We start from the raw sequence: 72,089 nt of genomic DNA, 5'->3' as shown, positions 1-72,089 counted from the left end.
GTAGAAATGATCCCCAGATGGCAGTGTGTAAAGGATTAATTTAAATTCCAGATTCTGGTTGCCTGGCATTAGCAAAAATAAAGCTTTTGTGTTATTTCTCTTAACAGTTAAAAATTAGATGCAGGAAAAATAAAGAGAAACACTAAGTACTGAATTCCTCCCCCCCCCCCCCCCCCCCCCATTTACATTTTGGTAAGAGGGAACTAATTTGCTCTCCTGTCTGCTGTGCATCCTGGTGCTGAGCTAATCTTTTCTATGCCCTAGATTGTTATTAGCCTTGCTTGCTTATTACTGAAAGATTTACTTTCTAGGACTCCTTTTAATTCCGTTTGCTGCTACACTGCCTTTTGTCTTAAATGTTATTTTTTTGTAGTGTCCTTTGAAAGATTCTTGGCCTTTTCTAACCCGGGACAAATTTATAGTAGCCTGATCGAGTTTTCCTAATCATGAATGATCTTCCCAGCAGGATATGTTCTTTGTCTTCTTCCTAACGTGATTCAGGACACATTCTGTTTTAAAGTGCCTTACCCTTGAACCATTGTGCTGGGATTTAGTGTATTGACCCAAACTCTAGTAGATTTTTCTTGAGGCTCTTCTGTGTCACTTTGCACAGCACTCATAAGATACCTGCTGTCAAAGTGCTTGCACTTTAGTAATAACACCTTGGCATTGTTAAAGTAAGTATGTTTAAATTTTCCTTTGGCCGACTCATCTGTTTTAATTCCTTAAGTATTCAGATTTGTTCTGAGACTGACGCGCGGAAAGCAGACTCCACAATCTGTAAGATTGTAAAGTAGGTATGTTTATTCAGCGCTGGGCAGCACGGGGGGTGGGGTGGGGGTGGGTGGGTTGGTCCTGCCAAAACCGTGTGCGCCTGACACGAAAACTTGCTCTGTTTTTATAAGGCATCTCATTACATATTCATAATGTGTTGTAATGCACCTATACATATGCATTACCTATCCCCGCTTCGTATTAAAATTAGTTCTGCGAGCTATTTCCATATTTTTTTCTCGACTGAGTTTGCGCAGTGTCCCCTGGTGGTGGTCGTCAGGGGTCCTGAGGATGAAGGCAGGCAAGTCTTGCTAGTTACCCCCACATCTGGCGCAGGCTCAGTAGCGTCCTGGTTTTTGTCCAAACCGCAGAACTGGCTTTGGCTTGTTCTTGCGAGGTTGTAATTGTTCTTTTGACTTATATGGTCATAAAGCTGGACTTATAAGGTCATAAGGCTCTTTACTCCCGTATACCTTATCACAACACCCAAACAAACCATGTAAGATCTGGCAAACAGCTAAGCAGACTATTATAATCGTTAAAACTTTACCCTAAACGGCCAAGCAGACTATCATTACCCTAAACAGCTAAGCAGACTATCATAATAATCGTTAAACTTTACTCTGTCTCTTAACCCCTTCTCTCTCAGTCCCCCCTTTTCAAAGAAATTAGTAAATTCTTTTACTCAGACTCGAAGTATTGATTAGATTCTAATTTTTGTCGCAGTTGATTTCTCTTCCATTCACTATAGGAATTTCCAGTTCCCTTAAGCCACCAAAATCCACAACGGATAGCTATACCAATAATTAAAAGTAGAAAGACAATCACAATGATCATTACAAATAATTGTTTTAACCATGTTAGATTGGGCAACCAGGATGTCAATTTCTCCCATAATTCAGAAAAGCCCCAAGAAGTGTTATCTTGTGTCACTTTATGTAGAATATTTACTTGTTTCCTAATTTCTTGGAGGTCCTCTGTAATTCGCCCGCTTTGATCTGCATACATGCAACAATCTACATTGATCACAGTGCATACCCCCCCTTGGAAGGCTAATAGCAAATCTAAAGCCATACGATTCTGTGACACTATTTTTGATAAGTCAGTAACTTCCTTCTGAAGTGCCAGGAGAGCATCAACTGTCCTATTTTCCACTGTTTCTATTATAGCTGAGATGTTTATTATTGCCTTTTCCAACTCACTAACCCCTAAAAACGGAATGAACCATCGCGCAAAACTGTGGAAACTCGTTGGTCTGTTTATGAGGGGGTTATTTACGATGTTCTGTTTTTTCCTTATGGGGGGTCGTGTTGACCCGTCAATGATAGTAATATTGGGGACCAGACCTCCCAGAGTGCATGCTCCTCGCCATCCTATGGGCAAGACTTTACGAGCCATTGTGCCGCACAACCAATACCACCCTGTCCCTCGTGGGGTCGGGAGACCGGTATAGTTCAATTTCAAAAATCCCAAATCTCTACCTGTCATATTTAATGTATGACTTCGGTTACAATTTGGGTGTTCTCCCACGAACAGTCCTTTTCCCGAACTTACCAGGCAGTTATCCCCCAGTGTGCTGGTCTCTTCGACAGTGATTTTTAATTCTCGTCCCCACTTAACCTGAGGGTCTGTGCTCCAGATTGTATTTCCCCAAAAGGAGCCGTCTTGGCGGTTCGTCAGGGGAACTGGCAGTGGGATGCCTATTAACGGTATCTCATAACCAGAATGTCTTGGCATTTGGGTACAGATCCAACAATCTGTCTTATTTAAAATTTTGGTGATGTTTTGAATCGCCTGAACATACCAGTTCTCTCGCCAGGCCGCTGTGTCTATCACCTGTGAAATTATCAGAATCATATTAAATTTAACCCACATCCTATCTTTTTAGCTTGAGCTTTAATGGCCCTTGAATTTCTGATGTCCAAAGCTTTTGTGGCGACTTCTTTACACGGGTATGATGAATCCAGGCATTCTGTTCTTTAATTTTGACTGCTGTGAAGGAGGTGAGGAGTACTTGGTATGGTCCTTCCCACTGTGGTTTCAAGGTTTTTTCTGCAAGAGACTTTACATATACATAATCTCCAGGTTGGATATCATGTACAGGCCCATCCAGACCCCTTCCTCGGGTCCCAGTTACATGTTTTCCAGTTTTATTGAGCTGCTTGCTCAATGCCACCATATAGGAAGTCATAATTTCATCCCCAATTTGCATTGATGTCCCCTTTTGTATTCCATAGGGGCGTCCATACAGAATTTCAAAAGGGCTCAGTCCTTCCCTCGCCCTCGGTCTTGTCCGTATACACAAAAGGGCTAAAGGGAGAGACTGAGGCCATGGCGAGTTTGCTTCTTGTCCCAACTTTACAATTTGCTGTTTGATTAAGTGGTTCATTTTCTCCACTTGGCCACTCGACTGAGGGCGATATGGGGTGTGAAGTTGCCAATCTATACCTAAATGGTGGCTGGTTTGTTGCACTATTTTTGAAACAAAGTGTGGTCCTCTGTCAGAGGATATGGTTGCTGGAACCCCAAAACGCGGTATTATTTCTTGTATTAGTATTTTAGTTACCTCCCGAGCCTTGGCAGTTCTGGTTGGGAACGCTTCTGGCCAACCTGAAAAGGTATCAGTTAATACCAGCAAATATCGGTACCCCCCTTTTCTTGGAAGTTCTGTGAAATCAACCTGCCATTGTTGTCCAGGCCCATTACCCTTTCCAATCTGGCCCATTTCTAATTTGGGAGTATTCTTTGGATTAGTCTGGAGGCAAAGGTCACACTGTTGAGTCACCTGTCTCACTGTGGTATATAAGTTTCTAGCTACAATATCTTTTATCAGATGTTTATACAGAGCCTCCATTCCCCAATGTCTCTTCCTATGTTCTTCCCGTATTAAGTGCCACAGTAAATATGAGGGGACAATTAACTTTCCCTGTGGGGTATAAGCCCATCCCTCTTTATTATATGATCCTTCTAAGTCTGAAATAAGTTTCTGATCTTCCCTAGTGTATTTTGGTTTATCTTGTAGGGAAATATGCCTATCGGGGATTAAAGCCCCTGCTACTTTTATTTTTGTTTTGGCTACTTGTTTTGCCTCTCTGTCCGCCAGTTCATTCCCTTTTTCCAAATCTGAGCTCACTTTCTGGTGTGCCTTAATATGCATAATTGCCACTTTCTCAGGGAGTTGGACAGCTTCTAGTAACTTCAGAATTTCTTCTGCATGTTTGATATTCTTTCCTTGGGAGTTCAATAAACGTCTTTCTTTTCAAATTGCTCCATGTGCGTGTACAACTCCAAAGGCATATTTTGTGTCTGTGTAAATGTTTACAGTTTTGCTCTGAGCCAACTCCAGGGCTCGAGTTAGGGCAATTATTTCTGCCTTTTGTGCGGAGGTGTTCATGGGCAAAGGTCCTGACTCTATTACCTCTTGACTGGTGGTGATGGCGTATCCTGCATGTCGATTGCCATTCAGGACATAGCTGCTCCCGTCTGTGAACCAGTTTTCTCCGTTTTCTATGGGGCTATCCTTTAAGTCTGGGCGACTTGCGTATGTCGCTTCAATAGTTTCCAAGCAGTCATGATGCACTGGTTCTCCTGTGTTTCCGCTGAGAAAAGAAGCTGGGTTGACAATGTTAGTAACCACGATTTCCACATCATCTTGTTCCACTATTACAGCTTGATATCGCAGGAATCTTTGTGGAGATAGCCAGTGTCCACCCTTTGCTTCCAATACTGCCGACACTGCATGGGACACAAAACCAGTCATTTTCTGGCCCAGGGTGAATTTTCGGGCTTCCTGTATATTTAGTATCACAGCCGCAACTGCCCTTAGGCATCCAGGCCAGCCCTTTGCAGTCGCGTCTAACTGTTTAGAGAGGTAGCCAGCTGCCCGACGATACGGACCTAGCTCCTGTGCCAATATTCCTAGGGCAATGCCCTGTTTCTCGTGAGAAAAAAGGAGGAACGGCTTACCCACATCCGGGAGTCCTAAAGCCGGGGCTGACATCAGAGCCTTCTTTAGTTGTTCAAAAGCTTGTTCAGCCTCTTTATTCCATTCGAGGTGTTTCTGCTCAGTCGCTGTCAGCGCATATAATGGTTTAACAAGCAGTCCATAATTGTAGATCCACAATCGACACCACCCTGTCATTCCCAGAAAGGTTCACAATTCCTTTACCGTCTGGGGTTTTTTAGTTTGGCATATCACCTCTTTGCGGGCCTGCCCCAAAGTTCTCTGTCCCGCACTGATCTCATAGCCCAAATAATTCACTTTACGCTGCATTACCTGGGCCTTCTTCTTGGACACCCTGTATCCTTGAAGCCCTAAGAAATTCAACAGACTCACCGTCCACGCCATACAATCTTCCTCTGTGTTGGTAGCGATCAGGGTGTCATCCACATACTGTAACGATTTTCCTTTCTCGGACAGGGCTTCCCAGGATTCCAGGTCTCTCGCAAGCTGATTGCCGAAGATGGTAGGACTATTCTTAAATCCTTGCGGCAACACCGTCCAAGTGAGCTGGGTCTTTCGACCACTTTTAGGATTTTCCCACTCGAATGCAAACAACTTTTGACTGGCTTCGTGGAGAGGGAGGCAAAAGAAAGCATCCCTTAAATCTAGAACAGTAAACCAGATTAATTCAGGTGCCAATGCAGTCAGTAGGGTATACGGGTTTGCCACGACTGGGTAGAGATCCTCAGTAATCCTGTTCACTGCACGCAAGTCTTGAACCACCCTATATGACCCATCGTACTTCTGAATAGGTAATATAGGGGTATTGAATTCAGACTCACATTCCTTTAATAGTCCTAGCTGCAAAAATTTTTCTATCACTGGCCGGATTCCCTCCCTGTCCTCTTTCTTTAGAGGATATTGTTTAATCCTTACCGGTCGTTGACCTTCCTTTATCTTAACTTCAACAGGTGGAGCATTTTTCGCTCTTCCAGGCACATCAGTAGCCCAGACTCCTGGATACACTTGGTTCAGAATTTCCTCATCAATTTTCCCTTCCGAGGGGAGACTAGTTAGGACTAGACTTAATGCCTGTGTATATTGTCGATCCTTTACCTCCAGAGTAATTTCCCCTTTTTCAAACGTGATCTTTGCTCCTAATTGTTCCAACAAATCTCTCCCCAAAAGTGCCTTTGGGGAGTTGGGCATGTATAAGAACTTGTGGATACCCCATTGTTTTCCCAATTTATACTTTAAAGGTTCGCAAAAATACACCTTTTCACTTTGACCAGTTGCTCCCTGTGCTACAACGTAATCATCTCCTAAAGGCATTAAGGCTTGATTCAAAACCGAATATGTTGCTCCTGTATCTATCAAAAACTCCACTTGTTGCTGCTTTTCCCCTAGCTTAATTATAACCAGTGGATCCGCTAGGGTAGATTCCCCAGGTTCCCGTCAGTCTTCTATTACATTGGCTATCTTCACGTTCGCCGAGGTTTTCCGACCCCCTTCCCTGTTCCTGGACATTCCCTTTTCCAATGACCAAAGCCCCTGCATATAGCGCACTGATCCTTTTCTAATCGAGACGAATCTCGCCTACCACCTCTCCGTTCCCCTTTTTCTTGAATGGCAGCTATCAATTTCCTTTGTCCCCGCCGATATTCTTCTTCTCTATTACTAAACACCCTCCATGCTTCATCCAACAGTGTAAGAAACTATGGACTAGGATATTGTTTATTAAGATTTATGTTAAGCATAATGTAAAGACTAGGCGCCAGATATCCAGGATGCCTCTTGTGAAAAATAAGATAACCGCCAGATGTCCAGGATGCTGCTTGTAAAAGAGAAGATAACCGCCAGACAGAAACAAGACAGACGACCCCATATAAAGATATATGAGTAAGGGGTTAACACCTCCACTACTTCATAAACACGAAAGTAAAAAGTATAAAAAAGGACTGTTTAAACTGCTCAGGGCGGCAGTTAGCGGAGCGCAGACTCCCCTGCCGTCCAGCGCTGTCTTTGCTCATATTCTACTTGCTATAATTAATAAAATTTTAATTGGATTATGATCCATTGTGGTCTCAATTTATAACAATTTCTGGTGCCGTGACTCGGATAAGGAACAGTGGGCTTTGGTCCTCCGGGGAGGCGCCCCGCGACATTTCGCGGCCCCGCGACCAACAGCTTACTCCAACCTTACCGACGAACCTAAATTCTAGAATAATGAGCAAAGGAGAAACCGGTAAAATCCCATAAAAATTCTGTGCACGGGAGTCTGGACGAAGACGCAGGACGCGTAAGTATATTGCGAATTTGTTCGCAAGGTTTGCCGTTCGGGCGGGATTGGGTTTCCTGGAATATAACGAATGAGAGGTTCGATATACTGAACCAAGCGAGTGTGGACTCTTAAGTACTGCGTCTCCCATCTCCCGCGAGGGACTGGGCCAGGAAAAAGGGGAGCGAGTGAGTGTATGTTTGTGGATATTCCAGAAGATGGGGGCGAAGGGCAGCAAGCCTTCGACTCCCATGGGAAGGGTACCCACTGTACCTAAGAATACCCCTCTGGCATATATCTTGGACAATTGGAGATATTTCCCTGGAACCCTAGGGAAAGATAAGCAGAAAGTGATAGAATATTGTACTAAGATATGGGGAGGGAAGAAGATTTCTAAAAATGTCTTTGGGCCAGTCTATGGGTCAGAAGAAGATTGGGTAAGACAGCAATTAAACCTCTGGGTTAATAATAAAAAAACCCCTTAACCCGGAGGAGAGTCAATATGCGGAGGTGTGGCTAAAAAACCGGGAGCTAGACTTTACCCGCTGAATGAAATAAAAAAACTAAACAAAAGAAAAAGAAGGGAGAGTTAGACGAAACCCTTCTAACCCCCCCTCCTTACATTCCTCCTCCTGCTCCTGCAGAGGTCCCCAGAGCACCCACTCCCCCACCAGAGTCGGAACAAGGGTCTCTCCCTCTCTTCCTAGACGCGTAACTGGAAGTCAAAAAGGGGCAGCTCAAATATACCCCCTAAGAGAAAAGCCCATGGGGGGGGACCTCAACCTGTGATCGGATATATTTCTGTGCCTCTAAATTCGGCTGACCTACGAGATTTTAAAAGGACCGAGATGGGAAACTTAATTGAGGACCCACTCGGAGTGGCAGAAAGATTAGATCAATTTCTGGGACCAAACCTTTATACTTGGGATAAGATGCAATCTATCCTTTGTCAATTATTTACTACCGAGGAAACCCAGGGACCCCAAGCAGATATTAAATGGCCACTCCAAAGACCTAATTGGGATAATCAGGATCCGGCGCATAGAACTCATATGCAGGACCTGAGAACTATAGTAATTCAGGGGATTAGAGAAGCAGTACCCTAATTGTTACTGTGATTTTGGCTATATTTTTTATAATAATAGTGAGCTCTTGGTGTTGCTGTAGAAAGATACCTGTGTGTTGCATTTTGTAAGTAGTAATTCTGTAAGTGATAAGTGTGTTCTGTGAGTGTAAGCTGGAATGTGGAGAAAAGTGGCCTTTTAATTAATAATTACAAGGTTATTAATAATTGTTATATTCTAAAGACCCCGGCCCACAATTTTTGGAAGAATCTGCACAAGCGTGAAAGACTGATAAGCTAATTAGCATACGAAGCGAGGGTAGGCGGGTTCAGGTAATGAATATGTATAGGCGTTAATGGAATATTCATTGTTTCAAGCTTATTTGCTGCAGTGTTGCTTATTTTGGTTACCGGATTTATGGAATGTGGAATTTGACTTTGATAATTGTTACTGTGATTTTGGCTATATTTTTGATAATAATAGTGAGCTCTTGGTGTTGCTGTAGAAAGATACCTGTGTGTTGCATTTTGTAAGTAGTAATTCTGTAAGTGATAAGTGTGTTCTGTGAGTGTAAGCTGGAATGTGGAGAAAAGTGGCCTTTTAATTAATAATTACAAGGTTATTAATAATTGTTATATTCTAAAGACCCCGGCCCACAATTTTTGGAAGAATCTGCACAAGCGTGAAAGACTGATAAGCTAATTAGCATACGAAGCGAGGGTAGGCGGGTTCAGGTAATGAATATGTATAGGCGTTAATGGAATATTCATTGTTTCAAGCTTATTTGCTGCAGTGTTGCTTATTTTGGTTACCGGATTTATGGAATGTGGAATTTGACTTTGATAATTGTTACTGTGATTTTGGCTATATTTTTGATAATAATAGTGAGCTCTTGGTGTTGCTGTAGAAAGATACCTGTGTGTTGCATTTTGTAAGTAGTAATTCTGTAAGTGATAAGTGTGTTCTGTGAGTGTAAGCTGGAAAAATGGGAAGAAAACAGAGTGGTGGGATTTTAAAGAAAAGCCCGTTAGGATGTGTTTTGAGTCACTGGAGGGATATTGGAGGATCCGCTGGTGGAAATGTGAATAGGAAAACATTGATAAAATATTGTAAAATGGTGGCCGCTTTATAAGTTGGAATGTGGAGAAAAGTGGCCTTTTAATTATTAATTACAAGGTTATTAATAATTGTTATACTCATTTATGCTGGAAATGTGAGAACATTTCTGTATTCAGTATATTACAAATGTTGGTATGTGGTTATTGTCTTGAACATCCGAGGGGTGAATGTGAACCTCTGTATGTTTTAAAGTGTATATGGTGTAAAGAATTATTATATGTATGGTGGCGACAAGAAATTGAATGCCCTGACTGTAAGGTTTGGACGCCTTGGGATAAGAGAGAGAGCTGTAAGTGAAATTAGAGTCTCTGTGGCTGGGATAGCGATTGAGATAATAGTAAGAAAGGTCACTGGAAGGAAATGGGGGGGGCAGCTGGGGGAAGCGTGAATAAGAGAACTTTGGCTAAGTACTGCAATCAGTGGTGGCCCCTGTATAAGTTAGGGGACAGAGAAAATGGCCCTTAAACGGCACACTGAATTATAATGTTTTGCTAAAATTAATGTTATTTTTAAGGCGAGAGGAAAAATGGGATGAAGTAATGTATGCTGGTATGTTTTTCACTCTGAGGAATCACCCAGAGTGGCAAAAGAGTGTGGTATTAACCTAGCTCCACAAGATCCCTTAATATTAGCAATGGAAAAGGATCAGAGGGGAGGTCGTGGTTCCTTCTATGGAGCAACCAGAATGAAACACGTTGTAAGATAAAAAAACTTGTGCTAATGTATGTAAGATCTGAAGCCGGGGGGGGGGGGGGGGGGTGGAGAGTAAAAAAACCCTGTGAAAGTGTTAAAGTATTGGGGTGAGTTTGTACAAAGCCCCGTATCCCCTCGAAGGTGCGGCTGAGTCACGCTGGATGCACGGCAGGGTGTTTGCTGTTTGCCTGCGAAGGCTGATATGTAATAACACAGACTTAAAGCAACAAGTAGCAGATGTGCATTCAGGGTAAGAAAGAGTTAAAACAGAAGTGCTGCTGCAGAGGCAGGCTTGTGTAACCTGCAGAGCAGGAAGAGCATCTCCTGCCCCGAATCCTCCTGATGGTGGGGAGGAGGGGGTTGCTGTTGCTGACGATTGAGCAGAAGGACCTGACAATGTCACCCCGATTGCTGCAGCATTTGCAGCACAACAGGACCGGTAACGGCCCCTCTAGGGCAGGCAGCGGGTCTGAGGAGAGTAAAGGTGAATCTCTGATGGGGAAATTTAGATGTTTGAAAGTCAGTTGTGAATAGGACTGGATAAAGGTTCGAGTTGATTTTTACTAAGGTAATCGTGATGTAGAAAAGTTGGTGAATACAAAACCAACTTATTTGGTGTTAAACTTCAGTGAAAAGAATTTGTTACAGTTGTGGGAGCTGCTGGCCACCAGGAAAATATCCTGAAACCTTTAAAGTACAAACTAAGAAAACAAATAAGAATGCCAAATTCACCAAAATCTTTGTTGGGAAGAGATTTATTAGAACATCTAGACGTTTAAAGAAGTGGAAATGAATCCAAAAGTTAAAAATGATCAATTAACTAAAATGTTGAGCTTATCTTTAATTCAACAGAAAAGTGGAAGAGAAGACCTCCCTGAAGTAAAAGAAATCTTTAACCAGGTATATCTGAAAGTAAATTCCAAGTAAAGGGAAAAATGCTTTCCCTGTTACAGTAAAAATGATAAACAGGAGGCCTGCCTAGTTCAGGTAAAACAATATCCCTTGGTCAGCAAGGCTGTGGGGAATATTGCGTAAAAAACTAAAATAAAATACACTCTGTAGTAGTTCAACTAATGTAAATCTGTGTTTTACCATGACTGTGATTTGTTATGGGATGTGCAAATGAAGCTTTGCATTGACAACAAAGTACAAAGAATAAGGCTGGTCAAGTGCCTCCTACCACAATCAAGGGCAAGACTGGGTTGGTCTCTGTGTTTGCCACCAAGAAGGATCTTGAGCTCTGCTGCTGGCTGCAACCCAGTAGGCGTTGAGCGGTGGGGACATATGCCATGCCAGACCTTGATGTGAGGAATGGCCCCCTCTGTTATAAGAGGGTTGTCCAGGAAAGAAGAACATAAGATGGCCCATTAAGGCACTGATTTGGAAATTGGAAACCGCCTGGCCGACCATGAAGCCATACAAGTAGCAGAGGAGGTAGGAAAAGAGGAATTATCCTTAATACCAGGCGGTAAAATCCAAACTGTAAGTACAGATCAGGAGCCAAATTATTCTAACTTATTTGAGGGATGGTCGTATAGTGGTACCATCCAATTTAATATGGACCACAGCCGTAATAGAACATAATAAGATGCATTGGGGAGCTGATAATTTATATAAAAGTCTAAATCAGAAATTGATAGGGCAGAAATTGTTTACTGTAATAAAATAGGTGACTCAGCAATGTGAAATGTGTTTGAAAATTAGCCAGGGCAACAGTGGCAAGTTGATTTTTCCAGACTCCCAAGAATTGAGGGGGTACCAATATTTATTAAATGAATGGACACCCCAACGTATCATACAGTATTATAAACCTGCAACTTGGAATCCTAATGAACTTATTAACGGCGCTCGAGAACCTATCTACAATCTGAATCATATCATTCGTCTACAGGCTGTCTTGGAAATTATTATTAATCAAACAGCTAAAGCTTTTGATGTTAAATGCAATTTATCAACACAGGATGGTTCTGGACTACCTGCTAGCCAAAGAAAGAGGTGTTTGTGGTAAAGTAAATGTCTCCAATTGTTGTTTGAAAAGTGATGACAATGGTGAGGTAGTTAAACAAACCACATCAGAGACAGGGAATTTAGCCCATGTTCCCGTCTGAACTTGGAAAGACGAATATTGACTTGTTTTCCTGGCTTCTCGGGAGCCCCTGGGTAAAACGAATCCTATTTTATTTGTTATGTGGATTAGCCACCTTATTGTTTTTGCCATGTGTTGTTCCATGTTTATAAGATTAATTCAACACGTTATAACTAACATGCAATTTGCTATTATGGTTTCACCCGATGGCGTTAAACAAATGCGAGTAGTATGACAAAATGTACACACAAAATAACATTTTAATAGCCAACAAGAATTTGGAAACAATTAACTCTTAACAATTCAGATAATAATGTAAGCTGAGTAAAAAAAAAAATAGAATAGCAATAAAAACAAGCGCCAGGAACGCAAAGACGACGATATGGAAACGCCTTTTATACTTTTTCACCTCCGCCATAAGTTCTTGACGTGAGACAACAGAAAAACGCACCCTCTGCCTAAACAGCAACAGGAAAAAAAAAAAAAAAAAAAGATATATATATAAAATTTTGATCTTCTTTCTAATGAACCATATAGGTTAAACGTTTTGAGAACACTCACCTTACAGAATGTTCAGAGGGCGAAATGTCCACTCCAGACCTTTCTTCTCTGGCAGGTGACGTGGTGGTCTGGTGGTGAAAAAACCTTACATTGAAAACTGGGACCTGTCATTTGGCCATAGTGCCATGAATGTTACCATTAACAGACTTACCGGAGTGGTAAGCTCGGGAAAGGGGTTTGGGACTTCATCTGGGCACGCAGTAGCCATTGTTGATCACGCGAATGGTCCGTGTATACCTTTGAACATGCGCATGCGCGATTTTAAAGCCCCACAGAATGTGCTGGAAAAATCTGGAAAGACCGCGCATGCGAAATCCCTATAGTCTAGCCATGATAGTGACGCATTAAAAAAAAAAAAAAAAAAAAAAAGAATGTGTTAAGAAAAAGTGTTATTTTTAAGTTTTGGTTTTGTATGTTATTATTATATGTATTACCCAACTACGCCTATTGTAATTGTGACGTATTACCTTGTGAGTGTTATGATAAATGTTGGGATTGTGGAAAAAGGTTTATTTGCAGTGCCGAGAATGAAAGTAGCGTCTAATAAACAATAATAGGATAAAAAGAAAAAGGGGGGATTGTAAGAAACTATGGACTAGGATATTGTTTATTAAGATTTATGTTAAGCATAATGTAAAGACTAGGCGCCAGATATCCAGGATGCCTCTTGTGAAAAATAAGATAACCGCCAGATGTCCAGGATGCTGCTTGTAAAAGAGAAGATAACCGCCAGACAGAAACAAGACAGACGACCCCATATAAAGATATAGGAGTAAGGGGTTAACACCTCCACTACATCCAGGATGCTGCTTGTAAAAGAGAAGATAACCGCCAGACAGAAACAAGACAGACAACCCCATATAAAGATATATGAGTAAGGGGTTAACACCTCCACTACTTCATAAACACGAAAGTAAAAAGTATAAAAAAGGACTGTTTAAACTGCTCAGGACGGCAGTTGGCGGAGCGCAGACTCCCCTGTCGTCCAGCGCTGTTTTGCTCATATTCTACTTGCTATAATTAATAAAATTTTAATTGGATTATGATCCATTGTGGTCTCAATTTATAACATGGTTCATTAGAAAGAAGATCAAAATTTTATATATATATATATATTTTTTTTTTTCCTGTTGCTGTTTAGGCAGAGGGTGCGTTTTTCTGTTGTCTCACGTCAAGAACTTATGGCGGAGGTGAAAAAGTATAAAAGGCATTTCCATATCCTCGTCTTTGCGTTCCTGGCGCTTGTTTTTGTTGCTATTCTATTTTTTTTTTTTACTCAGCTTACATTGTTATCTGAATTGTTAAGAGTCAATTGTTTCCAAATTCTTGTTGGCTATTAAAATGTTATTTTGTGTGTACATTTTGTCATACTACTCGCATTTGTTTAACGCCATCGGGTGAAACCATAATAGCAAATTGCATGTTAGTTATAACGTGTTGAATTAATCTTATAAAACATGGAACAGCACATGGCAAAAACAATAAGGTGGCTAATCCACATAACAAATAAAATAGGATTCGTTTTACCCAGGGGCTCCCGAGAAGCCAGGAAAACAAGTCAATATTCGTCTTTCCAAGTTCCGATGGGAACATGGGCTAACTTCCCTGTCTCTGATGTGATTTGTTTAACTACCTCACCATTGTCATCACTTTTCAAACAACAATTGGAAACATTTACTTTATCACAAACACCTCTTTCTTCGGCTAGCAGGTAATCGAGAACCATCCTGTGTTGATAAGTTGCATTTCACGTCAAAAGCTTTAGCTGTTTGATTAGTAATAATTTCCAAGACAGCCTGTAGACGAATGATATGATTCAGATTGTAGATAGGTTCTCGAGCGCCGTTAATAAGTTCATTAGGATTCCAAGTTGCAGGTCCATAATACTGTATGATACGTTGGGGTGTCCATTCATTTAATAAATATCGGTACCCCCTCAATTCTTGGGAGTCTGGAAAAATCAACTTGCCACTGTTGCCCTGGCTAATTTTCAAACACATTTCACGTTGGCTGAGTCACCTGTTTTATTACAGTATACAAGTTCTGCCCTATCAATTTCTGATTTAGACTTTTATATAAATTATCAGCTCCCCAATACATCTTATTATGTTCTATTACGGCTGTGGTCCATATTAAATTGGATGGTACCACTATACGACCATCCCTCAAATAAGTCCACTTATTTATTTTATCATTCATATCCTGAATTACCTTTAAGTTTTCTTTAGAATAATTTGGCTCTTGATCTGTACTTACAGTTTGGATTTTACCATCTGGTATTAAGGTTAATTCCTTCTTTCCTACCTCTTCTGCTACTTGTATGGCTTCATGGTCGGCCAGGCGGTTTCCAATTTCCAAATCAGTGCCTTAATGGGCCATCTTATGTTCTTCCTTCCTGGACGACCCTCTTATAACAGAGGGGGCCATTCCTCACATCAAAGTCTGGCATGGCATATGTCCCCACCGCTCAACGCCTACTGGGTTGCAGCCAGCAGCAGAGCTCAAGATCCTTCTTGGTGGCAAACACAGAGGCCAACCCAGTCTTGCCCTTGATTGTGGTAGGAGGCACTTGACCAACCTTATTCCTTGTACTTTGTTGTCAATGCAGAGTTTCATCTGCGCATCCCATAACAAGTCACAGTCATGGTAAAACACAGATTTACATTAGTAGAACTACTACAGAGTGTATTTTATTTTAGTTTTTTTTATGCAGTATTCCTCACAGCCTTGCTGACCAAGGGATATTGTTTTACCTGAACTAGGCAGGCCTCCTGTTTATCATTTTTACTGTAACAGGGAAAGCATTTTTCCCTTTACTTGGAATTTACTTTCAGATATACCTGGTTAAAGATTTCTTTTACTTCAGGGAGGTCTTCTCTTCCACTTTTCTGTTGAATTAAAGATAAGCTCAACATTTTAGTTAATTGATCATTTTTAACTTTTGGATTCATTTCCGCTTCTTTAAACGTCTAGATGTTCTAATAAATCTCTTCCCAACAAAGATTTTGGTGAATTTGGCATTCTTATTTGTTTTCTTAGTTTGTACTTTAAAGGTTTCAGGATATTTTCCTGGTGGCCAGCAGCTCCCACAACTGTAACAAATTCTTTTCACTGAAGTTTAACACCAAATAAGTTGGTTTTGTATTCACCAACTTTTCTACATCACGATTACCTTAGTAAAAATCAACTCGAACCTTTATCCAGTCCTATTCACAACTGACTTTCAAACATCTAAATTTCCCCATCAGAGATTCACCTTTACTCTCCTCAGACCCGCTGCCTGCCCTAGAGGGGCCGTTACCGGTCCTGTTGTGCTGCAAATGCTGCAGCAATCGGGGTGACATTGTCAGGTCCTTCTGCTCAATCGTCAGCAACAGCAACCCCCTCCTCCTCACCAGCGAAGGGTTCGGGGCAGGAGATGCTGTTCCTGCTCTGCTCTGCAGGTTACACAAGCCTGCCTCTGCAGCAGCACTCCTGTTTTAACTCTTTCTTACCCTGAATGCACATCTGCTACTTGTTGCTTTAAGTCTGTGTTATTACATATCAGCCTTCGCAGGCAAACAGCAAACACCCTGCCGTGCATCCAGCGTGACTCAGCCGCACCTTCGAGGGGATACGGGGCTTTGTACAAACTCACCCCAATACTTTAACACTTTCACAGGGTCTAGATAGTAGCGGGAGGGGAGTGAGGGAGGTGGTAAGAGCTGGGGGGGAGGAGGGCGGTGGAGGTGTATACGGAGGGGGAGAGGTAGGGATCTCATCCTCACTTCTATTCTTCTTCTTTTTCCCCCCTTGTTTTCTTTTAACGGGAACACGAGGGCCCAAGTTTCAGACCCTACCCATAAGGAAGCATACTCACTTTCCTCCAGGCAAAAGGGGTCTTTTGAATTCACATATATATTCAAAGCCTGGCATATCCAGTCTTCAGATGCCCCGAAGACCGGTCAGTAGAGGTGGTCACCCCTAATTTGTTTCCCACCCCAAACTTCCATACAGTAGTGTATCAATCTTACTTTACTCTTACCCTGCCTAGAAGGGTACGCATCCCAAAATTTTATTGTTAGTCCTAGCGGACTCTCCGGTGGTATCTGTGGGAGCCTAATCTGGACCCCAGAACCACCCACGGGATCACAGGGCTTTGCTTTTCCTCTGTCCCGTCTTCCGAGGCGCCTTCTTTCACTCACGCACTCGCTTCCCCTGGTTCGTGGCGCAGCCCCCCACGGGGTCTGGAAACCGCACTACTGAGGGTCCGCACTCACTTCGCCCTCCCTGGGCGTCTCACACAAGCCCGCTTCAGGATACCCAACCCCAACCGAACGGTTCACCGGCCTATACTCACGCATCCTGCGTCTTCATTCGGGCTTCGTGCACAAAGATTACGGGGTAACCGGTTTTATTTGCTCACTGTCACATTTGAGGTTCGTCGGTAAAGGATTTGGCGTAGAAGCACCCCGACAAGGGCTGCTTATCCAGCGGGGCGCCTCCCCTGCCACGGACCTCAGGCCAGATTGCCCTTATCCGAGTCACGGCACCAAAATTGTTATAGTTTACCTGTCCAGTGAAATGCCAGAGACTGGCCAATTAGAAAATGTGATTTATTAAAGCAAGCGACAAGTAAGCAAAACAGCGCTGGGCGGCCGGGGAGTCTCCTGCTCCACCAACGGCGCGCAAATTCAAGCAAGCTGAGCAGCTCTTTTTCTCTTCCCCGAGGTCGCTTCTGACACCCTCAGTAGCCCCTCTGCTGCTTCTGTTGTGGTGGTTTCTTGCCAGACAGGACGTTCCCATGTTTGGTGTAGCAAGATCACATTGTGGACATGTCTCTTCTTGTTAAACAGGAAGTTCTTAAGACCACCACGACGGGTTCGTTCCTCTTGCTTGCCTTGGTCGATCAGCAAATTACCTTTAGTTACTTATTACAGTACCAGCCCAGGAGAGAGGGGAGGCTGCTGCAGCCCCCGCCCCGGCTGCGGCCAAGGAAGTGTGTTCCAGTGGGCACACGCGTGCCGAGCGGGCATGCCCACCGCACACACGTGTGCATGCAGTTCGGGTCAGCGCTAGGTTATGCGGTGTGCATACCCGCACAGGCAGGCAGAGGCAGCCCCCAGCCCCCGGTGCCTGTAAGCACGCTGCAGGGGGCTGCGCTTTTCCAGGCCCGGGTGGGCAGCGGGGCCCGGGGGGCAGCGATCTCCCTCGGGCTCTCGGCAGAGGAGCTCGGCAGCAGCCCGGGCTGCGAGAGGGGGGCGGCTCGGGGGGCGGGGGGCCACCCGGGGCGGGGGGACACCCCTCCCGGCCGGCGGGCGGTCCGGCAGGCGGTGCCGCGGGCTGGAGCGACCCCGCCCGCCCCTCCCTCGGGGACAGCCGGCGGCTGGAACCCGGTGGCCGCCCCCCGCCCCCCCGCGCCGCGGTGCGCTCGCTGCGGGGTGCGCCGGCGGGGCCGCTGTGCCCGGGCCGCAGACCCCGCACGGCAGCCGGGGAGGGCTCTGCCGTCCCCCCCCGCCCTGCCCGGGGGCGGCTGCGGGAGCGGCGCGGGCGAGCCGGGGGAGCTGCGGGTGACGGGCGCCCCCCGAGCGGTTGCGGAGGACGGGAACGGCCGCGGCAGAGGCCGCGAGTGCGGCGTGAAGGTGCCGGTCAGCCGGAGCCGCCTCCCGCGGGGGGCCCGGGCTCGCTGCCGGGTCTCCGCGCGGTCGGGGCTGTCGCTGCCGAGGTTCGAGACGTTTCGCCGCCGCCCCTCGCCCCGGCACGCTCCTGCGACGGCGGCGCTGGCCGTGCCCGGCTCGGGGCAGGCGTTTGCCAGCCGGAGACCGGACCCCTTTTCCGGGAGAGGCCGGAGCGAGGCGGCGAGCGCCGGGGAGCGCGCAGGGAAGGGAGCGGGCAGCCCTCCGCAGGGGGCGAGCCCGGGGGCTGCGCTGCGGCTCCGCACTCGCGGCTCCGCCTCAGCCGCAGGCAGCCCCCGCAGAGCCGCCCCCGGCCCCGCGCCGCGCCGCGCCGCAGGCAGCCCCCGGCGCCCCGGGAGGCGCTGCGGACCGACGGCTTGCACATCGGTGGTCAGCAGAAGGCAGCTCTGCGCCTTAAGTGGCGACGTAGAGAAAAGATGTGTCTGCAGCGAAGCACAGGAGAGGGTCCGGAGGACAGAGCGTGTTGCAGGCGCTTGGCAGCACACGGCCTCGGGAGGGGGAACAGACGCCATGGGTCAAGCTGGGGCATAAGGTAAGGTCAAGGAGAACCAGTTGGTTAATGGGACCAAACAGAAATGACTTGAACTGTGCATGAACACTTGAGTGAAAGTTAAGACCGCTGTGCCTTTAAATGGGGACGAGGCTCGTAAGACCCAGTGAGGATTAAGTGTGACTAAAGGTCATCGTAAACGGTTTTTCCAGGTGTATAAAGTATTTTCCTGTCGCGACGAGCTGTGCTAGCTTTGTGGGTTTGCCCCCCAGCTCCCATCCCCGCAGAGACGCGTGCCTGGTCCCTCGGCCGTGCGGGTGCTCGATCCGTTGCACGGCGGGCGATGGGATCCGGCCGTTCGACGGCAGCATCAGGTCCCGAGGAGACGGTCACTGCCAGCCCCGGCCGGCCTCGGCGCTCGGCGGGGCTGCGCGACGTCCCGGTGCGACATGTCCCTTCCCGGGGCTCGCCCCCCGTCTGGGTGCGAGGGGGGTGGCGGCCCGGCGGGTGGCGGGCCTGCCGGGGTGGGAGATGCGGCTCCAGGTGCTTTGCCCGCCGGCCCGGACGGTGCTTTCGCCTCTCGTTACGCGTTCGGGGGAGGCAGGAGGGTCGCCGTTACCGTCAGCGAGCCCGTGCTGCCGCCGCTGCCCGGCGTCGGGGCTGTGTGGCATCCCGGGGTGGCGGGGAGCGGAGCGATGCGCCTCGTCCTTGCAGGGTGCTGAGCTGCCCTTCCCCGGGGCCAGGGCTCGCTGCCGCTTCCAGCTGCACAGGATTTGGTCTCGCAGCCTCAGTGTGAGGGCTGGATTTTCGCGAAACGAGGAGGAGCTGCTGGCACCTTCTGTACTGACGGGCGGCTTGATTTCTTGCCGTGCTTTTCGTACATCTTTAATAGCCCGGTGGAGTACAAATTGTAAAGGAAACTTCATACGCAGAGTTTGAGAGTTTGAAGAGAGATTATTCACCCTCTAGCTGTCGTGAGGTTTCACCTCTCCTTCCTGGCAGGACTGATCTTCCAGTTAGAAGTGAAACAAGGTCAAACGGTTAAAAAAAAAGGCTTCCTTCTGTCAGGGCGAATCTAAATCAATCAAATTCCCAGGCACCAAAGTGTGTTGTGTAACAAATGGGAGTGCAAAGGTAAGCACGTAGCTTTGCGTGTGCGAGAGCAGTTGTGGGACTTCTCTGTAAGTTCTAACACCTTGCTCTTTGCGCTGTTCTGCAAATTTGCCGGGATTTTAAGTATGGACAGAAGAGGGAGAGAACGAACATATGCATTTGATTTGCTTAATAGAAAATATCTTGGCAGAAACACATGCTTGTGCTGTGTATTCTGTTAGAACTTGGCTTTTTAAAATACTCATGTGTTCTGTCTAATGAAAAGCTGGTAGTATCTCCCATTCACCTAAGAATATGTTCAAACATAGCTTGAGATATGCTGCTAATCACGTTAAGAAAAATGTATAGCTTAATATCAAACTAGCTAAAGTGCAGTCACTGGGGAATATCTCGGTGCTTGTAAACTTTAATTTAAAGAGTGCTGTGAGGCTGGATTACCTGATAACCAGTACAATTGAAACAGCAGTATACCCCCTCTTTTTTGAAGGAAGACTGTAGGTCGTTTTGAACAGCATAGAATCATAGAATCATTTAGGTTGGAAAAGTCCTTTAAGATCATTGAGTCCAGCCATTAACCTGACACTGCCAAGTCCATCACTAAACTGTGTCCCTGAGCACCACATCTACACATCTTTGAAATGCCTCCAGGGATGGTGAGGCCACCCTGAAACTTCCCTGGGCAGCTGGTTCCAGTCCTTGACAACCCTTTCAGTGAAGAATTTTTTCCTAATGTCCAATCTAAACCTCCCCTGGGGCAACCTGAGGCCATTTCCTCTTGTCCTATCCCTTGTATCCTTGTTGGATCTGGTAGAAATGATCCCCAGATGGCAGTGTGTAAAGGATTAATTTAAATTCCAGATTCTGGTTGCCTGGCATTAGCAAAAATAAAGCTTTTGTGTTATTTCTCTTAACAGTTAAAAATTAGATGCAGGAAAAATAAAGAGAAACACTAAGTACTGAATTCCTCCCCCCCCCCCCCCCCCCCCCATTTACATTTTGGTAAGAGGGAACTAATTTGCTCTCCTGTCTGCTGTGCATCCTGGTGCTGAGCTAATCTTTTCTATGCCCTAGATTGTTATTAGCCTTGCTTGCTTATTACTGAAAGATTTACTTTCTAGGACTCCTTTTAATTCCGTTTGCTGCTACACTGCCTTTTGTCTTAAATGTTATTTTTTTGTAGTGTCCTTTGAAAGATTCTTGGCCTTTTCTAACCCGGGACAAATTTATAGTAGCCTGATCGAGTTTTCCTAATCATGAATGATCTTCCCAGCAGGATATGTTCTTTGTCTTCTTCCTAACGTGATTCAGGACACATTCTGTTTTAAAGTGCCTTACCCTTGAACCATTGTGCTGGGATTTAGTGTATTGACCCAAACTCTAGTAGATTTTTCTTGAGGCTCTTCTGTGTCACTTTGCACAGCACTCATAAGATACCTGCTGTCAAAGTGCTTGCACTTTAGTAATAACACCTTGGCATTGTTAAAGTAAGTATGTTTAAATTTTCCTTTGGCCGACTCATCTGTTTTAATTCCTTAAGTATTCAGATTTGTTCTGAGACTGACGCGCGGAAAGCAGACTCCACAATCTGTAAGATTGTAAAGTAGGTATGTTTATTCAGCGCTGGGCAGCACGGGGGGTGGGGTGGGGGTGGGTGGGTTGGTCCTGCCAAAACCGTGTGCGCCTGACACGAAAACTTGCTCTGTTTTTATAAGGCATCTCATTACATATTCATAATGTGTTGTAATGCACCTATACATATGCATTACCTATCCCCGCTTCGTATTAAAATTAGTTCTGCGAGCTATTTCCATATTTTTTTCTCGACTGAGTTTGCGCAGTGTCCCCTGGTGGTGGTCGTCAGGGGTCCTGAGGATGAAGGCAGGCAAGTCTTGCTAGTTACCCCCACATCTGGCGCAGGCTCAGTAGCGTCCTGGTTTTTGTCCAAACCGCAGAACTGGCTTTGGCTTGTTCTTGCGAGGTTGTAATTGTTCTTTTGACTTATATGGTCATAAAGCTGGACTTATAAGGTCATAAGGCTCTTTACTCCCGTATACCTTATCACAACACCCAAACAAACCATGTAAGATCTGGCAAACAGCTAAGCAGACTATTATAATCGTTAAAACTTTACCCTAAACGGCCAAGCAGACTATCATTACCCTAAACAGCTAAGCAGACTATCATAATAATCGTTAAACTTTACTCTGTCTCTTAACCCCTTCTCTCTCAGTCCCCCCTTTTCAAAGAAATTAGTAAATTCTTTTACTCAGACTCGAAGTATTGATTAGATTCTAATTTTTGTCGCAGTTGATTTCTCTTCCATTCACTATAGGAATTTCCAGTTCCCTTAAGCCACCAAAATCCACAACGGATAGCTATACCAATAATTAAAAGTAGAAAGACAATCACAATGATCATTACAAATAATTGTTTTAACCATGTTAGATTGGGCAACCAGGATGTCAATTTCTCCCATAATTCAGAAAAGCCCCAAGAAGTGTTATCTTGTGTCACTTTATGTAGAATATTTACTTGTTTCCTAATTTCTTGGAGGTCCTCTGTAATTCGCCCGCTTTGATCTGCATACATGCAACAATCTACATTGATCACAGTGCATACCCCCCCTTGGAAGGCTAATAGCAAATCTAAAGCCATACGATTCTGTGACACTATTTTTGATAAGTCAGTAACTTCCTTCTGAAGTGCCAGGAGAGCATCAACTGTCCTATTTTCCACTGTTTCTATTATAGCTGAGATGTTTATTATTGCCTTTTCCAACTCACTAACCCCTAAAAACGGAATGAACCATCGCGCAAAACTGTGGAAACTCGTTGGTCTGTTTATGAGGGGGTTATTTACGATGTTCTGTTTTTTCCTTATGGGGGGTCGTGTTGACCCGTCAATGATAGTAATATTGGGGACCAGACCTCCCAGAGTGCATGCTCCTCGCCATCCTATGGGCAAGACTTTACGAGCCATTGTGCCGCACAACCAATACCACCCTGTCCCTCGTGGGGTCGGGAGACCGGTATAGTTCAATTTCAAAAATCCCAAATCTCTACCTGTCATATTTAATGTATGACTTCGGTTACAATTTGGGTGTTCTCCCACGAACAGTCCTTTTCCCGAACTTACCAGGCAGTTATCCCCCAGTGTGCTGGTCTCTTCGACAGTGATTTTTAATTCTCGTCCCCACTTAACCTGAGGGTCTGTGCTCCAGATTGTATTTCCCCAAAAGGAGCCGTCTTGGCGGTTCGTCAGGGGAACTGGCAGTGGGATGCCTATTAACGGTATCTCATAACCAGAATGTCTTGGCATTTGGGTACAGATCCAACAATCTGTCTTATTTAAAATTTTGGTGATGTTTTGAATCGCCTGAACATACCAGTTCTCTCGCCAGGCCGCTGTGTCTATCACCTGTGAAATTATCAGAATCATATTAAATTTAACCCACATCCTATCTTTTTAGCTTGAGCTTTAATGGCCCTTGAATTTCTGATGTCCAAAGCTTTTGTGGCGACTTCTTTACACGGGTATGATGAATCCAGGCATTCTGTTCTTTAATTTTGACTGCTGTGAAGGAGGTGAGGAGTACTTGGTATGGTCCTTCCCACTGTGGTTTCAAGGTTTTTTCTGCAAGAGACTTTACATATACATAATCTCCAGGTTGGATATCATGTACAGGCCCATCCAGACCCCTTCCTCGGGTCCCAGTTACATGTTTTCCAGTTTTATTGAGCTGCTTGCTCAATGCCACCATATAGGAAGTCATAATTTCATCCCCAATTTGCATTGATGTCCCCTTTTGTATTCCATAGGGGCGTCCATACAGAATTTCAAAAGGGCTCAGTCCTTCCCTCGCCCTCGGTCTTGTCCGTATACACAAAAGGGCTAAAGGGAGAGACTGAGGCCATGGCGAGTTTGCTTCTTGTCCCAACTTTACAATTTGCTGTTTGATTAAGTGGTTCATTTTCTCCACTTGGCCACTCGACTGAGGGCGATATGGGGTGTGAAGTTGCCAATCTATACCTAAATGGTGGCTGGTTTGTTGCACTATTTTTGAAACAAAGTGTGGTCCTCTGTCAGAGGATATGGTTGCTGGAACCCCAAAACGCGGTATTATTTCTTGTATTAGTATTTTAGTTACCTCCCGAGCCTTGGCAGTTCTGGTTGGGAATGCTTCTGGCCAACCTGAAAAGGTATCAGTTAATACCAGCAAATATCGGTACCCCCCTTTTCTTGGAAGTTCTGTGAAATCAACCTGCCATTGTTGTCCAGGCCCATTACCCTTTCCAATCTGGCCCATTTCTAATTTGGGAGTATTCTTTGGATTAGTCTGGAGGCAAAGGTCACACTGTTGAGTCACCTGTCTCACTGTGGTATATAAGTTTCTAGCTACAATATCTTTTATCAGATGTTTATACAGAGCCTCCATTCCCCAATGTCTCTTCCTATGTTCTTCCCGTATTAAGTGCCACAGTAAATATGAGGGGACAATTAACTTTCCCTGTGGGGTATAAGCCCATCCCTCTTTATTATATGATCCTTCTAAGTCTGAAATAAGTTTCTGATCTTCCCTAGTGTATTTTGGTTTATCTTGTAGGGAAATATGCCTATCGGGGATTAAAGCCCCTGCTACTTTTATTTTTGTTTTGGCTACTTGTTTTGCCTCTCTGTCCGCCAGTTCATTCCCTTTTTCCAAATCTGAGCTCACTTTCTGGTGTGCCTTAATATGCATAATTGCCACTTTCTCAGGGAGTTGGACAGCTTCTAGTAACTTCAGAATTTCTTCTGCATGTTTGATATTCTTTCCTTGGGAGTTCAATAAACGTCTTTCTTTTCAAATTGCTCCATGTGCGTGTACAACTCCAAAGGCATATTTTGTGTCTGTGTAAATGTTTACAGTTTTGCTCTGAGCCAACTCCAGGGCTCGAGTTAGGGCAATTATTTCTGCCTTTTGTGCGGAGGTGTTCATGGGCAAAGGTCCTGACTCTATTACCTCTTGACTGGTGGTGATGGCGTATCCTGCATGTCGATTGCCATTCAGGACATAGCTGCTCCCGTCTGTGAACCAGTTTTCTCCGTTTTCTATGGGGCTATCCTTTAAGTCTGGGCGACTTGCGTATGTCGCTTCAATAGTTTCCAAGCAGTCATGATGCACTGGTTCTCCTGTGTTTCCGCTGAGAAAAGAAGCTGGGTTGACAATGTTAGTAACCACGATTTCCACATCATCTTGTTCCACTATTACAGCTTGATATCGCAGGAATCTTTGTGGAGATAGCCAGTGTCCACCCTTTGCTTCCAATACTGCCGACACTGCATGGGACACAAAACCAGTCATTTTCTGGCCCAGGGTGAATTTTCGGGCTTCCTGTATATTTAGTATCACAGCCGCAACTGCCCTTAGGCATCCAGGCCAGCCCTTTGCAGTCGCGTCTAACTGTTTAGAGAGGTAGCCAGCTGCCCGACGATACGGACCTAGCTCCTGTGCCAATATTCCTAGGGCAATGCCCTGTTTCTCGTGAGAAAAAAGGAGGAACGGCTTACCCACATCCGGGAGTCCTAAAGCCGGGGCTGACATCAGAGCCTTCTTTAGTTGTTCAAAAGCTTGTTCAGCCTCTTTATTCCATTCGAGGTGTTTCTGCTCAGTCGCTGTCAGCGCATATAATGGTTTAACAAGCAGTCCATAATTGTAGATCCACAATCGACACCACCCTGTCATTCCCAGAAAGGTTCACAATTCCTTTACCGTCTGGGGTTTTTTAGTTTGGCATATCACCTCTTTGCGGGCCTGCCCCAAAGTTCTCTGTCCCGCACTGATCTCATAGCCCAAATAATTCACTTTACGCTGCATTACCTGGGCCTTCTTCTTGGACACCCTGTATCCTTGAAGCCCTAAGAAATTCAACAGACTCACCGTCCACGCCATACAATCTTCCTCTGTGTTGGTAGCGATCAGGGTGTCATCCACATACTGTAACGATTTTCCTTTCTCGGACAGGGCTTCCCAGGATTCCAGGTCTCTCGCAAGCTGATTGCCGAAGATGGTAGGACTATTCTTAAATCCTTGCGGCAACACCGTCCAAGTGAGCTGGGTCTTTCGACCACTTTTAGGATTTTCCCACTCGAATGCAAACAACTTTTGACTGGCTTCGTGGAGAGGGAGGCAAAAGAAAGCATCCCTTAAATCTAGAACAGTAAACCAGATTAATTCAGGTGCCAATGCAGTCAGTAGGGTATACGGGTTTGCCACGACTGGGTAGAGATCCTCAGTAATCCTGTTCACTGCACGCAAGTCTTGAACCACCCTATATGACCCATCGTACTTCTGAATAGGTAATATAGGGGTATTGAATTCAGACTCACATTCCTTTAATAGTCCTAGCTGCAAAAATTTTTCTATCACTGGCCGGATTCCCTCCCTGTCCTCTTTCTTTAGAGGATATTGTTTAATCCTTACCGGTCGTTGACCTTCCTTTATCTTAACTTCAACAGGTGGAGCATTTTTCGCTCTTCCAGGCACATCAGTAGCCCAGACTCCTGGATACACTTGGTTCAGAATTTCCTCATCAATTTTCCCTTCCGAGGGGAGACTAGTTAGGACTAGACTTAATGCCTGTGTATATTGTCGATCCTTTACCTCCAGAGTAATTTCCCCTTTTTCAAACGTGATCTTTGCTCCTAATTGTTCCAACAAATCTCTCCCCAAAAGTGCCTTTGGGGAGTTGGGCATGTATAAGAACTTGTGGATACCCCATTGTTTTCCCAATTTATACTTTAAAGGTTCGCAAAAATACACCTTTTCACTTTGACCAGTTGCTCCCTGTGCTACAACGTAATCATCTCCTAAAGGCATTAAGGCTTGATTCAAAACCGAATATGTTGCTCCTGTATCTATCAAAAACTCCACTTGTTGCTGCTTTTCCCCTAGCTTAATTATAACCAGTGGATCCGCTAGGGTAGATTCCCCAGGTTCCCGTCAGTCTTCTATTACATTGGCTATCTTCACGTTCGCCGAGGTTTTCCGACCCCCTTCCCTGTTCCTGGACATTCCCTTTTCCAATGACCAAAGCCCCTGCATATAGCGCACTGATCCTTTTCTAATCGAGACGAATCTCGCCTACCACCTCTCCGTTCCCCTTTTTCTTGAATGGCAGCTATCAATTTCCTTTGTCCCCGCCGATATTCTTCTTCTCTATTACTAAACACCCTCCATGCTTCATCCAACAGTGTAAGAAACTATGGACTAGGATATTGTTTATTAAGATTTATGTTAAGCATAATGTAAAGACTAGGCGCCAGATATCCAGGATGCCTCTTGTGAAAAATAAGATAACCGCCAGATGTCCAGGATGCTGCTTGTAAAAGAGAAGATAACCGCCAGACAGAAACAAGACAGACGACCCCATATAAAGATATATGAGTAAGGGGTTAACACCTCCACTACTTCATAAACACGAAAGTAAAAAGTATAAAAAAGGACTGTTTAAACTGCTCAGGGCGGCAGTTAGCGGAGCGCAGACTCCCCTGCCGTCCAGCGCTGTCTTTGCTCATATTCTACTTGCTATAATTAATAAAATTTTAATTGGATTATGATCCATTGTGGTCTCAATTTATAACAATTTCTGGTGCCGTGACTCGGATAAGGAACAGTGGGCTTTGGTCCTCCGGGGAGGCGCCCCGCGACATTTCGCGGCCCCGCGACCAACAGCTTACTCCAACCTTACCGACGAACCTAAATTCTAGAATAATGAGCAAAGGAGAAACCGGTAAAATCCCATAAAAATTCTGTGCACGGGAGTCTGGACGAAGACGCAGGACGCGTAAGTATATTGCGAATTTGTTCGCAAGGTTTGCCGTTCGGGCGGGATTGGGTTTCCTGGAATATAACGAGTGAGAGGTTCGATATACTGAACCAAGCGAGTGTGGACTCTTAAGTACTGCGTCTCCCATCTCCCGCGAGGGACTGGGCCAGGAAAAAGGGGAGCGAGTGAGTGTATGTTTGTGGATATTCCAGAAGATGGGGGCGAAGGGCAGCAAGCCTTCGACTCCCATGGGAAGGGTACCCACTGTACCTAAGAATACCCCTCTGGCATATATCTTGGACAATTGGAGATATTTCCCTGGAACCCTAGGGAAAGATAAGCAGAAAGTGATAGAATATTGTACTAAGATATGGGGAGGGAAGAAGATTTCTAAAAATGTCTTTGGGCCAGTCTATGGGTCAGAAGAAGATTGGGTAAGACAGCAATTAAACCTCTGGGTTAATAATAAAAAAACCCCTTAACCCGGAGGAGAGTCAATATGCGGAGGTGTGGCTAAAAAACCGGGAGCTAGACTTTACCCGCTGAATGAAATAAAAAAACTAAACAAAAGAAAAAGAAGGGAGAGTTAGACGAAACCCTTCTAACCCCCCCTCCTTACATTCCTCCTCCTGCTCCTGCAGAGGTCCCCAGAGCACCCACTCCCCCACCAGAGTCGGAACAAGGGTCTCTCCCTCTCTTCCTAGACGCGTAACTGGAAGTCAAAAAGGGGCAGCTCAAATATACCCCCTAAGAGAAAAGCCCATGGGGGGGGACCTCAACCTGTGATCGGATATATTTCTGTGCCTCTAAATTCGGCTGACCTACGAGATTTTAAAAGGACCGAGATGGGAAACTTAATTGAGGACCCACTCGGAGTGGCAGAAAGATTAGATCAATTTCTGGGACCAAACCTTTATACTTGGGATAAGATGCAATCTATCCTTTGTCAATTATTTACTACCGAGGAAACCCAGGGACCCCAAGCAGATATTAAATGGCCACTCCAAAGACCTAATTGGGATAATCAGGATCCGGCGCATAGAACTCATATGCAGGACCTGAGAACTATAGTAATTCAGGGGATTAGAGAAGCAGTACCCTAATTGTTACTGTGATTTTGGCTATATTTTTGATAATAATAGTGAGCTCTTGGTGTTGCTGTAGAAAGATACCTGTGTGTTGCATTTTGTAAGTAGTAATTCTGTAAGTGATAAGTGTGTTCTGTGAGTGTAAGCTGGAATGTGGAGAAAAGTGGCCTTTTAATTAATAATTACAAGGTTATTAATAATTGTTATATTCTAAAGACCCCGGCCCACAATTTTTGGAAGAATCTGCACAAGCGTGAAAGACTGATAAGCTAATTAGCATACGAAGCGAGGGTAGGCGGGTTCAGGTAATGAATATGTATAGGCGTTAATGGAATATTCATTGTTTCAAGCTTATTTGCTGCAGTGTTGCTTATTTTGGTTACCGGATTTATGGAATGTGGAATTTGACTTTGATAATTGTTACTGTGATTTTGGCTATATTTTTGATAATAATAGTGAGCTCTTGGTGTTGTTGTAGAAAGATACCTGTGTGTTGCATTTTGTAAGTAGAAATTCTGTAAGTGATAAGTGTGTTCTGTGAGTGTAAGCTGGAAAAATGGGAAAAAAACAGAGTGGTGGGATTTTAAAGAAAAGCCCGTTAGGATGTGTTTTGAGTCACTGGAGGGATATTGGAGGATCCGCTGGTGGAAATGTGAATAGAAAAACATTGATAAAATATTGTAAAATGGTGGCCGCTTTATAAGTTGGAATGTGGAGAAAAGTGGCCTTTTAATTAATAATTACAAGGTTATTAATAATTGTTATACTCATTTATGCTGGAAATGTGAGAACATTTCTGTATTCAGTATATTACAAATGTTGGTATGTGGTTATTGTCTTGAACATCCGAGGGGTGAATGTGAACCTCTGTATGTTTTAAAGTGTATATGGTGTAAAGAATTATTATATGTATGGTGGCGACAAGAAATTGAATGCCCTGACTGTAAGGTTTGGACGCCTTGGGATAAGAGAGAGAGCTATGTAATGTGTTATAAATTGAGACCACAATTGATCATAATCCAATTAAAATTTTATTAATTATAGCAAGTAGAATATGAGCAAAGACAGCGCTGGACGGCAGGGGAGTCTGCGCTCCGCCAGCTGCCGCCCTGAGCAGTTTAAACAGTCCTTTTTTATACTTTACTTTCGTGTTCATGAAGTAGTGGAGGTGTTAACCCCTTACTCATATATCTTTATATGGGGTTGTCTGTCTTGTTTCTGTCTGGCGGTTATCTTCTCTTTTACAAGCAGCATCCTGGATGTAGTGGAGGTGTTAACCCCTTACTCCTATATCTTTATATGGGGTCGTCTGTCTTGTTTCTGTCTGGCGGTTATCTTCTCTTTTACAAGCAGCATCCTGGACATCTGGCGGTTATCTTATTTTTCACAAGAGGCATCCTGGATATCTGGCGCCTAGTCTTTACATTATGCTTAACATAAATCTTAATAAACAATATCTTAGTCCATAGTTTCTTACAATCCCCCCTTTTTCTTTTTATCCTATTATTGTTTATTAGACACTACTTTCATTCTCGGCACTGCAAATAAACCTTTTTCCACAATCCCAACATTTATCATAACACTCACAAGGTAATACCTCACAATTACAATAGGCACAATTTTCACGTGGCATAACACATTCGCAACAATCTTCATCCTCATTAATAGATACACTCTTATATTTTTCCCTAGACTTCATAGTTAAAATAAGCAATTTAGCTATGTCAAATCGTTCTCTAATAAAGTGTAAAATATAGCGTAATATACAAGGCCCAAATATAAGTCCCAGAATCAATATAATAAGCGGTCCTGCTAAAGCAGACAACAAAGTAGTTAGCCAAGGTGAAACATTAAACCAGTTTTCATACCATGACCTGCTCACCTCACGATCTTTCTTACGTTGATCTAACCTTTTCCGGAGTTCAGACATGGTGTCCTGGACTAATCCCGTATGGTCAGCAAAAGAACAACATTCTTCATTGAGAGCTACACATAACCCTCCTTCCTTTAAAAACAATAGATCTAATCCTCTTCTATTTTGCAGCACTACTTCTGATAAAGACTTTACTGAAGTGGCTAAATTTTGGATAGATTGTTCTATTTTTGCTAAATCCCCATCTACAGCCATCTGCAAACTTTGTAATTCCTGACCTTTTACTAGGGAGGCTATGCCTGTACCTGCTCCAACTCCGCCCGCTATCAGCAGTGTAGCTAGGGTTACCACTGTAATTGGCTCTCGTTTTTGTCTATTCAGGACTCCTTCAAAGTGGCGTAACACCTCCTCAGAGGTGTGATAGATCAGACGAGGAACAATAATCACCTGTACACAAAACTGAGATTGATTAAACACGTTTAGGGATAGGCAAGGCGTTACTCCGATGTCTGAACAAACCCATTTAGCTCCTGGTGTCGGGATAGCCCATTTGTCATTTTGATTCTTATGTTTCTTTATGTTAACTTTAGTGATTGTTTGATTACACAAAGACTGATATTTTTCGGGCACTGTACCTATACATTTTCCTTGACCTGTTACTAATTGAATAGTAATTCCTTGCGTATGGTTCTTCTGGTCATCCCATGGACATTCTTGTGGGTTTGAACCACTAGACCATTGAATCCTATCTGGTATTCCGATTGCCTCAAAATATGGTGGTCTAACATTGTAACATAACCAGCATTCCTTAGTTAAATTTGGTTTGCTTTCATTAAGGGTACGATAAGAGGCTTGCATTAAATCCCATAAGGGGTCTTTGGATTCTGACACTCCTGAATCCCTAACTAAAGAGGACTCAGTCACTGTGTCATTAGTTGTTCTATCTGTTACTGATAGGGAATTTGGACGAGTGGTTGTAACACTTGTGGGGACAATCTTTTTCTTAGGAAAAGTGGGTGAATTCAATACTTTATTCGGCCCAACAGGGAGTGAATCATGTGGTATTTTAATTTTTCTTATGAGAAAATGCCCTCCCCAATCTTCAGGAATTCCTGCATAGACACGTATTCCCCATGTTCGTCCTACCAACCATTCGTCTTCTAGGGGATGCAATACTTGAAATTTGATGTGAGTACAGACTTTCTTGTTACGTGGAGCTACATAATCCACGTCACGCAGACCTGTAAGATCTACACCTGTTTGTTCAGGTACACATCCGTTAGGAGTCCAGGTTGCTTTTATATATTTATCAGGAGCCTTTACTGTCCAGCCCGAGGCTATTGTCTCACATCCCCAATAACCACAATAATAGTGTCCGGGATAATGACAGTAAGGCTGTCCAGAGGCCGGGCATAAATAAAATGGAGGTCCTTTTTCACAAGGTATTGGTACTAAATCACAAAGTTTCACTACGAATTCAGGTGGCCCTGGGTTGCTAAAAGTGGCTATTGTTTTCGTTCCTTCCCAAGATATTAGTTCCCACTTAAATGGTTCATGTGGGTTTCCCCCTTTTGCTTTGGTTATTATCAATAACAAAACTAACAGTATACCAGGAAAAAAGGTGTCTATCAATTTTGCCAATTTAAGTATATTTTTACCAGTCCTGGGGAAGTTCGGCCATTGTTGCTTTAGTGTCCCATTGTTCTGGTTCTTTTCTCCACAGTTTGTTCCTCCTCTGCCTTGCCCGTCGACTCGGTTGCTTCGAGCCACGGGGTGTATCATCTTCACGGCAGCAAGGGAATTCTTCAGGAGAACAGCTGCTTCAGGCTGTCTGCCTGTTTATATAGGCTTCCCACTTTGCAGCTTTTAACTAATGGGGCAAAGCAAAACACGGTTTGTACTTCCCTTCTGCATTTTATAGCCAAGATTTCAGCTATAAAGGGGAACTGGTTGGAGTGGTAACAATAATATTGAGGGTTTATTCCTTTAGCAAAAATTTCCCACCACTCTTGGGATTCCCGAATAATTTTTTTTTTTTTTTTTTTTTTTTTTTTTTTTTTTAGACTCTAATTGTTTTAGTCTCCACTTAGTGAGAGCTCTTTGAATTTTTTCCAACACTGTGTGCAAACTCCTGCCGGAGAGTATCCGAATTCACAGTGTGTCCACCATTTACCCTGGCATACCTTACATTTAAAATAAGCAAATGGATAACAATTGCAGTTCAAATTATTACACCTAATTCGTATATCCAAAATGCATATATCATGTGGCTCCATGAGCTTAGCAATTACACTTCTTACATTTCCATATATAATAGATAAAAAGCGAGATAACTATAGCAAATATAAACAACAATACACACTTTATACCAAAAGGTAATGCGTCAAAATAATCAAGTAAAATCTCTATCATAACTTTATCTTCTCAATGTTATCTTGGTGTCACCTGGTGTACTAATTACTTTCCAGTGGGGTCTCGTCACTGGGCCTTTAATGCGACTGGCATGAGTCCATCCACGCTCAGCAGTCCGGACAGCTGTTTCTGTTGTAAGTAAAACAAGATAAGGTCCCTCCCAATTGGGTTTTAGGGTTTCTTCTTTCCACGTTTTAACCAATACCCAGTCCCCAGGTTTAAGATTATGAATTTTTAAGTCCAACGGGGGTCGTTGCACAATCAGTCCGCGTTCCCAAAGCTTGTTACGATGTTCTGCTAATTGTAAAACATATTCATTAATCACACGATCACGAATTAAAATATTTGTTTGTGGGCTTTCAATTCTATAGGGCATTCCATACACCATTTCGAATGCTGATATTCCCACATCCGCTCGGGGTCTAGTTCTGAGAATTAATAGTGCCATGGGTAGGCACTTAATCCATGATAATTTGGTTTCTATCATTAATTTAGTTAGAATGGTTTTGATTTCCCCATTCATCCTTTCAACTTTTCCCGAACTTTGTGGATGCCATGGCGTATGGTATTCCCACTTAATACCCAAGCTTTCTGTTAGATCTTTAACAATTTTTGACACAAAGTGTTTTCCTCTGTCTGAGTCGATTACCTCAGGTACTCCATATCGAGGTATAATGTGTTCAAGTAACACTTTAGTAACTTGGTTAGCTGTTGTCCTGGAGGTAGAAAAAGCCTCAACATAATGGGTTAAATGATCTACCAGTACTAAGAGATATTTGTAACGCCCTACCCTAGGTAATTCAGTAAAATCCACCTGCATGTGTGAAAAGGGTCTGTATGCTGGGGAACGTCCTCCAAGAGGTTTTTGCCTCATGTTGTTTCGGTTTACTTTTTGACAGGTCTCACAGGCTGCTGTAACTGCTTTTGCTACATTATATACACCTATACAGGCAAACAGTTGATTAAAATGATCAACTAACGCCTGGGTTCCCCAGTGTGTTTTACTGTGTATTTTTGAAAATATTTCGAGTGCTATACCCTTTGGTAAAACTTCTCTCCCATCTGGCAATATATACTTACCATGCTGTTCCTTAGCTCCCATTTGTTCTAGTTTTTCCTTTTCTGCAGACTCAAACCTCAAATTTTTACTAACAGGTATTTGTTGTATAGTTAAAATCGTACTATAATTGCCTGCCACTCGTTTTGCTTCTGTATCAGCTGCATTATTTCCCCTAACTTGGTAACTTGTACCTCGCTGGTGTCCCTTTATATGTACAACTGCTATTTTATTTGGCATTTTTAATGCCCCCAGAACTCGCCGAATTAATTCTGGGTGTATCAGTTCTTTTCCCTGTGAGTTAACGAATCCTCTTTCCTCCCATATTTTCCCAAAAGTGTGTACTACTCCGTACGCATAGCGTGAGTCTGTATATATAGTTCCATCCTTTCCCTTCAGTGACTCTAATGCTTTCCACAATGCATACAGCTCACAGGCTTGAGCCGACCAGCTGGCACTTAGGGGGCCCGATTCTATTGTCTTAAATTCTCCTTTCTCTGATTTAATGATGGCATATCCAGACAATCGTTTACCTTCCACTATTCGTGATGACCCATCTATAAATAGTACTTCTCCACATTGTAGTTCTTCTTCTTCTAAGTCTGGTCTAATGCGTGTCTGTTGTTCAATTGTTTGAAGACAATTATGTACTAACTCAGTACTTTCCCCTGGGTATAAAAATTCTGCAGGGTTAACCGCTTTGATAGTCCTTAGGGATAGTTTTGGAGATTCTATGAGTATTCCCTCATACTTTAGCAGTCGGCTATCTGTAAGCCATTTTTCTGCTTTTTGTTGAAGCACCCCCCTTATATTATGAGGTGCATATAGGACAACTTCTCCATTAAAGGTAATACGATTCGTTTCTTCAAGTAATAAGGCAGCAGCAACAATAATTTGTAAACAACTCGGCCAACCCCTGCTCACAGGGTCTAACAGCTTTGATAAGTATGCCACCGGTTTCTTTTGTCCTGCCCATTTCTGAGTTAATACTCCGAATGCCGTTCCTTCATGTATGTTAACGAATAAATGGAATGGCCGCTTTAAATCTGGGAGGCTTAAAGCCGGTGCTTGACTTAGCTCCCTTTTGAGACTGGCAAACTGCTCTTTATCCTGAGGGGTCCACTTGGGTATTTTGTCTTTAGACAGTTGTTCATATAAGAATTTAACTTTAAAGCTGTAGTTTTCTATCCATTGCCTACAATACCCAAATAGCCCTAATGCCTGCCGAATTTGCCTCTTTGTGACAGGCATAGGTAATTCCAGAATTCCTTTAATGCGCTCTGGATCTAATATCTTCTTGCCGTTAAACAAATAATGCCCCAAATATTTCACTTTTTCCTCCACAAATTGTAACTTTTCTTGCGATACCCGTAGGCCCTTTTGTGCAAGAAAATTTAGGAGTCGAATGCTTTCTTTTCTTACATCCTCCTTATTATTTCCTGCTATAAGCAGATCATCTACATACTGTAACAGCACGTTTCCCGTTTGTACCTGGTATTCTTTTAAGAGCTCTTCCAGGGCCTGTCCAAACAGATTAGGGGACTCAGTGAACCCTTGGGGGAGCACGGTCCACCTTAATTGCTGTCTACGGCCTGTCTCTATGTCTTCCCATTCAAAGGCAAAATAATCACGGCATTCTTCTGCCAGTGGACAGGCCCAAAAGGCATCCTTTAAATCAGCCACACTATACCAGGATTTATGGGGTCCTAGCTTACTTAGTAGGGTGTATGGATTTGCTACTACAGGGAACCGGGTGATAGTTCTTTTGTTTATTTCCCTTAAATCATGTACGAGCCGATAGTTCCCATTTGGTTTCTTTACAGGCAGAATGGGAGTGTTAAAGGGTGACATACAAGGCTCTAAGATTCCGTGTGCTAACAATCGATCAATTTCTGGTTTTAATCCCCTCCGTCCTTCTAGGGATATGGGATATTGCTTTACCCTCACAGGTATGTGGGGTTTGGAAATTTGGATTTTAATCGGTGGGATTTCCAGTCTACTAATTGTGTCCGGAGAGTACCAGACATCAGGGTTAATTTGTTTTTGATCATCCACTGTCAAAGGATAAGCAGATACTGTTAGCTCTTGATTTTTTACTTTAATTTCTAATTGCAATTCAACAATTAAATCTCGTCCTAACAGATTAAATTCTGCTTCAGGGACGAGCAAGAGTTCACCCATTCCAAATTTATTTTCAGTTTCGAATACCACATTTTTGATTTTGTTTACTTTAAAGGGTTCTCCTTTTGCCCCAATTACTTGTACTTTTTCAGGGGAAACTTTACATCCCTCAGGTATTTGCTTAATAGTTGATTTCTCAGCTCCAGTGTCTACTAAAAAGGTGAACTCTTGTTTATGGGGTCCTATTTTTGATTTTATCAAGGGCTCATGATGACTCCGGTCCCCTAAAATATAAAGCCCCTGACTCTCCTATTCCGTTTTCAATATTTCCTCATCCCTGATCCTTTCTCTGCAATTCTTTTTTATATGTCCCTTCTTTCCACAGTAGAAACAATATCTCTGTTCCTTTTTTACTATTACGTTCCCTTGTTTTGTTCCAGCGGATCTGTGTTCACCAGTTCGCCCTTCGTGATCCTCTCTGACTGCTGCTACTATCATTTTTATTTGTCGCTTGCTGCTCTCTTCTTCCCGCCTTACGTAGACTTTCTGAGCTTCCCTCAATAATTCATCCAACCCTCTATTCTGCCAGTCTTCTAACTTTTCAATCTTCTTTCTGATATCTTCCCATGATTTTGCCACAAACTGAGTTTTGAGGAGTGCTTGCCCTAAAGGGTCGTCTGGATTTACCCCAGAGTACAGCTGAAGGGCTTTCCTCAGTCGTTCCAGCCACTCAGTGGGGCTCTCATTTTTCTTTTGCATTTCATTAAATGCTTTATTGATATTTTGGCCATGGGGTACTGCTTCTCTAATCCCCTGAATTACTATAGTTCTCAGGTCCTGCATATGAGTTCTATGCGCCGGATCCTGGTTATCCCAATTAGGTTTTTGAAGTGGCCATTTAATATCTGCTTGGGGTCCCTGGGCATGCTGAGCATCCCACAGTCTCATTCCTGCTCGTCTAATCATATCTCTTTCCTCAGTAGTAAATAATTGACCAAGGATAGATTGCATCTCATCCCAAGTATAAAGATTTGGTCCCAAAAATTGATTTAATCTTTCTGCCACTCCGAGTGGGTCCTCAATTAAGTTTCCCATCTCGGTCCTTTTAAAATCTCGTAGGTCAGCCGAATTTAGAGGCACAGAAATATATCCGATCACAGGTTGAGGTCCCCCCATGGGCATTTCCCTTAGGGGGTACATCTGAGCTGCCCCTTTTTGACTTCTAGTTACGCGTCTAGGAAGAGGGGGAGACTCTTGTTCTGACTCTGGTGGGGGAGTGGGTGCTCTGGGGACCTCTGCAGGAGCAGGAGGAGGAATGTAAGGAGGGGGGGTTAGAAGGGTTTCGTCTAACTCTCCCTTCTTTTTCTTTTGTTTAGTTTTTATTTCATTCAGCGGGTAAAGTCTAGCTCCCGGTCTTTCTAGCCACACCTCCGCATATTGACTCTCCTCCGGGTTAAGGGGTTTTTTATTATTAACCCAGAGGTTTAATTGCTGTCTTATCCAATCTTCTTCTGACCCATAGACTGGCCAAAAGACATTTTTAGAAATCTTCTTCCCTCCCCATATCTTAGTACAATATTCTATCATTTTCTGCTTATCTTTCCCTAGGGTTCCAGGGAAATATCTCCAATTGTCCAAGATATATGCCAGAGGGGTATTCTTAGGTACAGTGGGTACCCTTCCCATGGGAGTCGAAGGCTTGCTGCCCTTCGCCCCCATCTTCTGGAATATCCACAAACACACACTCACTCGCTCCCCTTGTTCCTGGCCCAGTCCCTCGCGGGAGATGGGAAACGCAGTACTTAAGAGTCCACACTCGCTTGGTTCAGTATATCGAACCTCTCACTCGTTATATTCCAGGAAACCCAATCCCGCCCGAACGGCAAAACCCGCGAACAAATTCGCAATATACTTACGCGTCCTGCGTCTTCGTCCGGACTCCCGTGCACAGAATTTTTATGGGATTTTACCGGTTTCTCCTTTGCTCATTATTCTAGAATTTAGGTTCGTCGGTAAGGTTGGAGTAAGCTGTTGGTCGCGGGGCCGCGAAATGCCGCGGGGCGCCCCCCCGGAGGACCAAAGCCCACTGTTCCTTATCCGAGTCACGGCACCAGAAATTGTTATAAATTGAGACCACAATGGATCATAATCCAATTAAAATTTTATTAATTATAGCAAGTAGAATATGAGCAAAGACAGCGCTGGACGGCAGGGGAGTCTGCGCTCCGCCAACTGCCGCCCTGAGCAGTTTAAACAGTCCTTTTTTATACTTTACTTTCGTGTTCATGAAGTAGTGGAGGTGTTAACCCCTTACTCATATATCTTTATATGGGGTCTTCTGTCTTGTTTCTGTCTGGCGGTTATCTTCTCTTTTACAAGCAGCATCCTGGATGTAGTGGAGGTGTTAAACCCTTACTCATATATCTTTATATGGGGTCGTCAGTCTTGTTTCTGTCTGGCGGTTATCTTCTCTTTTACAAGCAACATCTGGCGGTTATCTTATTTTTCACAAGAGGCATTCTGGATATCTGGCGCCTAGTCTTTACATTATGCTTAACATAAATCTTAATAAACAATATCTTAGTCCATAGTTTCTTACATAATGTATGCTGGTATGTTTTTCACTCTGAGGAATCACCCAGAGTGGCAAAAGAGTGTGGTATTAACCTAGCTCCACAAGATCCCTTAATATTAGCAATGGAAAAGGATCAGAGGGGAGGTTGTGGTTCCTTCTATGGAGCAACCAGAATGAAACACGTTGTAAGATAAAAAAACTTGTGCTAATGTATGTAAGATCTGAAGCCGGGGGGTGGGGGGGGGGGGTGGGGGGTGGGGGTGGGGGGGGGGTGGAGAGTAAAAAAACCCTGTGAAAGTGTTAAAGTATTGGGGTGAGTTTGTACAAACCCCCGTACCCCCTCGAAGGTGCGGCTGAGTCACGCTGGACGCATGGCAGGGTGTTTGCTATTTGCCTGCGAAGGCTGATATGTAATAACACAGACTTAAAGCAACAAGTAACAGATTTGCATTCAGGGTAAGAAAGAGTTAAAACAGAAGTGCTGCTGCAGAGGCAGGCTTGTGTAACCTGCAGAGCAGGAACAGCATCTCCTGCCCCGAACCCTTCGCTGGTGAGGAGGAGGGGGTTGCTGTTGCTGACGATTGAGCAGAAGGACCTGACAATGTCACCCCAATTGCTGCAGCATTTGCAGCACAACAGGACCGGTAACGGCCCCTCTAGGGCAGGCAGCGGGTCTGAGGAGAGTAAAGGTGAATCTCTGATGGGGAAATTTAGATGTTTGAAAGTCAGTTGTGAATAGGACTGGATAAAGGTTCGAGTTGATTTTTACTAAGGTAATCGTGATGTAGAAAAGTTGGTGAATACAAAACCAACTTATTTGGTGTTAAACTTCAGTGAAAAGAATTTGTTACAGTTGTGGGAGCTGCTGGCCGCCAGGAAAATATCCTGAAACCTTTAAAGTACAAACTAAGAAAACAAATAAGAATGCCAAATTCACCAAAATCTTTGTTGAGAAGAGATTTATTAGAACATCTAGACGTTTAAAGAAGGGGAAATGAATCCAAAAGTTAAAATGATCAATTAACTAAAATGTTGAGCTTATCTTTAATTCAACAGAAAAGTGGAAGAGAAGACCTCCCTGAAGTAAAAGAAATCTTTAACCAAGTATATCTGAAAGTAAATTCCAAGTAAAGGGAAAAATGCTTTCCCTGTTACAGTAAAAATGATAAACAGGAGGCCTGCCTAGTTCAGGTAAAACAATATCCCTTGGTCAGCAAGGCTGTGGGGAATACTGCATAAAAAAAACTAAAATAAAATACACTCTGTAGTAGTTCTACTAATGTAAATCTGTGTTTTACCATGACTGTGACTTGTTATGGGATGTGCAAATGAAGCTTTGCATTGACAACAAAGTACAAAGAATAAGGCTGGTCAAGTGCCTCCTACCACAATCAAGGGCAAGACTGGGTTGGTCTCTGTGTTTGCCACCAAGAAGGATCTTGAGCTCTGCTGCTGGCTGCAACCCAGTAGGCGTTGAGCGGTGGGGACATATGCCATGCCAGACCTTGATGTGAGGAAGGGCCCCCTCTGTTATAAGAGGGTCGTCCAGGAAAGAAGAACATAAGATGGCCCATTAAGGCACTGATTTGGAAATTGGAAACCGCCTGGCCGACCATGAAGCCATACAAGTAGCAGAGGAGGTAGGAAAAGAGGAATTATCCTTAATACCAGGCGGTAAAATCCAAACTGTAAGTACAGATCAGGAGCCAAATTATTCTAACTTATTTGAGGGATGGTCGTATAGTGGTACCATCCAATTTAATATGGACCACAGCCGTAATAGAACATAATAAGATGCATTGGGGAGCTGATAATTTATATAAAAGTCTAAATCAGAAATTGATAGGGCAGAAATTGTTTACTGTAATAAAATAGGTGACTCAGCAATGTGAAATGTGTTTGAAAATTAGCCAGGGCAACAGTGGCAAGTTGATTTTTCCAGACTCCCAAGAATTGAGGGGGTACCAATATTTATTAAATGAATGGACACCCCAACGTATCATACAGTATTATAAACCTGCAACTTGGAATCCTAATGAACTTATTAACGGCGCTCGAGAACCTATCTACAATCTGAATCATATCATTCGTCTACAGGCTGTCTTGGAAATTATTATTAATCAAACAGCCAAATCTTTTGATGTTAAATGCAATTTATCAACACAGGATGGTTCTGGACTACCTGCTAGCCAAAGAAAGAGGTGTTTGTGGTAAAGTAAATGTCTCCAATTGTTGTTTGAAAAGCGATGACAATGGTGAGGTAGTTAAACAAATCACATCAGAGACAGGGAAGTTAGCCCATGTTCCCGTCTGAACTTGGAAAGACGAATATTGACTTGTTTTCCTGGCTTCTCGGGAGCCCCTGGGTAAAACAAATCCTATTTTATTTGTTATGTGGATTAGCCACCTTATTGTTTTTGCCATGTGTTGTTCCATGTTTATAAGATTAATTCAACACGTTATAACTAACATGCAATTTGCTATTATGGTTTCACCCGATGGCGTTAAACAAATGCGAGTAGTATGACAAAATGTACACACAAAATAACATTTTAATAGCCAACAAGAATTTGGAAACAATTAACTCTTAACAATTCAGATAATAATGTAAGCTGAGTAAAAAAAAAAATAGAATAGCAATAAAAACAAGCGCCAGGAACGCAAAGACGACGATATGGAAACGCCTTTTATACTTTTTCACCTCCGCCATAAGTTCTTGACGTGAGACAACAGAAAAACGCACCCTCTGCCTAAACAGCAACAGGGAAAAAAAAAAAAAAAAAGATATATATATAAAATTTTGATCTTCTTTCTAATGAACCATATAGGTTAAACGTTTTGAGAACACTCACCTTACAGAATGTTCAGAGGGCGAAATGTCCACTCTAGACCTTTCTTCTCTGGCAGGTGACGTGGTGGTCTGGTGGTGAAAAAAACCTTACATTGAAAACTGGGACCTGTCATTTGGCCATAGTGCCATGAATGTTACCATTAACAGACTTACCGGAGTGGTAAGCTCGGGAAAGGGGTTTGGGACTTCATCTGGGCACGCAGTAGCCATTGTTGATCACGCGAATGGTCCGTGTATACCTTTGAACATGCGCATGCGCGATTTTAAAGCCCCACAGAATGTGCTGGAAAAATCTGGAAAGACCGCGCATGCGAAATCCCTATAGTCTAGCCATGATAGTGACGCATTAAAAAAAAAAAAAAAAAAAAAAAAAAAGAACGTGTTAAGAAAAAGTGTTATTTTTAAGTTTTGGTTTTGTATGTTATTATTATATGTATTACCCAACTACGCCTATTGTAATTGTGACGTATTACCTTGTAAGTGTTATGATAAATGTTGGGATTGTGGAAAAAGGTTTATTTGCAGTGCCGAGAATGAAAGTAGCGTCTAATAAACAATAATAGGATAAAAAAGAAAAAGGGGGGATTGTAAGAAACTATGGACTAGGATATTGTTTATTAAGATTTATGTTAAGCATAATGTAAAGACTAGGCGCCAGATATCCAGGATGCCTCTTGTGAAAAATAAGATAACCGCCAGATGTTGCTTGTAAAAGAGAAGATAACCGCCAGACAGAAACAAGACTGACGACCCCATATAAAGATATATGAGTAAGGGTTTAACACCTCCACTACATCCAGGATGCTGCTTGTAAAAGAGAAGATAACCGCCAGACAGAAACAAGACAGAAGACCCCATATAAAGATATATGAGTAAGGGGTTAACACCTCCACTACTTCATGAACACGAAAGTAAAGTATAAAAAAGGACTGTTTAAACTGCTCAGGGCGGCAGTTGGCGGAGCGCAGACTCCCCTGCCGTCCAGCGCTGTCTTTGCTCATATTCTACTTGCTATAATTAATAAAATTTTAATTGGATTATGATCCATTGTGGTCTCAATTTATAACAATTTCTGGTGCCGTGACTCGGATAAGGAACAGTGGGCTTTGGTCCTCCGGGGGGGCGCCCCGCGGCATTTCGCGGCCCCGCGACCAACAGCTTACTCCAACCTTACCGACGAACCTAAATTCTAGAATAATGAGCAAAGGAGAAACCGGTAAAATCCCATAAAAATTCTGTGCACGGGAGTCCGGACGAAGACGCAGGACGCGTAAGTATATTGCGAATTTGTTCGCGGGTTTTGCCGTTCGGGCGGGATTGGGTTTCCTGGAATATAACGAGTGAGAGGTTCGATATACTGAACCAAGCGAGTGTGGACTCTTAAGTACTGCGTTTCCCATCTCCCGCGAGGGACTGGGCCAGGAACAAGGGGAGCGAGTGAGTGTGTGTTTGTGGATATTCCAGAAGATGGGGGCGAAGGGCAGCAAGCCTTCGACTCCCATGGGAAGGGTACCCACTGTACCTAAGAATACCCCTCTGGCATATATCTTGGACAATTGGAGATATTTCCCTGGAACCCTAGGGAAAGATAAGCAGAAAATGATAGAATATTGTACTAAGATATGGGGAGGGAAGAAGATTTCTAAAAATGTCTTTTGGCCAGTCTATGGGTCAGAAGAAGATTGGATAAGACAGCAATTAAACCTCTGGGTTAATAATAAAAAACCCCTTAACCCGGAGGAGAGTCAATATGCGGAGGTGTGGCTAGAAAGACCGGGAGCTAGACTTTACCCGCTGAATGAAATAAAAACTAAACAAAAGAAAAAGAAGGGAGAGTTAGACGAAACCCTTCTAACCCCCCCTCCTTACATTCCTCCTCCTGCTCCTGCAGAGGTCCCCAGAGCACCCACTCCCCCACCAGAGTCAGAACAAGAGTCTCCCCCTCTTCCTAGACGCGTAACTAGAAGTCAAAAAGGGGCAGCTCAGATGTACCCCCTAAGGGAAATGCCCATGGGGGGACCTCAACCTGTGATCGGATATATTTCTGTGCCTCTAAATTCGGCTGACCTACGAGATTTTAAAAGGACCGAGATGGGAAACTTAATTGAGGACCCACTCGGAGTGGCAGAAAGATTAAATCAATTTTTGGGACCAAATCTTTATACTTGGGATGAGATGCAATCTATCCTTGGTCAATTATTTACTACTGAGGAAAGAGATATGATTAGACGAGCAGGAATGAGACTGTGGGATGCTCAGCATGCCCAGGGACCCCAAGCAGATATTAAATGGCCACTTCAAAAACCTAATTGGGATAACCAGGATCCGGCGCATAGAACTCATATGCAGGACCTGAGAACTATAGTAATTCAGGGGATTAGAGAAGCAGTACCCCATGGCCAAAATATCAATAAAGCATTTAATGAAATGCAAAAGAAAAATGAGAGCCCCACTGAGTGGCTGGAACGACTGAGGAAAGCCCTTCAGCTGTACTCTGGGGTAAATCCAGACGACCCTTTAGGGCAAGCACTCCTCAAAACTCAGTTTGTGGCAAAATCATGGGAAGATATCAGAAAGAAGATTGAAAAGTTAGAAGACTGGCAGAATAGAGGGTTGGATGAATTATTGAGGGAAGCTCAGAAAGTCTACGTAAGGCGGGAAGAAGAGAGCAGCAAGCGACAAATAAAAATGATAGTAGCAGCAGTCAGAGAGGATCACGAAGGGCGAACTGGTGAACACAGATCCGCTGGAACAAAACAAGGGAACGTAATAGTAAAAAAGGAACAGAGATATTGTTTCTACTGTGGAAAGAAGGGACATATAAAAAAGAATTGCAGAGAAAGGATCAGGGATGAGGAAATATTGAAAACGGAATAGGAGAGTCAGGGGCTTTATATTTTAGGGGACCGGAGTCATCATGAGCCCTTGATAAAATCAAAAATAGGACCCCATAAACAAGAGTTCACCTTTTTAGTAGACACTGGAGCTGAGAAATCAACTATTAAGCAAATACCTGAGGGATGTAAAGTTTCCCCTGAAAAAGTACAAGTAATTGGGGCAAAAGGAGAACCCTTTAAAGTAAACAAAATCAAAAATGTGGTATTCGAAACTGAAAATAAATTTGGAATGGGTGAACTCTTGCTCGTCCCTGAAGCAGAATTTAATCTGTTAGGACGAGATTTAATTGTTGAATTGCAATTAGAAATTAAAGTAAAAAATCAAGAGCTAACAGTATCTGCTTATCCTTTGACAGTGGATGATCAAAAACAAATTAACCCTGATGTCTGGTACTCTCCGGACACAATTAGTAGACTGGAAATCCCACCGATTAAAATCCAAATTTCCGAACCCCACATACCTGTGAGGGTAAAGCAATATCCCATATCCCTAGAAGGACGGAGGGGATTAAAACCAGAAATTGATCGATTGTTAGCACACGGAATCTTAGAGCCTTGTATGTCACCCTTTAACACTCCCATTCTGCCTGTAAAGAAACCAAATGGGAACTATCGGCTCGTACATGATTTAAGGGAAATAAACAAAAGAACTATCACCCGGTTCCCTGTAGTAGCAAATCCATACACCCTACTAAGTAAGCTAGGACCCCATAAATCCTGGTATAGTGTGGCTGATTTAAAGGATGCCTTTTGGGCCTGTCCACTGGCAGAAGAATGCCGTGATTATTTTGCCTTTGAATGGGAAGACATAGAGACAGGCCGTAGACAGCAATTAAGGTGGACCGTGCTCCCCCAAGGGTTCACTGAGTCCCCTAATCTGTTTGGACAGGCCCTGGAAGAGCTCTTAAAAGAATACCAGGTACAAACGGGAAACGTGCTGTTACAGTATGTAGATGATCTGCTTATAGCAGGAAATAATAAGGAGGATGTAAGAAAAGAAAGCATTCGACTCCTAAATTTTCTTGCACAAAAGGGCCTACGGGTATCGCAAGAAAAGTTACAATTTGTGGAGGAAAAAGTGAAATATTTGGGGCATTATTTGTTTAACGGCAAGAAGATATTAGATCCAGAGCGCATTAAAGGAATTCTGGAATTACCTATGCCTGTCACAAAGAGGCAAATTCGGCAGGCATTAGGGCTATTTGGGTATTGTAGGCAATGGATAGAAAACTACAGCTTTAAAGTTAAATTCTTATATGAACAACTGTCTAAAGACAAAATACCCAAGTGGACCCCTCAGGATAAAGAGCAGTTTGCCAGTCTCAAAAGGGAGCTAAGTCAAGCACCGGCTTTAAGCCTCCCAGATTTAAAGCGGCCATTCCATTTATTCGTTAACATACATGAAGGAACGGCATTCGGAGTATTAACTCAGAAATGGGCAGGACAAAAGAAACCGGTGGCATACTTATCAAAGCTGTTAGACCCTGTGAGCAGGGGTTGGCCGAGTTGTTTACAAATTATTGTTGCTGCTGCCTTATTACTTGAAGAAACGAATCGTATTACCTTTAATGGAGAAGTTGTCCTATATGCACCTCATAATATAAGGGGGGTGCTTCAACAAAAAGCAGAAAAATGGCTTACAGATAGCCGACTGCTAAAGTATGAGGGAATACTCATAGAATCTCCAAAACTATCCCTAAGGACTATCAAAGCGGTTAACCCTGCAGAATTTTTATACCCAGGGGAAAGTACTGAGTTAGTACATAATTGTCTTCAAACAATTGAACAACAGACACGCATTAGACCAGACTTAGAAGAAGAAGAACTACAATGTGGAGAAGTACTATTTATAGATGGGTCATCACGAATAGTGGAAGGTAAACGATTGTCTGGATATGCCATCATTAAATCAGAGAAAGGAGAATTTAAGACAATAGAATCGGGCCCCCTAAGTGCCAGCTGGTCGGCTCAAGCCTGTGAGCTGTATGCATTGTGGAAAGCATTAGAGTCACTGAAGGGAAAGGATGGAACTATATATACAGACTCACGCTATGCGTACGGAGTAGTACACACTTTTGGGAAAATATGGGAGGAAAGAGGATTCGTTAACTCACAGGGAAAAGAACTGATACACCCAGAATTAATTCGGCGAGTTCTGGGGGCATTAAAAATGCCAAATAAAATAGCAGTTGTACATATAAAGGGACACCAGCGAGGTACAAGTTACCAAGTTAGGGGAAATAATGCAGCTGATACAGAAGCAAAACGAGTGGCAGGCAATTATAGTACGATTTTAACTATACAACAAATACCTGTTAGTAAAAATTTGAGGTTTGAGTCTGCAGAAAAGGAAAAACTAGAACAAATGGGAGCTAAGGAACAGCATGGTAAGTATATATTGCCAGATGGGAGAGAAGTTTTACCAAAGGGTATAGCACTCGAAATATTTTCAAAAATACACAGTAAAACACACTGGGGAACCCAGGCGTTAGTTGATCATTTTAATCAACTGTTTGCCTGTATAGGTGTATATAATGTAGCAAAAGCAGTTACAGCAGCCTGTGAGACCTGTCAAAAAGTAAACCGAAACAACATGAGGCAAAAACCTCTTGGAGGATGTTCCCCAGCATACAGACCCTTTTCACACATGCAGGTGGATTTTACTGAATTACCTAGGGTAGGGCGTTACAAATATCTCTTAGTACTGGTAGATCATTTAACCCATTATGTTGAGGCTTTTTCTACCTCCAGGACAACAGCTAACCAAGTTACTAAAGTGTTACTTGAACACATTATACCTCGATATGGAGTACCTGAGGTAATCGACTCAGACAGAGGAAAACACTTTGTGTCAAAAATTGTTAAAGATCTAACAGAAAGCTTGGGTATTAAGTGGGAATACCATACGCCATGGCATCCACAAAGTTCGGGAAAAGTTGAAAGGATGAATGGGGAAATCAAAACCATTCTAACTAAATTAATGATAGAAACCAAATTATCATGGATTAAGTGCCTACCCATGGCACTATTAATTCTCAGAACTAGACCCCGAGCGGATGTGGGAATATCAGCATTCGAAATGGTGTATGGAATGCCCTATAGAATTGAAAGCCCACAAACAAATATTTTAATTCGTGATCGTGTGATTAATGAATATGTTTTACAATTAGCAGAACATCGTAACAAGCTTTGGGAACGCGGACTGATTGTGCAACGACCCCCGTTGGACTTAAAAATTCATAATCTTAAACCTGGGGACTGGGTATTGGTTAAAACGTGGAAAGAAGAAACCCTAAAACCCAATTGGGAGGGACCTTATCTTGTTTTACTTACAACAGAAACAGCTGTCCGGACTGCTGAGCGTGGATGGACTCATGCCAGTCGCATTAAAGGCCCAGTGACGAGACCCCACTGGAAAGTAATTAGTACACCAGGTGACACCAAGATAACATTGAGAAGATAAAGTTATGATAGAGATTTTACTTGATTATTTTGACGCATTACCTTTTGGTATAAAGTGTGTATTGTTGTTTATATTTGCTATAGTTATCTCGCTTTTTATCTATTATATATGGAAATGTAAGAAGTGTAATTGCTAAGCTCATGGAGCCACATGATATATGCATTTTGGATATACGAATTAGGTGTAATAATTTGAACTGCAATTGTTATCCATTTGCTTATTTTAAATGTAAGGTATGCCAGGGTAAATGGTGGACACACTGTGAATTCGGATACTCTCCGGCAGGAGTTTGCACACAGTGTTGGAAAAAATTCAAAGAGCTCTCACTAAGTGGAGACTAAAACAATTAGAGTCTAAAAAAAAAAAAAAAAAAAAAAAAAAAAAAAATTATTCGGGAATCCCAAGAGTGGTGGGAAATTTTTGCTAAAGGAATAAACCCTCAATATTATTGTTACCACTCCAACCAGTTCCCCTTTATAGCTGAAATCTTGGCTATAAAATGCAGAAGGGAAGTACAAACCGTGTTTTGCTTTGCCCCATTAGTTAAAAGCTGCAAAGTGGGAAGCCTATATAAACAGGCAGACAGCCTGAAGCAGCTGTTCTCCTGAAGAATTCCCTTGCTGCCGTGAAGATGATACACCCCGTGGCTCGAAGCAACCGAGTCGACGGGCAAGGCAGAGGAGGAACAAACTGTGGAGAAAAGAACCAGAACAATGGGACACTAAAGCAACAATGGCCGAACTTCCCCAGGACTGGTAAAAATATACTTAAATTGGCAAAATTGATAGACACCTTTTTTCCTGGTATACTGTTAGTTTTGTTATTGATAATAACCAAAGCAAAAGGGGGAAACCCACATGAACCATTTAAGTGGGAACTAATATCTTGGGAAGGAACGAAAACAATAGCCACTTTTAGCAACCCAGGGCCACCTGAATTCGTAGTGAAACTTTGTGATTTAGTACCAATACCTTGTGAAAAAGGACCTCCATTTTATTTATGCCCGGCCTCTGGACAGCCTTACTGTCATTATCCCGGACACTATTATTGTGGTTATTGGGGATGTGAGACAATAGCCTCAGGCTGGACAGTAAAGGCTCCTGATAAATATATAAAAGCAACCTGGACTCCTAACGGATGTGTACCTGAACAAACAGGTGTAGATCTTACAGGTCTGCGTGACGTGGATTATGTAGCTCCACGTAACAAGAAAGTCTGTACTCACATCAAATTTCAAGTATTGCATCCCCTAGAAGACGAATGGTTGGTAGGACGAACATGGGGAATACGTGTCTATGCAGGAATTCCTAAAGATTGGGGAGGGCATTTTCTCATAAGAAAAATTAAAATACCACATGATTCACTCCCTGTTGGGCCGAATAAAGTATTGAATTCACCCACTTTTCCTAAGAAAAAGATTGTCCCCACAAGTGTTACAACCACTCGTCCAAATTCCCTATCAGTAACAGATAGAACAACTAATGACACAGTGACTGAGTCCTCTTTAGTTAGGGATTCAGGAGTGTCAGAATCCAAAGACCCCTTATGGGATTTAATGCAAGCCTCTTATCGTACCCTTAATGAAAGCAAACCAAATTTAACTAAGGAATGCTGGTTATGTTACAATGTTAGACCACCATATTTTGAGGCAATCGGAATACCAGATAGGATTCAATGGTCTAGTGGTTCAAACCCACAAGAATGTCCATGGGATGACCAGAAGAACCATACGCAAGGAATTACTATTCAATTAGTAACAGGTCAAGGAAAATGTATAGGTACAGTGCCCGAAAAATATCAGTCTTTGTGTAATCAAACAATCACTAAAGTTAACATAAAGAAACATAAGAATCAAAATGACAAATGGGCTATCCCGACACCAGGAGCTAAATGGGTTTGTTCAGACATCGGAGTAACGCCTTGCCTATCCCTAAACGTGTTTAATCAATCTCAGTTTTGTGTACAGGTGATTATTGTTCCTCGTCTGATCTATCACACCTCTGAGGAGGTGTTACGCCACTTTGAAGGAGTCCTGAATAGACAAAAACGAGAGCCAATTACAGTGGTAACCCTAGCTACACTGCTGATAGCGGGCGGAGTTGGAGCAGGTACAGGCATAGCCTCCCTAGTAAAAGGTCAGGAATTACAAAGTTTGCAGATGGCTGTAGATGGGGATTTAGCAAAAATAGAACAATCTATCCAAAATTTAGCCACTTCAGTAAAGTCTTTATCAGAAGTAGTGCTGCAAAATAGAAGAGGATTAGATCTATTGTTTTTAAAGGAAGGAGGGTTATGTGTAGCTCTCAATGAAGAATGTTGTTCTTTTGCTGACCATACGGGATTAGTCCAGGACACCATGTCTGAACTCCGGAAAAGGTTAGATCAACGTAAGAAAGATCGTGAGGTGAGCAGGTCATGGTATGAAAACTGGTTTAATGTTTCACCTTGGCTAACTACTTTGTTGTCTGCTTTAGCAGGACCGCTTATTATATTGATTCTGGGACTTATATTTGGGCCTTGTATATTACGCTATATTTTACACTTTATTAGAGAACGATTTGACATAGCTAAATTGCTTATTTTAACTATGAAGTCTAGGGAAAAATATAAGAGTGTATCTATTAATGAGGATGAAGATTGTTGCGAATGTGTTATGCCACGTGAAAATTGTGCCTATTGTAATTGTGAGGTATTACCTTGTGAGTGTTATGATAAATGTTGGGATTGTGGAAAAAGGTTTATTTGCAGTGCCGAGAATGAAAGTAGTGTCTAATAAACAATAATAGGATAAAAAGAAAAAGGGGGGATTGTAAGAAACTATGGACTAAGATATTGTTTATTAAGATTTATGTTAAGCATAATGTAAAGACTAGGCGCCAGATATCCAGGATGCCTCTTGTGAAAAATAAGATAACCGCCAGATGTCCAGGATGCTGCTTGTAAAAGAGAAGATAACCGCCAGACAGAAACAAGACAGACGACCCCATATAAAGATATATGAGTAAGGGTTTAACACCTCCACTACATCCAGGATGCTGCTTGTAAAAGAGAAGATAACCGCCAGACAGAAACAAGACAGACAACCCCATATAAAGATATATGAGTAAGGGGTTAACACCTCCACTACTTCATGAACACGAAAGTAAAGTATAAAAAAGGACTGTTTAAACTGCTCAGGGCGGCAGCTGGCGGAGCGCAGACTCCCCTGCCGTCCAGCGCTGTCTTTGCTCATATTCTACTTGCTATAATTAATAAAATTTTAATTGGATTATGATCAATTGTGGTCTCAATTTATAACACATTACATAGCTCTCTCTCTTATCCCAAGGCGTCCAAACCTTACAGTCAGGGCATTCAATTTCTTGTCGCCACCATACATATAATAATTCTTTACACCATATACACTTTAAAACATACAGAGGTTCACATTCACCCCTCGGATGTTCAAGACAATAACCACATACCAACATTTGTAATATACTGAATACAGAAATGTTCTCACATTTCCAGCATAAATGAGTATAACAATTATTAATAACCTTGTAATTATTAATTAAAAGGCCACTTTTCTCCACATTCCAACTTATAAAGCGGCCACCATTTTACAATATTTTATCAATGTTTTTCTATTCACATTTCCACCAGCGGATCCTCCAATATCCCTCCAGTGACTCAAAACACATCCTAACGGGCTTTTCTTTAAAATCCCACCACTCTGTTTTCTTCCCATTTTTCCAGCTTACACTCACAGAACACACTTATCACTTACAGAATTACTACTTACAAAATGCAACACACAGGTATCTTTCTACAACAACACCAAGAGCTCACTATTATTATCAAAAATATAGCCAAAATCACAGTAACAATTATCAAAGTCAAATTCCACATTCCATAAATCCGGTAACCAAAATAAGCAACACTGCAGCAAATAAGCTTGAAACAATGAATATTCCATTAACGCCTATACATATTCATTACCTGAACCCGCCTACCCTCGCTTCGTATGCTAATTAGCTTATCAGTCTTTCACGCTTGTGCAGATTCTTCCAAAAATTGTGGGCCGGGGTCTTTAGAATATAACAATTATTAATAACCTTGTAATTATTAATTAAAAGGCCACTTTTCTCCACATTCCAGCTTACACTCACAGAACACACTTATCACTTACAGAATTACTACTTACAAAATGCAACACACAGGTATCTTTCTACAGCAACACCAAGAGCTCACTATTATTATCAAAAATATAGCCAAAATCACAGTAACAATTATCAAAGTCAAATTCCACATTCCATAAATCCGGTAACCAAAATAAGCAACACTGCAGCAAATAAGCTTGAAACAATGAATATTCCATTAACGCCTATACATATTCATTACCTGAACCCGCCTACCCTCGCTTCGTATGCTAATTAGCTTATCAGTCTTTCACGCTTGTGCAGATTCTTCCAAAAATTGTGGGCCGGGGTCTTTAGAATATAACAATTATTAATAACCTTGTAATTATTAATTAAAAGGCCACTTTTCTCCACATTCCAGCTTACACTCACAGAACACACTTATCACTTACAGAATTACTACTTACAAAATGCAACACACAGGTATCTTTCTACAGCAACACCAAGAGCTCACTATTATTATCAAAAATATAGCCAAAATCACAGTAACAATTAGGGTACTGCTTCTCTAATCCCCTGAATTACTATAGTTCTCAGGTCCTGCATATGAGTTCTATGCGCCGGATCCTGATTATCCCAATTAGGTCTTTGGAGTGGCCATTTAATATCTGCTTGGGGTCCCTGGGTTTCCTCGGTAGTAAATAATTGACAAAGGATAGATTGCATCTTATCCCAAGTATAAAGGTTTGGTCCCAGAAATTGATCTAATCTTTCTGCCACTCCGAGTGGGTCCTCAATTAAGTTTCCCATCTCGGTCCTTTTAAAATCTCGTAGGTCAGCCGAATTTAGAGGCACAGAAATATATCCGATCACAGGTTGAGGTCCCCCCCCATGGGCTTTTCTCTTAGGGGGTATATTTGAGCTGCCCCTTTTTGACTTCCAGTTACGCGTCTAGGAAGAGAGGGAGAGACCCTTGTTCCGACTCTGGTGGGGGAGTGGGTGCTCTGGGGACCTCTGCAGGAGCAGGAGGAGGAATGTAAGGAGGGGGGGTTAGAAGGGTTTCGTCTAACTCTCCCTTCTTTTTCTTTTGTTTAGTTTTTTTATTTCATTCAGCGGGTAAAGTCTAGCTCCCGGTTTTTTAGCCACACCTCCGCATATTGACTCTCCTCCGGGTTAAGGGGTTTTTTTATTATTAACCCAGAGGTTTAATTGCTGTCTTACCCAATCTTCTTCTGACCCATAGACTGGCCCAAAGACATTTTTAGAAATCTTCTTCCCTCCCCATATCTTAGTACAATATTCTATCACTTTCTGCTTATCTTTCCCTAGGGTTCCAGGGAAATATCTCCAATTGTCCAAGATATATGCCAGAGGGGTATTCTTAGGTACAGTGGGTACCCTTCCCATGGGAGTCGAAGGCTTGCTGCCCTTCGCCCCCATCTTCTGGAATATCCACAAACATACACTCACTCGCTCCCCTTTTTCCTGGCCCAGTCCCTCGCGGGAGATGGGAGACGCAGTACTTAAGAGTCCACACTCGCTTGGTTCAGTATATCGAACCTCTCATTCGTTATATTCCAGGAAACCCAATCCCGCCCGAACGGCAAACCTTGCGAACAAATTCGCAATATACTTACGCGTCCTGCGTCTTCGTCCAGACTCCCGTGCACAGAATTTTTATGGGATTTTACCGGTTTCTCCTTTGCTCATTATTCTAGAATTTAGGTTCGTCGGTAAGGTTGGAGTAAGCTGTTGGTCGCGGGGCCGCGAAATGTCGCGGGGCGCCTCCCCGGAGGACCAAAGCCCACTGTTCCTTATCCGAGTCACGGCACCAGAAATTGTTATAAATTGAGACCACAATGGATCATAATCCAATTAAAATTTTATTAATTATAGCAAGTAGAATATGAGCAAAGACAGCGCTGGACGGCAGGGGAGTCTGCGCTCCGCTAACTGCCGCCCTGAGCAGTTTAAACAGTCCTTTTTTATACTTTTTACTTTCGTGTTTATGAAGTAGTGGAGGTGTTAACCCCTTACTCATATATCTTTATATGGGGTCGTCTGTCTTGTTTCTGTCTGGCGGTTATCTTCTCTTTTACAAGCAGCATCCTGGACATCTGGCGGTTATCTTATTTTTCACAAGAGGCATCCTGGATATCTGGCGCCTAGTCTTTACATTATGCTTAACATAAATCTTAATAAACAATATCCTAGTCCATAGTTTCTTACACTGTTGGATGAAGCATGGAGGGTGTTTAGTAATAGAGAAGAAGAATATCGGCGGGGACAAAGGAAATTGATAGCTGCCATTCAAGAAAAAGGGGAACGGAGAGGTGGTAGGCGAGATTCGTCTCGATTAGAAAAGGATCAGTGCGCTATATGCAGGGGCTTTGGTCATTGGAAAAGGGAATGTCCAGGAACAGGGAAGGGGGTCGGAAAACCTCGGCGAACGTGAAGATAGCCAATGTAATAGAAGACTGACGGGAACCTGGGGAATCTACCCTAGCGGATCCACTGGTTATAATTAAGCTAGGGGAAAAGCAGCAACAAGTGGAGTTTTTGATAGATACAGGAGCAACATATTCGGTTTTGAATCAAGCCTTAATGCCTTTAGGAGATGATTACGTTGTAGCACAGGGAGCAACTGGTCAAAGTGAAAAGGTGTATTTTTGCGAACCTTTAAAGTATAAATTGGGAAAACAATGGGGTATCCACAAGTTCTTATACATGCCCAACTCCCCAAAGGCACTTTTGGGGAGAGATTTGTTGGAACAATTAGGAGCAAAGATCACGTTTGAAAAAGGGGAAATTACTCTGGAGGTAAAGGATCGACAATATACACAGGCATTAAGTCTAGTCCTAACTAGTCTCCCCTCGGAAGGGAAAATTGATGAGGAAATTCTGAACCAAGTGTATCCAGGAGTCTGGGCTACTGATGTGCCTGGAAGAGCGAAAAATGCTCCACCTGTTGAAGTTAAGATAAAGGAAGGTCAACGACCGGTAAGGATTAAACAATATCCTCTAAAGAAAGAGGACAGGGAGGGAATCCGGCCAGTGATAGAAAAATTTTTGCAGCTAGGACTATTAAAGGAATGTGAGTCTGAATTCAATACCCCTATATTACCTATTCAGAAGTACGATGGGTCATATAGGGTGGTTCAAGACTTGCGTGCAGTGAACAGGATTACTGAGGATCTCTACCCAGTCGTGGCAAACCCGTATACCCTACTGACTGCATTGGCACCTGAATTAATCTGGTTTACTGTTCTAGATTTAAGGGATGCTTTCTTTTGCCTCCCTCTCCACGAAGCCAGTCAAAAGTTGTTTGCATTCGAGTGGGAAAATCCTAAAAGTGGTCGAAAGACCCAGCTCACTTGGACGGTGTTGCCGCAAGGATTTAAGAATAGTCCTACCATCTTCGGCAATCAGCTTGCGAGAGACCTGGAATCCTGGGAAGCCCTGTCCGAGAAAGGAAAATCGTTACAGTATGTGGATGACACCCTGATCGCTACCAACACAGAGGAAGATTGTATGGCGTGGACGGTGAGTCTGTTGAATTTCTTAGGGCTTCAAGGATACAGGGTGTCCAAGAAGAAGGCCCAGGTAATGCAGCGTAAAGTGAATTATTTGGGCTATGAGATCAGTGCGGGACAGAGAACTTTGGGGCAGGCCCGCAAAGAGGTGATATGCCAAACTAAAAAACCCCAGACGGTAAAGGAATTGTGAACCTTTCTGGGAATGACAGGGTGGTGTCGATTGTGGATCTACAATTATGGACTGCTTGTTAAACCATTATATGCGCTGACAGCGACTGAGCAGAAACACCTCGAATGGAATAAAGAGGCTGAACAAGCTTTTGAACAACTAAAGAAGGCTCTGATGTCAGCCCCGGCTTTAGGACTCCCGGATGTGGGTAAGCCGTTCCTCCTTTTTTCTCACGAGAAACAGGGCATTGCCCTAGGAATATTGGCACAGGAGCTAGGTCCGTATCGTCGGGCAGCTGGCTACCTCTCTAAACAGTTAGACGCGACTGCAAAGGGCTGGCCTGGATGCCTAAGGGCAGTTGCGGCTGTGATACTAAATATACAGGAAGCCCGAAAATTCACCCTGGGCCAGAAAATGACTGGTTTTGTGTCCCATGCAGTGTCGGCAGTATTGGAAGCAAAGGGTGGACACTGGCTATCTCCACAAAGATTCCTGCGATATCAAGCTGTAATAGTGGAACAAGATGATGTGGAAATCGTGGTTACTAACATTGTCAACCCAGCTTCTTTTCTCAGCGGAAACACAGGAGAACCAGTGCATCATGACTGCTTGGAAACTATTGAAGCGACATACGCAAGTCGCCCAGACTTAAAGGATAGCCCCATAGAAAACGGAGAAAACTGGTTCACAGACGGGAGCAGCTATGTCCTGAATGGCAATCGACATGCAGGATACGCCATCACCACCAGTCAAGAGGTAATAGAGTCAGGACCTTTGCCCATGAACACCTCCGCACAAAAGGCAGAAATAATTGCCCTAACTCGAGCCCTGGAGTTGGCTCAGAGCAAAACTGTAAACATTTACACAGACACAAAATATGCCTTTGGAGTTGTACACGCACATGGAGCAATTTGAAAAGAAAGACGTTTATTGAACTCCCAAGGAAAGAATATCAAACATGCAGAAGAAATTCTGAAGTTACTAGAAGCTGTCCAACTCCCTGAGAAAGTGGCAATTATGCATATTAAGGCACACCAGAAAGTGAGCTCAGATTTGGAAAAAGGGAATGAACTGGCGGACAGAGAGGCAAAACAAGTAGCCAAAACAAAAATAAAAGTAGCAGGGGCTTTAATCCCCGATAGGCATATTTCCCTACAAGATAAACCAAAATACACTAGGGAAGATCAGAAACTTATTTCAGACTTAGAAGGATCATATAATAAAGAGGGATGGGCTTATACCCCACAGGGAAAGTTAATTGTCCCCTCATATTTACTGTGGCACTTAATACGGGAAGAACATAGGAAGAGACATTGGGGAATGGAGGCTCTGTATAAACATCTGATAAAAGATATTGTAGCTAGAAACTTATATACCACAGTGAGACAGGTGACTCAACAGTGTGACCTTTGCCTCCAGACTAATCCAAAGAATACTCCCAAATTAGAAATGGGCCAGATTGGAAAGGGTAATGGGCCTGGACAACAATGGCAGGTTGATTTCACAGAACTTCCAAGAAAAGGGGGGTACCGATATTTGCTGGTATTAACTGATACCTTTTCAGGTTGGCCAGAAGCATTCCCAACCAGAACTGCCAAGGCTCGGGAGGTAACTAAAATACTAATACAAGAAATAATACCGCGTTTTGGGGTTCCAGCAACCATATCCTCTGACAGAGGACCACACTTTGTTTCAAAAATAGTGCAACAAACCAGCCACCATTTAGGTATAGATTGGCAACTTCACACCCCATATCGCCCTCAGTCGAGTGGCCAAGTGGAGAAAATGAACCACTTAATCAAACAGCAAATTGTAAAGTTGGGACAAGAAGCAAACTCGCCATGGCCTCAGTCTCTCCCTTTAGCCCTTTTGTGTATACGGACAAGACCGAGGGCGAGGGAAGGACTGAGCCCTTTTGAAATTCTGTATGGACGCCCCTATGGAATACAAAAGGGGACATCAATGCAAATTGGGGATGAAATTATGACTTCCTATATGGTGGCATTGAGCAAGCAGCTCAATAAAACTGGAAAACATGTAACTGGGACCCGAGGAAGGGGTCTGGATGGGCCTGTACATGATATCCAACCTGGAGATTATGTATATGTAAAGTCTCTTGCAGAAAAAACCTTGAAACCACAGTGGGAAGGACCATACCAAGTACTCCTCACCTCCTTCACAGCAGTCAAAATTAAAGAACAGAATGCCTGGATTCATCATACCCGTGTAAAGAAGTCGCCACAAAAGCTTTGGACATCAGAAATTCAAGGGCCATTAAAGCTCAAGCTAAAAAGATAGGATGTGGGTTAAATTTAATATGATTCTGATAATTTCACAGGTGATAGACACAGCGGCCTGGCGAGAGAACTGGTATGTTCAGGCGATTCAAAACATCACCAAAATTTTAAATAAGACGGATTGTTGGATCTGTACCCAAATGCCAAGACATTCTGGTTATGAGATACCGTTAATAGGCATCCCACTGCCAGTTCCCCTGACGAACCGCCAAGACGGCTCCTTTTGGGGAAATACAATCTGGAGCACAGACCCTCAGGTTAAGTGGGGACGAGAATTAAAAATCACTGTCGAAGAGACCAGCACACTGGGGGATAACTGCCTGGTAAGTTCGGGAAAAGGACTGTTCGTGGGAGAACACCCAAATTGTAACCGAAGTCATACATTAAATATGACAGGTAGAGATTTGGGATTTTTGAAATTGAACTATACCGGTCTCCCGACCCCACGAGGGACAGGGTGGTATTGGTTGTGCGGCACAATGGCTCGTAAAGTCTTGCCCATAGGATGGCGAGGAGCATGCACTCTGGGAGGTCTGGTCCCCAATATTACTATCATTGACGGGTCAACACGACCCCCCATAAGGAAAAAACAGAACATCGTAAATAACCCCCTCATAAACAGACCAACGAGTTTCCACAGTTTTGCGCGATGGTTCATTCCGTTTTTAGGGGTTAGTGAGTTGGAAAAGGCAATAATAAACATCTCAGCTATAATAGAAACAGTGGAAAATAGGACAGTTGATGCTCTCCTGGCACTTCAGAAGGAAGTTACTGACTTATCAAAAATAGTGTCACAGAATCGTATGGCTTTAGATTTGCTATTAGCCTTCCAAGGGGGGGTATGCACTGTGATCAATGTAGATTGTTGCATGTATGCAGATCAAAGCGGGCGAATTACAGAGGACCTCCAAGAAATTAGGAAACAAGTAAATATTCTACATAAAGTGACACAAGATAACACTTCTTGGGGCTTTTCTGAATTATGGGAGAAATTGACATCCTGGTTGCCCAATCTAACATGGTTAAAACAATTATTTGTAATGATCATTGTGATTGTCTTTCTACTTTTAATTATTGGTATAGCTATCCGTTGTGGATTTTGGTGGCTTAAGGGAACTGGAAATTCCTATAGTGAATGGAAGAGAAATCAACTGCGACAAAAATTAGAATCTAATCAATACTTCGAGTCTGAGTAAAAGAATTTACTAATTTCTTTGAAAAGGGGGGACTGAGAGAGAAGGGGTTAAGAGACAGAGTAAAGTTTAACGATTATTATGATAGTCTGCTTAGCTGTTTAGGGTAATGATAGTCTGCTTGGCCGTTTAGGGTAAAGTTTTAACGATTATAATAGTCTGCTTAGCTGTTTGCCAGATCTTACATGGTTTGTTTGGGTGTTGTGATAAGGTATACGGGAGTAAAGAGCCTTATGACCTTATAAGTCCAGCTTTATGACCATATAAGTCAAAAGAACAATTACAACCTCGCAAGAACAAGCCAAAGCCAGTTCTGCGGTTTGGACAAAAACCAGGACGCTACTGAGCCTGCGCCAGATGTGGGGGTAACTAGCAAGACTTGCCTGCCTTCATCCTCAGGACCCCTGACGACCACCACCAGGGGACACTGCGCAAACTCAGTCGAGAAAAAAATATGGAAATAGCTCGCAGAACTAATTTTAATACGAAGCGGGGATAGGTAATGCATATGTATAGGTGCATTACAACACATTATGAATATGTAATGAGATGCCTTATAAAAACAGAGCAAGTTTTCGTGTCAGGCGCACACGGTTTTGGCAGGACCAACCCACCCACCCCCACCCCACCCCCCGTGCTGCCCAGCGCTGAATAAACATACCTACTTTACAATCTTACAGATTGTGGAGTCTGCTTTCCGCGCGTCAGTCTCAGAACAAATCTGAATACTTAAGGAATTAAAACAGATGAGTCGGCCAAAGGAAAATTTAAACATACTTACTTTAACAATGCCAAGGTGTTATTACTAAAGTGCAAGCACTTTGACAGCAGGTATCTTATGAGTGCTGTGCAAAGTGACACAGAAGAGCCTCAAGAAAAATCTACTAGAGTTTGGGTCAATACACTAAATCCCAGCACAATGGTTCAAGGGTAAGGCACTTTAAAACAGAATGTGTCCTGAATCACGTTAGGAAGAAGACAAAGAACATATCCTGCTGGGAAGATCATTCATGATTAGGAAAACTCGATCAGGCTACTATAAATTTGTCCCGGGTTAGAAAAGGCCAAGAATCTTTCAAAGGACACTACAAAAAAATAACATTTAAGACAAAAGGCAGTGTAGCAGCAAACGGAATTAAAAGGAGTCCTAGAAAGTAAATCTTTCAGTAATAAGCAAGCAAGGCTAATAACAATCTAGGGCATAGAAAAGATTAGCTCAGCACCAGGATGCACAGCAGACAGGAGAGCAAATTAGTTCCCTCTTACCAAAATGTAAATGGGGGGGGGGGGGGGGGGGGGAGGAATTCAGTACTTAGTGTTTCTCTTTATTTTTCCTGCATCTAATTTTTAACTGTTAAGAGAAATAACACAAAAGCTTTATTTTTGCTAATGCCAGGCAACCAGAATCTGGAATTTAAATTAATCCTTTACACACTGCCATCTGGGGATCATTTCTACCAGATCCAACAAGGATACAAGGGATAGGACAAGAGGAAATGGCCTCAGGTTGCCCCAGGGGAGGTTTAGATTGGACATTAGGAAAAAATTCTTCACTGAAAGGGTTGTCAAGGACTGGAACCAGCTGCCCAGGGAAGTTTCAGGGTGGCCTCACCATCCCTGGAGGCATTTCAAAGATGTGTAGATGTGGTGCTCAGGGACACAGTTTAGTGATGGACTTGGCAGTGTCAGGTTAATGGCTGGACTCAATGATCTTAAAGGACTTTTCCAACCTAAATGATTCTATGATTCTATGCTGTTCAAAACGACCTACAGTCTTCCTTCAAAAAAGAGGGGGTATACTGCTGTTTCAATTGTACTGGTTATCAGGTAATCCAGCCTCACAGCACTCTTTAAATTAAAGTTTACAAGCACCGAGATATTCCCCAGTGACTGCACTTTAGCTAGTTTGATATTAAGCTATACATTTTTCTTAACGTGATTAGCAGCATATCTCAAGCTATGTTTGAACATATTCTTAGGTGAATGGGAGATACTACCAGCTTTTCATTAGACAGAACACATGAGTATTTTAAAAAGCCAAGTTCTAACAGAATACACAGCACAAGCATGTGTTTCTGCCAAGATATTTTCTATTAAGCAAATCAAATGCATATGTTCGTTCTCTCCCTCTTCTGTCCATACTTAAAATCCCGGCAAATTTGCAGAACAGCGCAAAGAGCAAGGTGTTAGAACTTACAGAGAAGTCCCACAACTGCTCTCGCACACGCAAAGCTACGTGCTTACCTTTGCACTCCCATTTGTTACACAACACACTTTGGTGCCTGGGAATTTGATTGATTTAGATTCGCCCTGACAGAAGGAAGCCTTTTTTTTTAACCGTTTGACCTTGTTTCACTTCTAACTGGAAGATCAGTCCTGCCAGGAAGGAGAGGTGAAACCTCACGACAGCTAGAGGGTGAATAATCTCTCTTCAAACTCTCAAACTCTGCGTATGAAGTTTCCTTTACAATTTGTACTCCACCGGGCTATTAAAGATGTACGAAAAGCACGGCAAGAAATCAAGCCGCCCGTCAGTACAGAAGGTGCCAGCAGCTCCTCCTCGTTTCGCGAAAATCCAGCCCTCACACTGAGGCTGCGAGACCAAATCCTGTGCAGCTGGAAGCGGCAGCGAGCCCTGGCCCCGGGGAAGGGCAGCTCAGCACCCTGCAAGGACGAGGCGCATCGCTCCGCTCCCCGCCACCCCGGGATGCCACACAGCCCCGACGCCGGGCAGCGGCGGCAGCACGGGCTCGCTGACGGTAACGGCGACCCTCCTGCCTCCCCCGAACGCGTAACGAGAGGCGAAAGCACCGTCCGGGCCGGCGGGCAAAGCACCTGGAGCCGCATCTCCCACCCCGGCAGGCCCGCCACCCGCCGGGCCGCCACCCCCCTCGCACCCAGACGGGGGGCGAGCCCCGGGAAGGGACATGTCGCACCGGGACGTCGCGCAGCCCCGCCGAGCGCCGAGGCCGGCCGGGGCTGGCAGTGACCGTCTCCTCGGGACCTGATGCTGCCGTCGAACGGCCGGATCCCATCGCCCGCCGTGCAACGGATCGAGCACCCGCACGGCCGAGGGACCAGGCACGCGTCTCTGCGGGGATGGGAGCTGGGGGGCAAACCCACAAAGCTAGCACAGCTCGTCGCGACAGGAAAATACTTTATACACCTGGAAAAACCGTTTACGATGACCTTTAGTCACACTTAATCCTCACTGGGTCTTACGAGCCTCGTCCCCATTTAAAGGCACAGCGGTCTTAACTTTCACTCAAGTGTTCATGCACAGTTCAAGTCATTTCTGTTTGGTCCCATTAACCAACTGGTTCTCCTTGACCTTACCTTATGCCCCAGCTTGACCCATGGCGTCTGTTCCCCCTCCCGAGGCCGTGTGCTGCCAAGCGCCTGCAACACGCTCTGTCCTCCGGACCCTCTCCTGTGCTTCGCTGCAGACACATCTTTTCTCTACGTCGCCACTTAAGGCGCAGAGCTGCCTTCTGCTGACCACCGATGTGCAAGCCGTCGGTCCGCAGCGCCTCCCGGGGCGCCGGGGGCTGCCTGCGGCGCGGCGCGGCGCGGGGCCGGGGGCGGCTCTGCGGGGGCTGCCTGCGGCTGAGGCGGAGCCGCGAGTGCGGAGCCGCAGCGCAGCCCCCGGGCTCGCCCCCTGCGGAGGGCTGCCCGCTCCCTTCCCTGCGCGCTCCCCGGCGCTCGCCGCCTCGCTCCGGCCTCTCCCGGAAAAGGGGTCCGGTCTCCGGCTGGCAAACGCCTGCCCCGAGCCGGGCACGGCCAGCGCCGCCGTCGCAGGAGCGTGCCGGGGCGAGGGGCGGCGGCGAAACGTCTCGAACCTCGGCAGCGACAGCCCCGACCGCGCGGAGACCCGGCAGCGAGCCCGGGCCCCCCGCGGGAGGCGGCTCCGGCTGACCGGCACCTTCACGCCGCACTCGCGGCCTCTGCCGCGGCCGTTCCCGTCCTCCGCAACCGCTCGGGGGGCGCCCGTCACCCGCAGCTCCCCCGGCTCGCCCGCGCCGCTCCCGCAGCCGCCCCCGGGCAGGGCGGGGGGGGACGGCGGAGCCCTCCCCGGCTGCCGTGCGGGGTCTGCGGCCCGGGCACAGCGGCCCCGCCGGCGCACCCCGCAGCGAGCGCACCGCGGCGCGGGGGGGCGGGGGGCGGCCACCGGGTTCCAGCCGCCGGCTGTCCCCGAGGGAGGGGCGGGCGGGGTCGCTCCAGCCCGCGGCACCGCCTGCCGGACCGCCCGCCGGCCGGGAGGGGTGTCCCCCCGCCCCGGGTGGCCCCCCGCCCCCCGAGCCGCCCCCCTCTCGCAGCCCGGGCTGCTGCCGAGCTCCTCTGCCGAGAGCCCGAGGGAGATCGCTGCCCCCCGGGCCCCGCTGCCCACCCGGGCCTGGAAAAGCGCAGCCCCCTGCAGCGTGCTTACAGGCACCGGGGGCTGGGGGCTGCCTCTGCCTGCCTGTGCGGGTATGCACACCGCATAACCTAGCGCTGACCCGAACTGCATGCACACGTGTGTGCGGTGGGCATGCCCGCTCGGCACGCGTGTGCCCACTGGAACACACTTCCTTGGCCGCAGCCGGGGCGGGGGCTGCAGCAGCCTCCCCTCTCTCCTGGGCTGGTACTGTAATAAGTAACTAAAGGTAATTTGCTGATCGACCAAGGCAAGCAAGAGGAACGAACCCGTCGTGGTGGTCTTAAGAACTTCCTGTTTAACAAGAAGAGACATGTCCACAATGTGATCTTGCTACACCAAACATGGGAACGTCCTGTCTGGCAAGAAACCACCACAACAGAAGCAGCAGAGGGGCTACTGAGGGTGTCAGAAGCGACCTCGGGGAAGAGAAAAAGAGCTGCTCAGCTTGCTTGAATTTGCGCGCCGTTGGTGGAGCAGGAGACTCCCCGGCCGCCCAGCGCTGTTTTGCTTACTTGTCGCTTGCTTTAATAAATCACATTTTCTAATTGGCCAGTCTCTGGCATTTCACTGGACAGGTAAACTATAACAATTTTGGTGCCGTGACTCGGATAAGGGCAATCTGGCCTGAGGTCCGTGGCAGGGGAGGCGCCCCGCTGGATAAGCAGCCCTTGTCGGGGTGCTTCTACGCCAAATCCTTTACCGACGAACCTCAAATGTGACAGTGAGCAAATAAAACCGGTTACCCCGTAATCTTTGTGCACGAAGCCCGAATGAAGACGCAGGACGCGTGAGTATAGGCCGGTGAACCGTTCGGTTGGGGTTGGGTATCCTGAAGCGGGCTTGTGTGAGACGCCCAGGGAGGGCGAAGTGAGTGCGGACCCTCAGTAGTGCGGTTTCCAGACCCCGTGGGGGGCTGCGCCACGAACCAGGGGAAGCGAGTGCGTGAGTGAAAGAAGGCGCCTCGGAAGACGGGACAGAGGAAAAGCAAAGCCCTGTGATCCCGTGGGTGGTTCTGGGGTCCAGATTAGGCTCCCACAGATACCACCGGAGAGTCCGCTAGGACTAACAATAAAATTTTGGGATGCGTACCCTTCTAGGCAGGGTAAGAGTAAAGTAAGATTGATACACTACTGTATGGAAGTTTGGGGTGGGAAACAAATTAGGGGTGACCACCTCTACTGACCGGTCTTCGGGGCATCTGAAGACTGGATATGCCAGGCTTTGAATATATATGTGAATTCAAAAGACCCCTTTTGCCTGGAGGAAAGTGAGTATGCTTCCTTATGGGTAGGGTCTGAAACTTGGGCCCTCGTGTTCCCGTTAAAAGAAAACAAGGGGGGAAAAAGAAGAAGAATAGAAGTGAGGATGAGATCCCTACCTCTCCCCCTCCGTATACACCTCCACCGCCCTCCTCCCCCCCAGCTCTTACCACCTCCCTCACTCCCCTCCCGCTACTATCTAGACCCTGTGAAAGTGTTAAAGTATTGGGGTGAGTTTGTACAAAGCCCCGTATCCCCTCGAAGGTGCGGCTGAGTCACGCTGGATGCACGGCAGGGTGTTTGCTGTTTGCCTGCGAAGGCTGATATGTAATAACACAGACTTAAAGCAACAAGTAGCAGATGTGCATTCAGGGTAAGAAAGAGTTAAAACAGGAGTGCTGCTGCAGAGGCAGGCTTGTGTAACCTGCAGAGCAGAGCAGGAACAGCATCTCCTGCCCCGAACCCTTCGCTGGTGAGGAGGAGGGGGTTGCTGTTGCTGACGATTGAGCAGAAGGACCTGACAATGTCACCCCGATTGCTGCAGCATTTGCAGCACAACAGGACCGGTAACGGCCCCTCTAGGGCAGGCAGCGGGTCTGAGGAGAGTAAAGGTGAATCTCTGATGGGGAAATTTAGATGTTTGAAAGTCAGTTGTGAATAGGACTGGATAAAGGTTCGAGTTGATTTTTACTAAGGTAATCGTGATGTAGAAAAGTTGGTGAATACAAAACCAACTTATTTGGTGTTAAACTTCAGTGAAAAGAATTTGTTACAGTTGTGGGAGCTGCTGGCCACCAGGAAAATATCCTGAAACCTTTAAAGTACAAACTAAGAAAACAAATAAGAATGCCAAATTCACCAAAATCTTTGTTGGGAAGAGATTTATTAGAACATCTAGACGTTTAAAGAAGCGGAAATGAATCCAAAAGTTAAAAATGATCAATTAACTAAAATGTTGAGCTTATCTTTAATTCAACAGAAAAGTGGAAGAGAAGACCTCCCTGAAGTAAAAGAAATCTTTAACCAGGTATATCTGAAAGTAAATTCCAAGTAAAGGGAAAAATGCTTTCCCTGTTACAGTAAAAATGATAAACAGGAGGCCTGCCTAGTTCAGGTAAAACAATATCCCTTGGTCAGCAAGGCTGTGAGGAATACTGCATAAAAAAAACTAAAATAAAATACACTCTGTAGTAGTTCTACTAATGTAAATCTGTGTTTTACCATGACTGTGACTTGTTATGGGATGCGCAGATGAAACTCTGCATTGACAACAAAGTACAAGGAATAAGGTTGGTCAAGTGCCTCCTACCACAATCAAGGGCAAGACTGGGTTGGCCTCTGTGTTTGCCACCAAGAAGGATCTTGAGCTCTGCTGCTGGCTGCAACCCAGTAGGCGTTGAGCGGTGGGGACATATGCCATGCCAGACTTTGATGTGAGGAATGGCCCCCTCTGTTATAAGAGGGTCGTCCAGGAAGGAAGAACATAAGATGGCCCATTAAGGCACTGATTTGGAAATTGGAAACCGCCTGGCCGACCATGAAGCCATACAAGTAGCAGAAGAGGTAGGAAAGAAGGAATTAACCTTAATACCAGATGGTAAAATCCAAACTGTAAGTACAGATCAAGAGCCAAATTATTCTAAAGAAAACTTAAAGGTAATTCAGGATATGAATGATAAAATAAATAAGTGGACTTATTTGAGGGATGGTCGTATAGTGGTACCATCCAATTTAATATGGACCACAGCCGTAATAGAACATAATAAGATGTATTGGGGAGCTGATAATTTATATAAAAGTCTAAATCAGAAATTGATAGGGCAGAACTTGTATACTGTAATAAAACAGGTGACTCAGCCAACGTGAAATGTGTTTGAAAATTAGCCAGGGCAACAGTGGCAAGTTGATTTTTCCAGACTCCCAAGAATTGAGGGGGTACCGATATTTATTAAATGAATGGACACCCCAACGTATCATACAGTATTATGGACCTGCAACTTGGAATCCTAATGAACTTATTAACGGCGCTCGAGAACCTATCTACAATCTGAATCATATCATTCGTCTACAGGCTGTCTTGGAAATTATTACTAATCAAACAGCTAAAGCTTTTGACGTGAAATGCAACTTATCAACACAGGATGGTTCTCGATTACCTGCTAGCCGAAGAAAGAGGTGTTTGTGATAAAGTAAATGTTTCCAATTGTTGTTTGAAAAGTGATGACAATGGTGAGGTAGTTAAACAAATCACATCAGAGACAGGGAAGTTAGCCCATGTTCCCATCGGAACTTGGAAAGACGAATATTGACTTGTTTTCCTGGCTTCTCGGGAGCCCCTGGGTAAAACGAATCCTATTTTATTTGTTATGTGGATTAGCCACCTTATTGTTTTTGCCATGTGCTGTTCCATGTTTTATAAGATTAATTCAACACGTTATAACTAACATGCAATTTGCTATTATGGTTTCACCCGATGGCGTTAAACAAATGCGAGTAGTATGACAAAATGTACACACAAAATAACATTTTAATAGCCAACAAGAATTTGGAAACAATTGACTCTTAACAATTCAGATAACAATGTAAGCTGAGTAAAAAAAAAAAATAGAATAGCAACAAAAACAAGCGCCAGGAACGCAAAGACGAGGATATGGAAATGCCTTTTATACTTTTTCACCTCCGCCATAAGTTCTTGACGTGAGACAACAGAAAAACGCACCCTCTGCCTAAACAGCAACAGGAAAAAAAAAAATATATATATATATATAAAATTTTGATCTTCTTTCTAATGAACCATGTTATAAATTGAGACCACAATGGATCATAATCCAATTAAAATTTTATTAATTATAGCAAGTAGAATATGAGCAAAACAGCGCTGGACGACAGGGGAGTCTGCGCTCCGCCAACTGCCGTCCTGAGCAGTTTAAACAGTCCTTTTTTATACTTTTTACTTTCGTGTTTATGAAGTAGTGGAGGTGTTAACCCCTTACTCATATATCTTTATATGGGGTTGTCTGTCTTGTTTCTGTCTGGCGGTTATCTTCTCTTTTACAAGCAGCATCCTGGATGTAGTGGAGGTGTTAACCCCTTACTCCTATATCTTTATATGGGGTCGTCTGTCTTGTTTCTGTCTGGCGGTTATCTTCTCTTTTACAAGCAGCATCCTGGACATCTGGCGGTTATCTTATTTTTCACAAGAGGCATCCTGGATATCTGGCGCCTAGTCTTTACATTATGCTTAACATAAATCTTAATAAACAATATCCTAGTCCATAGTTTCTTACAATCCCCCCTTTTTCTTTTTATCCTATTATTGTTTATTAGACGCTACTTTCATTCTCGGCACTGCAAATAAACCTTTTTCCACAATCCCAACATTTATCATAACACTCACAAGGTAATACGTCACAATTACAATAGGCGTAGTTGGGTAATACATATAATAATAACATACAAAACCAAAACTTAAAAATAACACTTTTTCTTAACACATTCTTTTTTTTTTTTTTTTTTTTTTTAATGCGTCACTATCATGGCTAGACTATAGGGATTTCGCATGCGCGGTCTTTCCAGATTTTTCCAGCACATTCTGTGGGGCTTTAAAATCGCGCATGCGCATGTTCAAAGGTATACACGGACCATTCGCGTGATCAACAATGGCTACTGCGTGCCCAGATGAAGTCCCAAACCCCTTTCCCGAGCTTACCACTCCGGTAAGTCTGTTAATGGTAACATTCATGGCACTATGGCCAAATGACAGGTCCCAGTTTTCAATGTAAGGTTTTTTCACCACCAGACCACCACGTCACCTGCCAGAGAAGAAAGGTCTGGAGTGGACATTTCGCCCTCTGAACATTCTGTAAGGTGAGTGTTCTCAAAACGTTTAACCTATATGGTTCATTAGAAAGAAGATCAAAATTTTATATATATATCTTTTTTTTTTTTTTTTTTTCCTGTTGCTGTTTAGGCAGAGGGTGCGTTTTTCTGTTGTCTCACGTCAAGAACTTATGGCGGAGGTGAAAAAGTATAAAAGGCGTTTCCATATCGTCGTCTTTGCGTTCCTGGCGCTTGTTTTTATTGCTATTCTATTTTTTTTTTTACTCAGCTTACATTATTATCTGAATTGTTAAGAGTTAATTGTTTCCAAATTCTTGTTGGCTATTAAAATGTTATTTTGTGTGTACATTTTGTCATACTACTCGCATTTGTTTAACGCCATCGGGTGAAACCATAATAGCAAATTGCATGTTAGTTATAACGTGTTGAATTAATCTTATAAACATGGAACAACACATGGCAAAAACAATAAGGTGGCTAATCCACATAACAAATAAAATAGGATTCGTTTTACCCAGGGGCTCCCGAGAAGCCAGGAAAACAAGTCAATATTCGTCTTTCCAAGTTCAGACGGGAACATGGGCTAAATTCCCTGTCTCTGATGTGGTTTGTTTAACTACCTCACCATTGTCATCACTTTTCAAACAACAATTGGAGACATTTACTTTACCACAAACACCTCTTTCTTTGGCTAGCAGGTAGTCCAGAACCATCCTGTGTTGATAAATTGCATTTAACATCAAAAGCTTTAGCTGTTTGATTAATAATAATTTCCAAGACAGCCTGTAGACGAATGATATGATTCAGATTGTAGATAGGTTCTCGAGCGCCGTTAATAAGTTCATTAGGATTCCAAGTTGCAGGTTTATAATACTGTATGATACGTTGGGGTGTCCATTCATTTAATAAATATTGGTACCCCCTCAATTCTTGGGAGTCTGGAAAAATCAACTTGCCACTGTTGCCCTGGCTAATTTTCAAACACATTTCACATTGCTGAGTCACCTATTTTATTACAGTAAACAATTTCTGCCCTATCAATTTCTGATTTAGACTTTTATATAAATTATCAGCTCCCCAATGCATCTTATTATGTTCTATTACGGCTGTGGTCCATATTAAATTGGATGGTACCACTATACGACCATCCCTCAAATAAGTTAGAATAATTTGGCTCCTGATCTGTACTTACAGTTTGGATTTTACCGCCTGGTATTAAGGATAATTCCTCTTTTCCTACCTCCTCTGCTACTTGTATGGCTTCATGGTCGGCCAGGCGGTTTCCAATTTCCAAATCAGTGCCTTAATGGGCCATCTTATGTTCTTCTTTCCTGGACGACCCTCTTATAACAGAGGGGGCCCTTCCTCACATCAAGGTCTGGCATGGCATATGTCCCCACCGCTCAACGCCTACTGGGTTGCAGCCAGCAGCAGAGCTCAAGATCCTTCTTGGTGGCAAACACAGAGACCAACCCAGTCTTGCCCTTGATTGTGGTAGGAGGCACTTGACCAGCCTTATTCTTTGTACTTTGTTGTCAATGCAAAGCTTCATTTGCACATCCCATAACAAGTCACAGTCATGGTAAAACACAGATTTACATTAGTTGAACTACTACAGAGTGTATTTTATTTTAGTTTTTTTTATGCAGTATTCCCCACAGCCTTGCTGACCAAGGGATATTGTTTTACCTGAACTAGGCAGGCCTCCTGTTTATCATTTTTACTGTAACAGGGAAAGCATTTTTCCCTTTACTTGGAATTTACTTTCAGATATACTTGGTTAAAGATTTCTTTTACTTCAGGGAGGTCTTCTCTTCCACTTTTCTGTTGAATTAAAGATAAGCTCAACATTTTAGTTAATTGATCATTTTAACTTTTGGATTCATTTCCCCTTCTTTAAACGTCTAGATGTTCTAATAAATCTCTTCTCAACAAAGATTTTGGTGAATTTGGCATTCTTATTTGTTTTCTTAGTTTGTACTTTAAAGGTTTCAGGATATTTTCCTGGCGGCCAGCAGCTCCCACAACTGTAACAAATTCTTTTCACTGAAGTTTAACACCAAATAAGTTGGTTTTGTATTCACCAACTTTTCTACATCACGATTACCTTAGTAAAAATCAACTCGAACCTTTATCCAGTCCTATTCACAACTGACTTTCAAACATCTAAATTTCCCCATCAGAGATTCACCTTTACTCTCCTCAGACCCGCTGCCTGCCCTAGAGGGGCCGTTACCGGTCCTGTTGTGCTGCAAATGCTGCAGCAATTGGGGTGACATTGTCAGGTCCTTCTGCTCAATCGTCAGCAACAGCAACCCCCTCCTCCTCACCAGCGAAGGGTTCGGGGCAGGAGATGCTGTTCCTGCTCTGCAGGTTACACAAGCCTGCCTCTGCAGCAGCACTTCTGTTTTAACTCTTTCTTACCCTGAATGCAAATCTGTTACTTGTTGCTTTAAGTCTGTGTTATTACATATCAGCCTTCGCAGGCAAATAGCAAACACCCTGCCATGCGTCCAGCGTGACTCAGCCGCACCTTCGAGGGGGTACGGGAGTTTGTACAAACTCACCCCAATACTTTAACACTTTCACAGGGTTTTTTTACTCTCCACCCCCCCCCCACCCCCCCCCACCCACCCCACCCCCCCACCCCCCCCCCCGGCTTCAGATCTTACATACATTAGCACAAGTTTTTTTATCTTACAACGTGTTTCATTCTGGTTGCTCCATAGAAGGAACCACAACCTCCCCTCTGATCCTTTTCCATTGCTAATATTAAGGGATCTTGTGGAGCTAGGTTAATACCACACTCTTTTGCCACTCTGGGTGATTCCTCAGAGTGAAAAACATACCAGCATACATTATGTAAGAAACTATGGACTAAGATATTGTTTATTAAGATTTATGTTAAGCATAATGTAAAGACTAGGCGCCAGATATCCAGAATGCCTCTTGTGAAAAATAAGATAACCGCCAGATGTTGCTTGTAAAAGAGAAGATAACCGCCAGACAGAAACAAGACTGACGACCCCATATAAAGATATATGAGTAAGGGTTTAACACCTCCACTACATCCAGGATGCTGCTTGTAAAAGAGAAGATAACCGCCAGACAGAAACAAGACAGAAGACCCCATATAAAGATATATGAGTAAGGGGTTAACACCTCCACTACTTCATGAACACGAAAGTAAAGTATAAAAAAGGACTGTTTAAACTGCTCAGGGCGGCAGTTGGCGGAGCGCAGACTCCCCTGCCGTCCAGCGCTGTCTTTGCTCATATTCTACTTGCTATAATTAATAAAATTTTAATTGGATTATGAT

Source organism: Falco punctatus, assembly GCF_963210335.1.
Source record: "Falco punctatus genome assembly, contig: scaffold_25, whole genome shotgun sequence".
NCBI lineage: Eukaryota > Metazoa > Chordata > Aves > Falconiformes > Falconidae > Falco > Falco punctatus.
The sequence above is the reverse complement of the archived record's forward strand: the minus strand, read 5'-3'. Positions refer to the sequence as shown.